Source organism: Cajanus cajan, chromosome 4, assembly GCF_000230855.2.
Source record: "Cajanus cajan strain Asha chromosome 4, NIPB_CcT2T_4, whole genome shotgun sequence".
In the NCBI taxonomy this organism is placed as follows: domain Eukaryota; kingdom Viridiplantae; phylum Streptophyta; class Magnoliopsida; order Fabales; family Fabaceae; genus Cajanus; species Cajanus cajan.
Window position 1 is genome coordinate 12,221,428 of NC_138520.1, and position 72,089 is coordinate 12,293,516.

At 32.4% G+C, this 72,089-nt stretch overlaps 4 protein-coding genes across 4 annotated transcripts; 2 read left to right on the forward strand and 2 right to left on the reverse strand.

Moving 5' to 3' along the window:
• Window positions 1-11,929: 11,929 nt before the first annotated feature.
• On the reverse strand, window positions 11,930-13,240 carry LOC109802396 (uncharacterized). Its single transcript, XM_020363751.3, has one exon. It carries the CDS (start codon window positions 13,030-13,032, stop codon window positions 12,418-12,420), a length of 615 nt encoding a protein of 204 aa, XP_020219340.1. The 5' UTR covers window positions 13,033-13,240; the 3' UTR covers window positions 11,930-12,417.
• A 13,376-nt stretch (window positions 13,241-26,616) lies between these two features.
• LOC145957167 (uncharacterized) lies at window positions 26,617-27,246 on the forward strand. Its single transcript, XM_083073384.1, has one exon. It carries the CDS (start codon window positions 26,617-26,619, stop codon window positions 27,244-27,246), a length of 630 nt encoding a protein of 209 aa, XP_082929510.1.
• A 13,728-nt stretch (window positions 27,247-40,974) lies between these two features.
• LOC109802925 (histidine biosynthesis bifunctional protein hisIE, chloroplastic) lies at window positions 40,975-43,409 on the reverse strand. Its single transcript, XM_020364340.3, has 5 exons — window positions 43,257-43,409; window positions 42,109-42,354; window positions 41,918-42,013; window positions 41,671-41,822; window positions 40,975-41,463 (listed from the first exon to the last, which is right to left on the reverse strand). The coding sequence occupies exons 1-5, from the start codon at window positions 43,392-43,394 to the stop codon at window positions 41,247-41,249; spliced, it is 849 nt and encodes a 282-aa protein (XP_020219929.1). The 5' UTR covers window positions 43,395-43,409; the 3' UTR covers window positions 40,975-41,246.
• A 15,269-nt stretch (window positions 43,410-58,678) lies between these two features.
• LOC109802534 (uncharacterized) lies at window positions 58,679-59,700 on the forward strand. Its single transcript, XM_020363936.3, has one exon. It carries the CDS (start codon window positions 58,868-58,870, stop codon window positions 59,498-59,500), a length of 633 nt encoding a protein of 210 aa, XP_020219525.1. The 5' UTR covers window positions 58,679-58,867; the 3' UTR covers window positions 59,501-59,700.
• Window positions 59,701-72,089: the final 12,389 nt, after the last annotated feature.

Below are 72,089 nucleotides of genomic sequence, written 5' to 3' on the forward strand. Positions count from 1 at the left end.
TGTATTTGTGAGGTGTTGGATCCTGCTATCACAATATCATCCACATAAACAACTAGTATGATGAGATTTGAACCTGTTCCTCTGGAGAACAAAGAGTAGTCAACTTTGGATTGCTGGAAACCCTATTGAATGAGAGTAGAAGTGAACTTAGAGAACCACTGTCGGCTGGCTTGTTTGAGGCCATATAAACTTTTCTGTAATTTGCAAACAAGTCCTTCCTTTGGTGATTTGTATCCCTGTGGAACTGCCATGTAAATTTCTTCCTCTAAATCGCCATTTAGGAAAGCATTGTTGATGTCAAGTTGGATTAGATGCCATTGTTTGACAGTAGCCACTGCTAGAAGAGTTCTAACAGTAGTGAGCTTTGCTACTGGAGAAAAAGTATCAGTAAAATCCACACCTGCTTGTTGAGTGAAGCCCTTAGCTACCAACCGAGCTTTATGTCTATCTATTGTCCCATCTGCATTATGCTTAAGTTTGTATACCCACTTGCAAGCAATGGGCCTTTTGTGTTTAGGCAAAGGAACAAGTGTCCAAGTGTTGTTGTTTTCCAATGCGGTTATTTCCTCAGACATAGCTTGTCTCCATTCTGGAAATTTGACAGCTTGATGGTAAGTTTGTGGTTCATATGATTTGGTAATTTGGCAGATGAAGTTGTTGGTTTCCTGTATCACAAAGTGAGTGGCATACAAGGTTATGCACAAGTCTCCATTACGTAATAAGGAACAGACAGAAATGAGATTGAAATTGAAACTTGGAACATATAGAACGTTGAACAATGTAAATTTTTCATCTATCCTAACATTTCTAATTCCTTTAACAGGTATTTTAGATTGATTTGGCAAAGTAACAAATTGATCATGCATAGCAGTTAATGAATGGAACATGGTTTGACAACATGCAACGTGTGTACTGGCACCAGAATCTAAAATCCAGTTGTTTGAAAAATTGTAGGTACTGTTAGGTTTAATAGTAAAGATTGCACCATTGTTGAGAGGTTGATCAGGATTATGCGAATTAGAGCTTCCTGTTTGATTTTGAAGGAGAGCTAATAATTGTTGATATTGCTAGGCAGTGAATTTGAATGATGGTTCTTCCTCTCTGGCAACCTGATTGACCACCTGTTTGTTGTTCAAAGTTGGAGTAGTAGATGGTTTCCTTTTTATGTGGGCTGGATAACCATGAATCTTGAAACAAGTATTCTTTGTATGCCCATATTTTTTGCATTCTTCACAAAAAGGTCTATCCTTTTGATTTTGCTTGAATTTATTTTCTGGTGCTTGCACAGCGAAAGCAGAACTAGTGTCTTAAAGAGGATGAGTCACTCCTAGTTCTCTTTGAGTTTCCTCTTGGTTCACAAGAGAGAAAACTTGATTCATCGGTGGCACCGGATCCATAAGAAGGATTTGGCCCCTCACATGAGAGTATGAATCATTTAAACCAGTAAGGAAAAGAATCACCTGGTCCATATTGTGATGATCCATCCATGGTTTGATTCCACCGCAAGTACATGTATTTGGTGGTTGGAATTCTGCTAATTCCTCCCAATATGACTTTACTTTGGTGTAATATTGAGTAATGGTTAGATCCCCTTGTTTCAAGTTCATGAGATCACGTTTGATCTTGAAAATTCTTAGACCATTCTTTTTCTGAAACCTAATCTTTAGGTCATTCCAGATGTCCGAAGCTGTTGATGTGTAAGATATGCTTGCAGCAATATCTTTAGAAACAGAATTCATGATCCAAGATGCAATAATGCTATTATTGCGCTTCCAAGATTGTCGTTTTGGATCGTCTACAGATGGTTTTGGAACTGAGCCATCAATGAAGACAAGTTTGTTCTTGCCTTCAAGAGCCATACGCATGGCGTTGCTCCAAGATCGCCAATTGGATTCTGTGAGAGGTTGGGACACAACAACTGAAGATGGATTATCAGAGGGATGAAGAAAAAGAGGATCAACATATTCATCCTTTGTTGTACTGGAGGCCATGGATGGAAGGCCTAAGAGAGCCAAGGCTCGAAGATGGAGAAAGTAGCGATTAGAGATGACTGCGGAAAAAAGAATGCTGATACCATAACAAGATTTGAGAAACTAAAAAACGTATGTTATTAAGAGGAAAAGCAATTGTATATATACAAGAGATAACTGACAGTTGTCCTAGAACTAATGGATTAATACAGGCTGTAATACTCCCCCATAAACTCCACCACTAATTGTTCTCTCTAACCTCGGGATTCACTATCTCTTTCCCACTCAGCAACATTATGGCTGACAAGGCAAACCCACGTCCAACATAAAGAGGTTAGGGACCTCTCTACCACATTTGCGCTTGGCATGGCTACTCCAATGCCTAGCGCTGAAGGAACATGGAACCCTCTAATGAACTCTCACTCTATATGACCTTGGCTATGCCTATGTAACATCTTATTTTTAAAAAAATAAACATATATACGAATAGTATGGATATATAAGACAAATATTTTATTAATAAAAATAAAATGGAGAGATTTAATCAAAGATTTTGGGTTAGACTTTGGACTTAACTTAAGGGATAATTTAAAAGAGGAAAATAAAGAGGGGGTTAGTTCATTATGCACATTTTGAAACGTAGAGCACTCACAAGAGAAGACATAGAGGAGACCACTAGGAAAGGCACAAATTAGCAACAAGAGTGATCGAAGAAGCATCGTTCCGCGAGAATCATCACTCTAGGTAGGTGGGAGTGAGATTATCAAGTCCTTAAGTATATATGAGGGATAAGGGTAGAGATGCAATCTCTAAGCCTCCTAGGTTGTATGTTTGATGGGAAATTCATGTGTACAAAATCAATTAGAGATTTGTTATTGTCCGATGTTAAGATTCTTTTTAATCTTGAATTAATCAAATGAATGATGATTTGTGCATTTTAGGGATATATGATAGTGTGTATGAAATTGAGGGTTTTAGGATTGGAATGTGATGATTGAGGATGTTGTAATGTTGCTTGAATGTGGATTAAATGATTGATCAAATGGATTTCAAATTGAAGTGCTTGATGAGCATGTATTAATTTGGGGAAAGGAAATTATGCAGATTGTGAATCTGCGAGTGTAGGTTATGTGTTCATGTCAGGCATGAAGATGGTCACTTTGAGCATGAGACTACTAGAGAGGTTCCAGACCTCTCAAAGTTGGGCATGAGGTGTTGCATTCTATGCCATTTTATGTTGAGTTTACAAACATGATGATGTTAGGCGTTGTCCTTACCTCGTTGGACGAGACTGAGGCAGACAAGTCCAAAACCTTGCCATGTTAGGTATAGGTCCCACACCGGGCGTGAGTTTGGTATAGAGGTCCTTGACCTGTCAACGTCAGGCATGAACCCATTCTCATCGAGCACCATGCCTCTTTCCCTATTGAGATGCTTTGTTTTAAGAATTTAATTAGTAAATGAGGAACTATGAAGAGGGATTGATATTGTATACTATGAGAAGGAATTAATGAGTAATAATGGGTAAACTTATGAAATTTCTTATATGCTAATACTTATGAAGATGTATAAAGAATATTGTTGAGGCACCATTGAATGCTATGATGAATTTTGTGATGATGTATATTATGAAAATGTTGATGGTGAGATGTGATGAATAAGTTTAGTGTTGCGAATATATAGGCACTCGAGGAGTTGAGTTTGCATATTGTATTTTGTGATATGTGTATTGAGTCCATTCATACATGTTTTGTTTGTAGAATAATGTGAATATATGCAAGTGGGATATCATAGGTCACTTACTTATGCTCTCGGGGGTGTTATGGTGGGGAAACCTCTGACAAGAATGAAAGGCTATCATGGTCAGCTGTAACACTTCGACAGGATCCTAGTAGACATTCCCTAGTTGAAGAGATTAGTACCATATGGCATATAGAGTAAGGAACATTCATTGCATGAGTCTTATTTGTAATTGATATGTGTTGTGTGGCTTGTTGGTTATGAATGATGAATGAATGTATGAATATGATTATTCTTGATGTAGGGAATGATGTTTACATAGGTGTGAGACATTATTAATGTTATAGATGTGTGTGTATCTACGTACCTTTTTATGTCTTATATATGTTATTTATGAATGAGATGTTACTCTTGTATTTATATGTTTTGTGTTTGGACTGAACGCCACTTGCAATATTAAAACAGGTACAAGAAGATGTGTTTTGATGAAGGAAAGGCAAAAAAAATGGGGTTTTACTCTAATAGTGTGACATTGGGATAGAGTTTTAGCATTAGAAGTTATTAAAATTGTTGAGTTTCTGTTTTGTTATATTTCCTTGTTGGAACTTTATTAAATTAGGTGGTTGTTCCTATTACTTTTATTCAAACAATATTTTATATGTTTTCTTCATTTAATAAAGTTATTGTTTAAATATTGTAAACCCTTTTACAAAGTATTGATGAGAAGAATTTCATTATTATTTTCTTTATTTTACAAAATTGTTATGTTATAATTATTTGATTATTTGAAGAAGAATGGTATCACACCTAACTTCATGCACTTAGAAAAACAAAGTCAAATAGAACCTAGTGAGGCACCTCTCATCAAACGTCGAGAGTTCTAGGACCTCTCTATTAGGACCTCTCTATGGCTCCTGCACGACATGCCCTTCGCATGCCTAGTGCGAAGAATCACACTCGCCATGCCTTACATGGTAAATGCTTGTCTAGTGTCGTCGCAAATTCTTCACTTTGCAAAATCACAAACCTTGCAAACAAAATATTTAAAAAGTGATGAAAATTGTAATCAAAGTAATTCAAATTCCTTGAATTTATAAAATTCTTCAACCAAAGTCCAAACACACTATAAAAGCCTTTTTGATTCATCATTCTTTCTTTTATAGCTTGCTTTATTTCACTTATGAAAACTTGTTATTCTTTTTTAGTTGTTTATTATTAGTTTCTTGTTGTGACACCCTTACTACCCCAACACATATATAAATTTAATCATATAAATAAACTAAAGAATAAAATTTTTAACGTTGGTAAAAGGGTTCACATAAAACCTTCATATTCATTTATCAATAACCAACATAATAATTGAAAATAAAACTTGAAAGTTTACAAATTGTTTTTAAAATCATATTTACAATTCCAAATTCATATAAAATCTATGTCCTAAAAATCCTCTGCCCCGATGTCACAATATCAGAGCATACCCACAATTCAACTGTTGACATTCTAGATGTCACTCGTAACCAGATCTTCCTCACCTAAAACATCCACAATTGATACGGTGAGAAAAGAAAATATCTACATGCAAAGTACATACAACCACATCATAATGAAATCATAATTCATATATATACTAGCATGTATCATAATTTATCAATCCATCACAATCCACACAATTTTACGATTAACAATATCATTTCCACATCCATAATTCAAGCCAATCTTACAATTAACACTATGCCAAGACCTCGCCACATCTGACACAAGTGATACGGGTTAATTGCCTCACTTAACACACACCATACTAGGGTTCGTATCATCCTTGATCATCCAGGAGTACGCTCGTCCCTGAAGCATCACCTACACAGGGTTCGTATCATCCCTGATCATTCAAGAGTATGCTCGTCCCTGAAGCATGAGTGTGAGGAACCACAATCACATCACAATCCATACAGTCTCTTGCAATTAACCCTATGCCAGGGCTGCCATAATCGACATAAGTGGTGTGTGTTAACTGTTTTACTCATCCCATACCATGCTAGGGTCACGCCCTCCCTGTAGCACCACTTACCCAGGGGCCGTGCCATCCCTAGTCATTAGTGTGAGGAAACACATCGCAATCACATTCTTATTCATGTCCATACAACATCTCATCTCATATCACGATTTCATATCACATACACAATTCCATATCACATACTCAGCAGATAAGTCTAACAAAATAAGGGTTTACACATCCCTCAAGCAATTCACATCTAGATCATCAATTCTTATTAAATAATATAATAATAACATTCATAAATTAATATAATAAACAATAAAATTATCAATTTAATATAATTTTAACATAAATAGTAAAATCCCCAATTGTCCCAAAACCTAGCTCACAAGCACTTTTCTACAATTTCGTTCTCTTTCCTAGATCATCATTCTTACAAATTATTAGCATATTTATAATCCTCAACACATACAGAATCTAATGAGATCCTCAATTCCTCAAACAGAAATCATCCAATTTTCACAACCTAACTTACAGACACTTTTCTATAATTTCGTTCTCTCTCCCAGAGCATCATTTTTACAAATTAAACATATATTCCTAGTCCTAAATATATATAGAATCACATAAGACAATTAATTCTCCAAACAGAAATAATTATAAAATTATTCATAACCCTAAGGGCTCTTCCTCTACCCAATTCTCTCATGTAACCCTACATATAAATAATCCCCTTTTCTCCCATACCTGGATAAATAGGAACTAGGGCATAACCTCCTCCTTTCTTTCCTTAAACAAGGACCAAGACTAAAACTGGGGCAGAACCTCATCCTCTGAGTTCCTCTTGGTCTTCAGAGAGAAGAAGATGAAAGAAGAGCATAAGAGAGAAGGAAGAGAAGGTGTGTGAAAATGAGAGAAATGAGGGTCTATTTATAGGAATTCTGGCTCACTTACCGGAACGGCTTGTACTGAAAGCGGAACGGCCCGTTCCGGAACCTTCAAGTATACACAAAATTTTCCACTGGAACGGCCCGTTCCAACTAAAATATTTTAAGCATTTTTCTTATTCCGGAACGGCCCGTTTCACTTTGGGAACGACCCGTTCTGGAACAACCCAAATAGGCAAATTTTCTACTTTGGAACGGCCCGTTCTACTACTTAAAAATGAGTTCATTTTCATTATTTGGAACGGCCCGTTCTGGGCAATCAAACATAGGTATATTTAGTCATTTGGAACGGCCCGTTCCAATTTTGGAACGGCCCGTTCCGAGCTACTGATCCACCCTAATTGGGCCCTTGGCCTAGTGAAAATTGGGTTGTTACACTTGTTTAGAGTCCTCTTGGACTTTTAGGACTTGCTTCACATGACTCTCTAGACACATTAAAGCATATGATTATAATATGATATGTTTATTAGAATGAGATTTTAAAAGAGCATATAAGAATGATTATAAAAAGACTATTTTGATATATAAAAAAGAATGTCTTGTGAATTTTTAAAGATTATATAAGAATATAGTGATTTATAAAGTATACACAATAAAAAAATTAAAAAAATTAAATTTTTAAAACATTTTTCTCATAAATAGATTGGATATCTATATATCAAAAAATTGTTAAAGGATGGATTGGATGATATTTTTTTTATAAAATAGATTAGATTTTTAAGTGAATTTCTAATAGATCTAAATAAATTATTTTTTTATTTGTTATGATACATCTAAAAAATTATTCGATTCATATCTATTTTAGGGGTGGTAAATTAATGGATAAAGTAATTTTTTAGACAAATCATAATGAATCGGATAAAAATAACTATTAATCTATTTAGATTCACTAAGATACTCTTTTTTATTTGTAAAAATAGTTTTTTAAAATTTTAATCTAATAAATATCTTATATTATAGATCAATAAATTTTGAAAATGTTATAAATATCACTATCTATAAAATTAAATAAATAAATTAAATTTAATATATTATTTATTTTTACTATAATAAATTAATTTACTTAATAAATTAAATAAATAATACATAAATAAATTGTTTTGCCACTCCTAATCTATTTATTTGGCATCCCTAATATAACTTCTATAATCAAATGGATCTCATCCTTTTTTCGTGTTATTTGAAGCTTAGGTGTCGAATTGCTTTTTAACTTTTTTACTTGGCTTTTTGACCAAAGTGGGGTTGTTTTAAAAGTTTATTACGTAAATGGGGTTGTTTTGAAACTATTTACGCCTTTGGGGCTGTTTATAACGGTGTCGCTATGGGCCATAGCGACACCGGTGACACGTGGCATTTTAATTCGTGATAAAATAATCTAAAGGAAAAAAATATATATAAAGAAAAGAAATTACACAAAAAATAAGTTTATAAATAGAAATTAATATTTAATTTGTAATATAAAATAAATAAATTTTAAAAATAATTAAGTAAATAATTCAAATAAAAAAAAATAGTGGCGCTATAGATATGTATAAAATAAACAAATTATAGAAATAATAAATTTATAAATATATATTTATATGAAATTGATAATATAATTTACTAGAATGTTGAGTATATAATAATTTTTAACAGATATATTTTATTTAAAAAAACTGGGCAAAAAATAAGTGAAGGAAAAAAATGTAGAAAAACAAAAATGAAAAAGAAAAACTGGTAGAATAAATCTGGAGAAAAAGAGACCCAATAACCCAAAAAAATGAAAAAAAAAAAAAAAAAAAGCTAGTGTCGCTATGGGCCACAGCGACACTGTGTCGCTGTGGCCCATAGCGACACCAGCCTTTTTTTTATTTTTTTTTTAAATTTTCGTTTTTTTTTTCTACTAAAGTCGCTATGGGCTATAGCGACAGAAAGTCGTTGTAGCCCATAGCGACTCCAGCTTTTTTTTTTTTTTTTTAGTTTTTCATTTTTTTTACCTCAGTTTTTTAAAAAAAAAAAATTTTGTGTTTTTTGGTTATTGGGTCATTTTTTTCTCCAGATTTATTCTACCAGTTTTTTTTTTACAAATTTTGTAATTCATTTTCTTTTGTTTTTCCACATTTTTTTCCTTCACTTATTTTTTGCCCAGTTTTTTTTTTTAAATTTACATATAAAAGAATTATTAATAAACTTAAATAATAAATTTTCTTTAAACTACACAATTAATTATTTTTAATTAAATTTATTAACAAATTAATGATAATATATTAATTTTCTTTATTTACTTATTTTTGCCACAATTTTTTTAAAATTTAACATATTATAATATAATTTTATTTTAATTATTTAGTTTCTGTACTTTTACTTTTAAATATAAAAACGCAAAATTAAAAATAAAATCTCATTATTGCAAAGAAAAAAAATACAAAATGTGTGGCGCTATGGCCCATAGAAAAACAATATAAATTACAGAAAAATAAACTTTATAATTACAAATTAATATTTAAGTGCTAAATATAAATTAAACAAATTTCCAAACAAAATAAGTTAATAACTAAAATAAAAAATAAAAAATAATTAGTGGCGCTGTGGGCCACAGCGACACTAAGAGTCGCTGTAGGCCACAGTGCCTATTTAAAATTATTTAAATGGAGAAAAATATATATACAAAAACAATATAAATTACAGAAAAATAAACTTTATAATTACAAATTAATATTTAAGTGCTAAATATAAATTAAACAAATTTCCAAACAAAATAAGTTAATAACTAAAATAAAAAATAAAAAATAATTAGTGGCGCTGTGGGCCACAGCGACACTAAGAGTCGCTGTAGGCCACAGTGCCTATTTAAAATTATTTAAATGGAGAAAAATATATATACAAAAACAATATAAATTACAGAAAAATAAACTTTATAATTACAAATTAATATTTAAGTGCTAAATATAAATTAAACAAATTTCCAAACAAAATAAGTTAATAACTAAAATAAAATAAAAAATAATTAGTGGCGCTGTGGGCCACAGTGACTCTGTGTCGCTATAGGCCACAGCGCCACTTACATAAATAATTAAATCTATTTTTTAAAATTACGTTTTTAAATAAATATTTTTTATTTTTATAAATATATAATAAGTATACTCAGTTGATTATTTTAAGATTACATTTAAATTATTTCAGTTTTTTTCATTTTTTTTCTTAAATGGTGTCGCTATGGGCTACACCAGCTTTGTTGGCTCACTTACTGTGTTGGTCCAGCCCATAGCGACACTATTGTGGTTCATTCCAGCCATCCCTACGCCAAAAAAAAAAAGCCACGTGGCATGGGTGTCGTTATAGCCCATAGCGACACCGTTGTAAACAGCCCCAAAGGCGTAAATAAATTCAAAACAGCCCCATTTAGGTAAATAACTTGGTCAACGACCCCACTTTGGTCAAAAAACCTTTTTACTTGGAAAGCATGTGATTATATTGGTAAAGTTACAAAATCTGCAGACCTGATTTTGTGTCACTAAAAAATCTTTATCTCCAAAGGTGTAAAATGTGTCTGTATTTTTTTTTTTTTTTGGTAAAGTAATGTGTCTGTATTCTTTAGTGTAGTGTCATTTTCCGAAGGCGCAAGAAACTGAAATCTTCACCATAAGGTCGCTCTCTTATATAATATTACCCCAGACAGTGAATATTATTTGGTACAAAAAGACTTGTGAAAATTTTAAATTTAATGATATTTCATTACAACGCAAATAATTTTTAATAATATTTAAAAAATATTATTTAGTTATGTATAAATATTATTAATTTACTTTAGTAACATACTTTTTGGATTTTGTTACAATTAGTATATTTTTATGTCTCTTAAACTCGTAAGAGTTCTTTAAGAGAAGATTAAAAACATTATTAGTTAATCATCACTAATTATATATAAAATATCAAAGTTTATTTATTTTAAGTATAACTATATGATTATATATACTCTTTATGAATCATTCATTTATTCGATATGAGACTTTAATTATGAATAACAATTAGAGATGAGAGAAATATTTTTTTACTCGATTGAGACTGATTTTAGAAGCAATTATAGTAACATTTTAAAAAAATGTTGCAAAATAACCTAGGTGACATTTTTTTTGGGTATGGGGCTTTAATTTTGAAAATAATTGAAAAAAATAATATTGAAATAAAAAATGTTACTTTATCTATAATAACATTTTTCAAAAAATATTGTAAAATAACCTATTTATTTAATATATAGTAACATTTTAACAAATGTAAGAAAAAAATGTTGTTAAAAAATTAAAATCTAGTAGTGAATTTTACAAGATTTTAAAACTAAAATACATATTTAATGAAGACTATTTAGTGTTAAAAAAAAAAATCAACGTGTTATAATCTGATTCGAAAAAACCCAAGTTTATTATTAAACAGAAAATGTGTTACAACTTAATGAGAAAGATACAACGAACTTCCTTTTGTTTAAAATTTCCGTGAAGATTGTGTTGATTATACCCATGTTGTGCATTTCTACATATTTTCTTCACTTAGCCAAAAAAAGGGGTATCTTAATGAAAAAGATACATCTAATTTGTATGAATGAGATTTAAGAAATTGCCTAGGGACAAAGCTGCTTCAGGCTAACCCTCAAATTGAAAAGGATAAAGATCGGAATAAATTATGAGAATAAAGTAGGTTTTTATTCTCCATTTTTTGGGGTTAAACAAAAAAACAAAGATATTTATTCTTTTCGATATCCTAGCTAATACACCCAAAAAAAAAATTGTTAAAAGAGAGACATTATTTATTTAAGCTCACCAATCATCCAGAGAGCACCCGCAAAACCTTAAAGTACACATTGTGATCCTTTAATTTCAATGGACTTAATATACAATATATAGTTCATAAAAAAGGAAGTAAATATTTACGAAATCAAGCTTAACTAGGAGGGAAGAAAAATAATATAAATGAAAAATTGAAAAGTGTAAACTTTATGAAGCTTCATGAAAGGAGGCACAGTTAATCAATTGGCACTAGCTCCCAGCTAGATTAATGGTGTTTGCTTGCAAAGTTGCAACTCATACCTCCCACCTTTTGATGCAAATATTCTCTCTTTTAACCTGTTTCCTTCAACATGTGGTAGATGTATTCCTTGATTTGGTTTCAAAGGGCATCATCACATTAATTATGTTACAAGTACTCCCACTTTTTTCCAATTCAATATAATTAATTGAAAAGATGTATTCTCATCTTTTTTCCTCATTCTACTACCACAATTGACTATCTAAAAAAGGCAATGAGAGTATCAAAATCTAATGTATTATTAATTTATTATTAATATTATATATATATGATGATATGAATATACATCAATTAGCTTGGTTTCATGAGAGTGGGGCACATGCTGCAATGGTAGCACCAACATCTGTGCTTTACCTTACTTTACCAATACAACTTCTACAAGTAACCTCTTCAAGTTTTGTTCTCCTTTATTTTACACATGATGAAAAGAGAACATGGATGAAGTACCCTATGGCATGATATGGCACTCCAACAGTAAAAACAAAAACCAAAAAATAAAAAGAACAAAGATTCATTCACCCTGGTCAGTGTTGTTCTTTTCTTAAACCAGTTAAGTACCATAATTATATCCTTAGTAATCAATCAACCATGCTGTTCCTTCTACACTCCCTTATTCTTAAAAAAAAACATAACAAAGGGAGATACGATATGAAATGAGAGGTTGAGCTTCTATGTACTTGAGCCACCCCAACCAAAACATGCTTCAACTTCATGCACCATTTTGCTGTTGCGTTTCCCTCTTCCTCTTCAAAGACTCTTGCTTCTGCAACACCATTTGCCTGCGGAACTTCAAGATGAAAAGATCAGCAGCAAGGTCAATCTCATCCTCCAGCTTAAACTCTTCCCCCGCATCTTCCTTAGAATTCTTCACCAAATCAATCACCGACCCTCCAAGATCCAAATCCTCAGAATCAAAAAGGGAGTGTGTCAGATCCGGGTACTTATCATCATCATCATCACCATCATCGCCATAATTGTAGTAACCCTCGTACCCTTCTTGGTCTTGTTCCTCCACCACTTGAGTTTCACTAGGGTTTGGCAAGGCCTCATAGGAGTGTGCATTGTTGTTGGTGTACACCACTATGGCCTTGCTTTGGTCATTGCCCTCTTCCAATTCCTTGGGCTGAGAATTGTGCCCCCACAAGGAGTGGAACTTCTCAGAGAAGGAACTCATCAAGAGCTTCTTGTTCTTCATGAGTGAGAATATGATCAAACGAGCCCTGATGGAGTTTGTTTTAGACTTCAAGGCCATGGTTTTTGACTTCGCCATTGAGCTCAGATTTGCTATGATCTGCTTCAGCAACCTTGATGTTCCGTTCTTCATCTTGCTGTTTCTAATAAATAGTAACAATGCAACTAACAAATAATAAAGTAACAATAATAATAATATAACTCTATGAAGTGAAGTTGTGAACCAAATCAAAATCTAGGAAACAAAGAATGAGGGTGTGTTTGTGAGAGAGATGGTTTTGCTGTACAAAGTAGTACGTTAATGAAAGAAAAGATGTGTTTTGGGACGAAAGAGTACAAGTTGGGTACTTGGGTTTATATAGATGCTCTAGTGAGGACCAGCTGTTTTGTGTGAGGCAAACACGGTCTAAAGAAAGAGTGAGGGTTAAGAAAAGAAAAAGGCATAAAAGTGAAAATTAAAGTGGAAGGACACTTGGCGTGTGAGTAAGGCTGGTTCGATGGTATACGAAGCTGTACAATTTTTTAGGGCACAAATTATTTGTGGGGTTGGGTTTGGTTGGGACTTTGGAATTTGGAGTGTTGAATTATCCCCTTTTTACTAATGTCGTGATTTTAGATTTGAGTTCTTCAAGTGTAGGAAAAAGTTTTGAGAGAACTATGTTTAAATCACCACATTCATGCTCCCATATTAAAAAGTAATGTGACAATATTGGTGGGAAGGAATATCAAAGCAAAACTAATTAATTTTATTTAATTATATATATAAATAACAATATATGACTGCATTATATAATTAAATATTTAAAGAAAAAACTTTATCGATTATGATAGTCTTACCAACTTCAAGAAAGTAGTTTTTTTATGAAAGTCATTTGTGGTCAATAAAAAAAATTACTCACTTACATTTCTATCTTTTATTGACACTTTTGGTGGTTTTTAAGTGTTTCTTGTGCAAATGTTTAAAAACATGAACAATTGAAAAGAAAATTTATAATTAAGAAGTGAAAGCTGAAAACAAAAAAATAAATAAATAAATAAATGAATGGCCCTAGTTTGTTTAAATATTAATAAATTTTAAATCAATAAAATATACACTTATGAAAAATATCAAAACCCACTTTATGGAACTATTGAATGAAATACTACAAGACTTGAAAATCTAAAACAAAGTGGGCATTCTTTTGTAGCTTGATCGTTTTCGTTTGGCCCCTTTCAATTATTTGACCACTATTATGGGGGACCTTTGGGGCTTTTGAGGAACTAACCTAACCCTCACCAGATAGCAATGTAACAGTTACTGTTCAATACATTCACTTTAGACATGTTTGAATGACAAAAATAACCATATATAACCTTGGACCATTAGTAGAGTTTCCTTCTTTTGAGAAATGAAGTGGGGTGGTACCACTGACATTGCACCCGACCTATATTATAGTGTTTTTCTTTAAAAAAACAATAGGAATCTCATTTCCTTAATGCAGTGATCTTCGTCTGAAATTAAAATTCTACATGCGAGTTCTTTAACAATATTTTATATTTTATATTTATTAAAATATTATTATATATTAAATAAATAAATTATTTTGTAATATTTTTTTGAAAAATATCATTATAAATAAAGTAATATTTTTTATTTCAATATTATTCTTTTTAATTATTTTCAAAGTTAAAGTTCTATATCGAGGAAAAAAAATGTCACATAGATTATTTTACAAAATTTTTTTTGAAAATATTACTATAATTACTTATAAAATCAAAGTCTCACATCGAGTAAAAAAAAAATATTTCTCTTATCTTAAATTATTATCCATAATTAAAGTCTCACGTCGAATAGATGACTGACTCATAAAAAGTATATATAATCATATAGTACTTAAAATAAATGAACTTTGGTATTTTATATATAATTAGTGATGATTAACTAAGAATGTATTCCCCTAGAAAAATAAAAATGTTTTTAATCTTCTCTTCAAGAACTCTTAAGAATTTAGGAGACATAAAAATATAATTATTGATAGTAATATGTAAATGAAAATTAATTATATATATTATTTTATAAAGTTAACAACATCTTAATAACATCATTAAAATGGTACAAAAATACTACTTTGATAATATTTAAAAATATTGTCTAATTATATAAAAATGTTATTAAAATTTTTTAATAACATAAAATATATACAACATTTTAATATATTACTAAAGCAAATAAGTAATATTAATACACAATTAAATAATATTTTTTAAATATTACTAAAAAATTATTTGCATGTAACAAATAAGGCTTACATCATAGAACATACACAATTAAATAATATTTTTTAAATGTTACTAAAAATGTATTTGCTTACTAGTGAATAAGGCTTACATCACGGGACTGTTTGAAACTTCTGGGCCACTTGTTACAACCGCACTGGATTTTAATTTTTAAGACATGACGTGAACAAGGTTGAAATGTTGATTGAATATTCAATGATTATTTTTTAATCTTGTCTTTGAAAACTTCGTCCCTAAGATTGTATCCAACGGCTTCACACTTTCCATTTGGATCTACACCACTTTCTAGTGACGAGTGTTTTGGCTGCATGTGTTTATATTATGTAAATGGAAATAAAATAAACAAGGAAAAAATTTAATTATATATCATCTCTATGTTTAACTTTGTTTCTCCCTTTAATTAGTGTTTGTAAATGGCCTTCTCCATTTGTTAATTTTTTTTATATAAATACTAAAATGAAAAATAATGTGTCACGCATACGGGTTATAAAATACCCAAAACAAAAAAAAAAAGTATAGATAAAAATTAAGTGTGTGGGGATTTTATACAGGGAAAGACTAAATAAAAAAAATTATATAAATTATTAAGATCGAATTTAATATGAATATAACTTTGATAAATGAGAAAGACCCTTTTTTATTTTTATTTTTCTTGTGTGGGATAAAACTGAAATTATACTACTAGGATAGCACTCGGCACCGTTTAATTAGTGTTTCCTTTTATTGGTAAATTAATTAATTAGTGTTTCCTTTGAGTGACTTTAAAAACAATGTACTTTTTCAATAAAAAGTAAAACATATTAAAACAGTACTAATTTATAAATCTTGGAGTATTTAGTTAACATCTTTTAAATAAATAATTATTTACTTTTATTAACTTTTAATTTAAAAGAAAGTAAGATTTATTTTTTTTGAGAAACTATATTTCTCAAAAATGTTATTTTTTAAATAACAAAATAAATGCAAAAAAGTAAAATTTCTAATATAAAATTCTCGAGAAAGTAAAACTTTTTTGTTTACCAAACGTACCCTTAAGAAGCCCTTTCTACAATTTCAGCAATAGTTGATAAAAATGTAATTATTATTTTATGGATTATTATTTATTTTTTAAAAATGTAATTAAAAGTAGAGTTTAATTATTTCTATTCATTGTTAATGCAAAAAAAAATTGCATTATCGATTAATAAAAAATAATTGTTAGTATAATTTTTTAAATAGTTATAGTAAAAATTAACAAATTTATTATATATAATAACATGCATAAGTAAATGAAAGTATAGAGTTCTTTCTATTATATTATCAACAATATATATTCATTATTTTCTCTTAAAATAATATATAAAAAAATCATTTAAACATTGATATTTTAAAAGAATTAAAACTTAATTTGACATCTTTTTTATAAAAATAAAAAAAATTATAAAAATTATCGTAAGACTTAGGTTTTCATATTTCTAATTATCATAATTCTTGATTTGGTATTTAATTATTACACCATGGCTTGGGTTAGTTTTGTTGTCTCTTTTCTTTAAGTCATTTTAAAAAAAAAACAAAAAAAAAATTCTTCTTCTTAATTTTCTTCTTTAACTCATTTTTTCTCTTTCTTTTATCTCACACTCATTCTCTATCTTCTCTACTATTAATTTCTCTCTCCTCTTCCAATGTTTTTTTCAAAATGTATTTTTCTTTTCACTACACTCATGTCATCCTGCATCTCTTTAAAGTAATATTGAATTAATATAACTGAAGAAAACTAAAATTGAAACTAGAAAAATTAACAAATTAACATCTAACTTGTAACAACTTTTTCTAACCATTCAACATTATATTTCATAGCTTCTTATTAACTAGTGTTAATTCATGGGTATTTTATCTATTAGTATTTCATAAAATATCATGATAGAGGATGAAGAACGGCCGCCTGAACCTGCAAACTGAATTTCTTCGTCATGATCTATTTAAAAGCATCTTCTAGCTACTTCAAAGTTTAAACTTTGCGAGCTCAATTCGTCCATGAAATATACATACAACTAAATGTCATTAATTTAAGTGAGTCGATATTTATGTTTATTAATTAATGATTGAAATTTAAATAAAAATATCATTTTATATATTTATATAAAAATTATCAAATAAGGAGTTATATCTCCTCTCTGAGGATAATATATATATATACTGTTGTTACTTGTACGGGTGCAGCAAAAATCATTGACATGTGGTACATGACGTTTTGAATAAAACGCACAGGCCACTCGTTTGCGGGGAACTAATCCACAAAATATCAACCTATCTAATCAAATTAGTACATAAATTACAATTATATATAAATTATTGGTTTCCCTTTTTATGCTTTTAGACTTTGCTCTCTTGTACTTGCACAGTTTCAATGTAAGTAGTAGCTTTATTTAGTTTAATTAACTAATGGTGCAACTTGATAATTCTTAAACATAAACCAAAATTGACGAAGCCAAACTTTGGCTATGGTTTGGTTTTGGATGCTTTATTCAAAATTGGTTTTCCATCTTTTACAAGCAAGTTGAGAATGCATGCATTATTATTATGCTTATGTTGTCCTCAGATCTCAACAATCTCATTTGACCTATAGAAAGTTGGGCAACGTGATAATTTTGCAGTTTGTTAAGTGGTGCAATCTAGTCTGTAAAGTAAAGACTAATTAACAAAAGCTTAATAATCAATTGCATACTTTGGATTGGTTTTGGATATTTTGCATAAAAAGTTCGTTGCCAATAAAACTCAATAAAGTCCAAGCACTCATTAAAAACGACAGGTTATACTCAAATCACCTTATAATAAACTAGTGCGTTTCGTCTATTATTGGAATTGCTTTATGCTACCATCAGTAACGTGCTTTAGTAATATATGTATCATGTGCGAAAATGGTACAGTTATTAATATATACAATGCAAACTAGTAAACTCTCTGGGTTAAGTTTCATGCATTTGCGGATTTATGAGGTGTGCTGACAATTATAATTTCTTCATCATTGATTATATATAACTTATTAAAAACCATGAAATCAATAGTGAAACTTGATATAAAGAAATGAGACTACAGAATTTATGATTTGCAAAAACATTTAACCAATGACAGAAGATATGTTGAAAACGCACGTGTTATTAAGTATATTACAGGGTCTGATTTGTACCATATGTTAAGCAGTTTTCGTTCACGAGCCATGATGCAATTAAGACCTGGTACCAAATCTGTTGTTTCATGACAAATGCTTCACCATGCATTTTACGCAACGGTGTTAAGAAATTTCAACTTACTTACACCTTGAACTTGAAGAAACCCAGAAAAATCTTCATAAGTAGTAGTACCTTTTAACATTTCTAGTAACACAAAATATCAAGCCGACCAAATCCAATGATGCTCGGGTGCGCCCGCAGATATTTATACACACACAGAGTGGATATTGGATAAAAAAAACATAGATGAGTTGAGCTTAACTGCTTAAGTAAATGTATATTCAACTGGTTGGTTGATTTTTATGTTGGGGGTATAAATCATAAATATTCTCATCTCAAGGTAGTAAATAAACTACACAAATAAACTTACATTATATCATAACTAAAAACTTTAAAGAATATTTATGTTGCTTGATTTTTATGTGTGAAAAGTTACAACACTTACATTAATATATCATAACATTCCTAAGAAACTTAATTTTTTGAGAATAATTTTTGCATGAATTTCTCACAAAATGATTCTTATATATGGAGGAAGCGAAAACTAATTTTTCTGATATAAAAATAAAATTTTAATACAGTAAAAATTTTATGTTACCTTTATTTATTTATTTATTTAATATAGTAAAAAATCTTGATTCTCTAATAACACTTAGAAATATTTCCAAAAATATATTTTTGATCAACGAATAGATTTTTGTAATCCGAGATTTAATTATATATACATATGATTTGATTTAATTGGTTGTTGGATTAATGTAGTTTTTTTCTTTAATTATTTATGAAAGTGTTAACCGGTCAATAACTTTCTTTCCCATTGCACTGTCTTTTTCTCTCCCACCAAAAGCAGTGTTGTTTACAGAAACAACATCTTTGGTCCAACTTGATATTTTTAATGGAGAAACAGTAGGTTGAGGTGGTGATGGACGACAACGGTTTTGGCTTTGGTAATGAGGCTTCTTTGTGGATCTGATTTAATTAGGAAACGTACATATATGCATGCATTTGTAATTTTCTATGTGTCAAATCAAAACCAGAACTTTAGCAGCTGCATGCACCACATTTTATTTTGTTCTATATTTTGAGAAATGCGAGCTTCGGAGTTGTGCAATCTAGCCTGTAAAGATGATTGCATCAGTTAGTTCAAAAATAAAATAACTGTATATAACTTGACTATTTTACATACTTCTAGAAAGGTATATAAATGTGATGAAAAGTCCTTGCACTCAAACAAAACAACCGTTCAATAACTCACCTCACGTAGTGCCATCGCGCTTTTTGGCTTTCCCCTTTTTTGCTCTCTCACATGATATAACCATGTTGCAAGTAAATTTATTTGTTCATCATTTATTTGAACTATCAATAAATAAATTTATTCAATTTATTTGTTACAATAAAAATAAATATAATCCTTCTATTTAATTTTATAAATGGTTAATAATTAATTCACTACTTTTTTAAAATCTATTATATAATAATATGAGATGTTTATTAAACTAAAACTTTAAAAGTATTTTGATATAATTTTTTTTTATAAATTTTTAAAAAAAGTATATAAGAATGTAATCATTTGTAAAAAAAGGAAAGAAAAATAAAATATTTCAAGAATAAAAATTATTTAAAATTTTAAAACATTACTTTTGTGATTATATTGGATATTCATCCATGAAAAATTATTAATAGATGGACTAAATAAATTTTTTGCTTTAAATAAATTGGGTAAATTAAATTTTTAATAGATCTAAATGGATTAATAAATTATTTTTATTTGATCTATTATAATTCACCTAAAAACTTATCTAATCTATCTATTTGTCACCCCTAATAAGTATGAACACAAATTTTAATATATATTTTATAAAAAAATTTACTATTTATTGATTAAAATAATAATGTTACATGTACAAACAAAATTATACAATAATTTATAATAAAAAATTATTTTTGTGTCTACCTCTCTATCAATAATAATATCTCTCTATAAAAATTAAAATAATAAAGAAAAATCGACACAAAAATAATATTTTACACATTATTATATTTTTTTTATTGTACAAATACTAGTTAACTTAACCATACACATATAACGTGTTACAATATGTTACAATGAATGTTTTAGAAAGTGGTCGATATTAGCATTCCTCATAGTATATCGTGTTTTTTTAAAGGAGGCATTCTAGTATATATATAGTATATATGTGTAATGGCTTGGAAATTATATAAGATAATTGGATTCAAATTAAGTCACGTATTAAAAGATGCATTTATAATATAAGGAAAATTATAAAATAAATAAAGTGTTTTATTACCTAATTTGTTTGTTTTTCGGTACACTAAAAGTCTAGATTAAGAGAAAACATACATCTTTGTAAGGTTAAAAGGAACCACCAAATCTTAGTGAAAAATCATATTATAATAAAATTTACATTTCACTTGCTATTAAAAAAAAAATGAGAATCAAACCAAGTTATAAATAGTGTAAGCATCACACTACTAATGTCTCGACCTTTGTTTCGCGATCTAGTTTGTTTTATATATGAATGATATTTTTCATATTAAATCTAAAATAAAAATTTATATAGCATAAATCAGTATATATAATAAATATTATCAAAATTATTATATTGTAAAATACTATTAATATTAATTATTTTAATCATAAATCATTATATATATATATTACTAGTTATTGAAAATATATAATTTTCTGACAAATTTTAAAGACTACAAATACTAACTTCATAAATTAATTATTTAATAAATTTGATACATTGAACTTGAACTTATTCAAATTATTCTATTTTTATAAGTACTAGTGTACCTTATATTTTAGGAAAAATTGAACTAATATCCTCTTAGATGACACTTATGTCTAATGTTAAAAAGAAAAAAAAAAATCATTTTAGTGAACATAATTTGATTCAATTTTTATGAGAAAAGAGAAATGAAGAGGAACAAAACCTTTAAATTTAGAGGGGTGAGGAGGGATTTAAAAACTTTTTAACATAATTCAAAATATTTTTACTTATGTTAATACAAAAGTGAATTGGTTTTTATATTTTATCTCCTCCACTTAAGAACTAAATAAAAAAGAATTATCTCTCTTATTCTCTCCTCTTTCCATCAATTTTATTTTTAACTCCTTTCCTCCGTTTCTATCCTGCTCTCCTTCATTAAAATCCCTCATTTTCCCTCATCAAACAAAACGAAAACACTAAAATAAAATTAAAGAATAACCTTTTAAAATTATATATGATATTTCTCTTCATCTATATATAACTTGAATATCATTTTTTTTTAAGTCATAAAAAGCTCATAATGAAAAGAGGAATACGGAGGAAGAACAAGCACTAAACAAGCAATATGTATCATGTATGTAATAGAAATATTTAGAATCCGAGATCGCGCACGTGGTATAGCTATGCATGCTCTGCAATGTACGTACTATTGCTTTTGTCTTCTTAGGAATTTTAGGGTAAAAGTTGCAGAATACATCTCTTGGATTGGATGTCTCCCATTAATAGAATAAAATATGTTATATATTTCACCGAGGTGTGACAATTCATCATACAACTTACAAGGGAGTTGAATCTTTGTTTTACAAATAGAAAACGGGTGTTTATCATTTGAGTATATCATCAAAGGTGAGTGCAATCTACCATATATATTATATATACCCTATATTTTATAATTAATTTATCATCTTAATTTTTTTCATAAGCAATTTTTTAAAGATTAAAAGAGGTACTTTAAGCCCTAAATAATAAAAGTAAAAATAAAAAACCAAATACCAATTTAATAAAAATAAATAAAAAATAGAAAACAAAATCCGAGATTACCCTGATCTTTGTATAAGAAATTAACCAAACTATTTCTATATATATATATAAAACAAGATAGACCAAAAATGACAGAATGCCACAATGATTTCCATCCTAATTAGTTGAGTCTCCCATTAAAATGTTGAACGGTGCAATTTAGCATTCAAAGGCAAAATTAACTGTATCAAATCCAAGATCTTTTTCTATTTCTTCTATACCGGATAGTGAAATCTATAAAAAAAAAAATAAAATAAAATTATTTGTTGTTTTCTCAATCTTCTCTGACGTTTTGAACAAATCCTCTCATAAAAGTGTATTTTTACGGTGTTTTCTGTAATGTTAGTAAATGATGTGTAATTATTATTAATTATTTGATTGTTATCATTTCTGTACCAACCTGACCCGAGCCGAGTACCCGAGTTCACAAATTCGACTTGACCGAGGTGATCTCTTGAACAAGTTGACATAAAACCATGCAGTGCTGACATGGCACATCGGATGAACGACATCACCAAGACACCTCGGCATGTTGACCATAACCACCTCAGCGGTTACACGGTTACTCGGACAACCATCACAGGTAATGATATAACCAATTCGTGAAGGAAAGAACCCTAACTAACTTGATCGTCGGAGTCCTTTTTGCAGGCACATCCGAGACGCCCGAGCGAGAAGATCGGAGAGAAGAAACTCGACTTATTGATTGGCTTCACACAACCTCAGTTGGATCCATCCGAGAAGACGACTTATCCGAGTTCAGGCGATGACCTGATTCGTGTAAGTACATTTGGCACTAGAAGGAGGGCCTAGTAAAACTTTTCCTCCTTCACCCTTATGGTTTCAACCCGAAGTCAAACCAACAGAGCAACGAGTATACCACGACCACATTCAAGCACGCCGAATATGGAAGACAACCCAGCTTTGCGGAGGTTATTTGAACAAATCGAATTGATGCAACGACAACATGCGGCGGAGATGGAAAATCTTCGTAAACAGCACGAAGTCGACCTGCAACAATTACGTGCCGAGCAGGCTGCATTTCGAGCCCAATGGCAACAACATCAACAACCACCTCACACACATCATGCTAGCCATGTTCCTCCCACCGCGGGCGAGCATGAGTCTTCTCCTGATCCCACATACCCGCCAGAACCCGCACGAACACACCGATCCGTACATACCCATATCAGCCATCCTGATCACGATGCCACGCGACGACATCCTTTCGTCGATGGAATTATGGAAGTTCCTCTTCCCCCTGCTTGGAAGCCGTTGAATATCGATAGGTACGACGGAGCCACTGACCCTGACGAGCACATTGACGCATACGTGACACAGATCAACCTTTACACAAATGACGACGCCATCATGTGTCGCGTATTTCCAACATCACTCAAGGGGGCCGCTCTTAGTTGGTACACGCAATTACCACCCAGATCGGTAGACAGTTTTGATACGTTGGTCCGCCTCTTCTCTGCCCAATACGCCACTAGCAGACCTCATCATATTACTTCTGCGGCGTTATCTAACTTGCGGCAACAAGACGATGAATCCCTCAGACAGTTCATGGAACGTTTTGCCAATGTCTCCATCAAAATCCGAAATCTAAACCCCGAAGTTGCTCTCCACTCCATGCTGATGGCGCTCAAACCCGGACCTTTTGTCGACAGTCTGTGCCGACACCAACCAACAAGTATGGACGAACTGAGAGCACGCGCCGCCGGGTACATACAAATGGAGGAACATGCGGAATTCGGTAACACTGTCCGAGATGGTCTCATTCTTAAAGGAGACTCCAGTAACAGGGAGAAGCAAAAGCATCACTTTGATCAAAGATCAAAAAGACCTCGTCAAACGCGAAGCCCCAGGTATGATTTTTATACACCTCTTAATGCTCCTCGAGTCAATATTTTGGAGGAAGCTAACCATGCAGATCTGATCTCCCTACCCCCTCCGGCCTACAACTCGGCCAATGCCGACAAGAGCAAACACTGCCGATATCACCGAAATCACGGGCATACAACGGAGGAGTGTTGGAGTCTCAAAGATAAAATTGAAGAATTGATTCAAGCTGGTCATCTTGGACAATACATCCAACGAGGTCAAACTTCTCGTGGAGGTTTCCGAGGACGCGGTAGAGGACGAGGTCGGTATCCAAACCGATACCAAGGACGTCACCATGGTCATCAAGGTCATCAAGAGCATGGCAATTACCAACATGCACCTGCGCGTGAAGAAAATAAACCCAGTGCAAACAGTGCCGATCCACAGCATGGAGAAAAACCCTCTAACGACAACAACTTGCGTGGAATCATTAATACCATTTCCGGGGGTTTCGCCGGAGGAGGAAGTTCTAACTCCGCCAGGAAGCGGCATTTACGCAATGTTCATAACATCAACAATCCCCACAATTTGGACCCCAAAATGAACCCCTCCAATCCTCCCATCGTTTTCACTGATGACGATTACGCAGGCTTAAGCCTCAACCAAGATGACCCCATGATCATCTCGGTCGAGGTGGCTAACTGGGAAGTTCAGAAAACCCTGATTGACCAGGGAAGCTCTGCCGATGTGCTTTATTGGCCCACCTTTTTGAAGCTCGACATCCCCCATACCATGATTCAACCATATTCTGAACCTCGTCTGGGGTTCGCAGGTGAGCGAGTTCATACTCGTTGTTTTGTTGAGCTATTAACCTCTTTTGGTACAGGCCAAACTTCCAGAAGAGTGTTGGTGAAGTATTTATTGGTTGACGCTGCCACCTCTTACAACATCCTTATCGGGAGACCAACATTGAATCAGTTGGGAGCAATCGTATCAACACCCCATCTAACCATGAAGTTTCCGGGCACAGATGGACGCATCATAGCTGTAAAAGCTAACCAACAAATAGCAAGGCAATGTTACGCTCAAAGTTTGAAGATTGCGCCGTTAAAGATTGCACCAATCAATAAACCCAAGGTTCCGAGTTCCTCTGTCGTGGCACACCTCGGGATAGAAGAAGCAGCCGATCTGGATCCCCGAGCTGACATGCATGATTGCCGCCTCGACCCTGTGGATGAACTAATCGAATTCCAGATTGGCAAAAAGCCAAATCAGTGCACTAAGATTGGGAAGCACATTGACACTGAAGTTCAAGGTAAAATCATGTCAATACTTATTGAAAACGCTGATCTTTTTGCATGGAGTAGTGCAGATATGCCAGGAATCGATCCCAACTTCATTTGCCATAAATTAGCCATTCACAGGGAGGCAAAACCTATATCTCAGAAACACAGGAAAATTGGAGGCGAAAGATGAGAAGCCTTCAGAGTTGAGACACAGAAACTTTTGAGTGCAGGCTTTATCCGAGAAATTAACTACACCACTTGGTTAGCCAATGTGGTGATGGTTAAAAAATCCAATGGCAAATGGCGCATGTGCGTTGACTACACGGATTTAAATAAAGCTTGCCCCAAGGATGCTTATCCACTTCCCAGCATTGATCGATTGGTTGATGGGGCCTCTGGGTATGCCATGCTCAGTTTCCTAGACGCCTACTCAAGCTATAACCAAATCTTGATATACCCTCCTGATGAAGATCACACTGCTTTCATCACAGAACAAGCCAATTACTGTTACCACGTCATGCCCTTCGGGCTCAAGAATGCAGGAGCCACTTATCAAAGACTCATGGACAAGGTCTTCGCCACTCAGATCGGTCGTAACCTTGAAGTGTATGTTGACGATATGGTTATCAAGACGACATCCGTTGTGCATCATATCAACGATCTTGCAGAAATTTTTGGACAAATACGAAAACATAACATGAGGTTAAACCCAGACAAATGTGTCTTTGGAGTTCAAGGAGGCAAATTCTTAGGCTTCATGATTACTTGCCGAGGAATTGAAGCAAACCCCGACAAGTGCCAAGCTTTCATAAATATGAGAAGCCCCAAGAATCACAAAGAAGTACAGAGGTTGGCAGGCAGACTTGCTTCATTATCTCGTTTCATTCCCAAGCTAGCAGAGAAGGCCGAGCCAATCTTCAGCCTACTCAAAAAGCCAAAAGAATTCTGTTGGAGTGAACAATGTGAACAAGCTTTTACCAACTTCAAGCGGTTCCTGTCGAGTCCACCCATCTTGTCAAGACCAAATGCCCAAGCTGATCTCTTGTTGTATCTTGCAGTAGCTGATAACGCTCTTAGTGCCGCACTTGTACAGGAAAGCGACAAGACGCAGACTCCAATTTATTTTATTAGCCGAGTACTACAAGACACCGAGAGAAGGTATCAGACAATAGAGAAGCTGGTTTTGGCATTGGTAGTTGCATCTCACCGACTTCGCCCATATTTCCAGAGTCATCAGATTATCGTAAAGTTAGATTACCCGATCAAGTAAATACTCAGAAAACCCGACTTGGCCGGACGGATGATAGCTTGGTCAGTCGAGCTGTCCGAGTACGGTATCAAGTATGAAAGCCGAGGATCACTAAAAGCCCAATGTCTGGCCGATTTTATTGCTGAGCTCACCCCTGTTCCACCTATGGATGCACAAATCTGGACTTTACATGTAGATGGATCCTCCAATGTGAAAGGCAGTGGTGCTGGTATTATTCTTGAAGGTCCAAACGACGTGATGCTCAAACTTGCCATCAAATTTGACTTCAAAGCTACCAATAACCAGGCCGAATACGAAGCTTTATTAGCAGGTTTAACACTGGCAAAAGACCTTGGTGTCAGGAAACTCAAGTGTTGCAGTGATTCCAAGCTAATCACAGAACAAGTTGGAGGAGTTTATCAAACCAAAGAACCCCAACTGCAAAGGTATAATCTTATGATTTCTCAGCTAACATCTTTTTTCGATGTTTTTCAAATAGAGCACATCCCAAGAGCACAAAATGCAAGGGCCGACCTGTTATCCAAACTTGCTAGCACGAAGCGTCCAGGCCAACATCGGACGATCATCCAAGAAACAATAACGGCCCCTAGTTGCCATGTCACATCCATCTTCGCCAACAGTTCTTATCAGCAAGGTTGGATGGCAGATATTTGGAGATAACTTAAGCATGGCATCTTACCAGATAGCAAAGTGGAAGCTTCCAAAGTTAAAAACAAGTCATGTCATTTCACCATTGAAGCCGACGAGCTACTCAAACGAGGTTTCTCCATGCCTCTCCTCAAATGCTTAGATGCAGATCAAGCTAAATATGTGATGGATGAGATTCATAGAGGTATCTGTGGTATGCACTCCGGAGCTCGGTCCATGACCGCCCGAGTTACCCGAGCTGGATACTACTGGCCAACTATGAGATCGGACTGCAAGTCATATGTACAGAAATGTAAAGCCTGTCAAGAGTTCGGCAATCTACACCAGTTACCTCCGATAGCTCTACACTCGATGCAGTCAGCATGGCCCTTTGCCTGGTGGGGGATGGATATTCTTGGTCCTTTCCCGGTAGCCAAAGGTCAACTAAAATTCCTATTAATTGCCATTGACTACTTCACCAAATGGATTGAAGCTGAAGCCCTAGCCAAGATTACCGCAGCCAATGTCCAAAGATTTACATGGAAAAAAATCATCTGCAGATATGGCCTACCTCAAGCAATCTCAACAAATAATGGCAGGCAATTTGTGGACAAAAATTATGAGCAATTTTTGTCGCAACTTGGGATCAATCACAAAGTCACCTCGGTAGAACACCCACAAACAAATGGCCAAGCTGAAGCAGCGAATAAGGTGATTCTCCGAGAACTTAAGAAAAGGCTGGGATCATCAAAGGGAGAATGGGTTGAAGAATTACCTAGTGTTCTGTGGGCATATCATTGCACACCACAAACCACCACTCAAGAAACTCCTTATAGGTTAACCTATGGCTCAGAAGCAATGATACCTGTTGAAGTTGGGGAACCAAGTCACAGAAGATTGACATTTGACGAATCTCAGAATAAGATGCAGTTGGCCATAGACCTCGATTTAATCGAAGAGACAAGGGAGTGTGCTAGGGTACACGAAGAAGCATGTAAACTCCGAGCTGCAAGACGGTATAATTCCAAGCTCAAACCCAGATGTTTCCGCGAGGGAGACCTCGTCTGGCGAGCTACAGGTGATGCTCGGAGAGATACATCAGCAGGCAAATTTGCAGCAAATTGGGAAGGTCCCTTTCGTATATTGGAATGCCTACAAAATGGAGCATACAGGCTAACAGAGCTCGGTGGCAAAGTTCTTCCCAGAACTTGGAATGCCACTCATTTGAAGTTTTATTTCAGTTAAATACATGTACACACCCAGGTATTGTACTCTTTTTCCTAATTCAGTCTTTTTCCCAAATAAAAAAAAAGGGTTTTGGCTGAAGAGGTTTTAACGAGGCATGCCTGAGGTCAACTGAAGATATGTAATTGATTTATAAGTCTATCTCATACATACTCTCTTCTCCTACTCTTTCTCTTATTTTCAATTTACTCCACCATGATTCTTAAAATTTACATTACTATATATCAATTACGATCACCCGATATCATCATTTACGTAAGGTGTAAAGCCAAGTCTGAGCTGTTACCAACATCTGCGAATAATACTTTAGCCAAGTTTGAGCATAAAGATTTGCCAAGTTTGAGCAATAAATTAGATTCGCCAAGTCTGAGCATAAATTTTGCCAAGTTTGAGCAAAAATCTAGTTCATTTCAAATAATAATTTCGCCAAGTTTGAGCAATAATTTTCACCACTTAATCCTTCAGAATATTACAAGGCCAAGTTTGAGCCGACAAAGCCAAGTTTGAGCCAGGTTCATCCTATTATTCATTTTGTTCAAGTAAAAGCTAATTTCTTGCAAGTGTATGTGTGCTAATTCTCGATATAATACCATAATCAACCAAAACCTTCAAGAGGATATTCAGAATATTATAAAAATTATCAAAAGTATCAAAAGTGCAGCCTATGAAGGCCACATCAAATTAGACAATTATCAAAAGTATCGAAAGTCTAGCCTTATGCAGACCACACCAAATTAAAAGTACAAACCATACTATTATGCTATAAGACAAAATATATCTTTACATAATTATTCATTGTTTTCTTCACTGCTAATGTCATCCGGGATGTCATCCTCATTCACCAATTTCCCCTTGAAGACATCTTTGCTAACATGAACTCTCGTCAAATCAGTATTTGGAGCAACACACTTCACCTGCCATAGGGCTTTAGCAAACCCCTTCTTATGTTCAGCAACTACTTCATACTCGGTAGCCTCTATCTCTTTCTTCAATTTCTTGTTCTCATTCTCTATTTCTTGAATTTTCCTTACGTTGTCGGCAATTACTTCTTGACAAGCTTTATTTTTCTTATAGAGCTCCACCATCTCATCTTTCAGACTCTGCACATTTCCCTCATGGTCCTGAGCTTTCTTTTCTAATGCCTTCACAGTCTCGGCTTGAATTTCCTTCTCTTTCTCTAACGCACTAGTCTTCTTCAAAAGATCATCTACCTTAGCTGCATATGTCTTGTTTGATCTCATAGAAATCTCAAACGCCTTTGAGCTTTCCTCTAACTTCTTCTTCAAGTTACTCACCTCAGCATTCAATGCACCAACCTGGGCATTTTCAGCTCTCAACTTAGACATCATAGAGGCATTTTTATCCCACCTTTTCTTCCAATGATCTACCACGGCAATAGATCTTTGTAGAAACACTTGCACAGAATCCAGACCTTGAACAGGTCCAACCTTCTCAATCAACGCTTTATCCGCAATATAGGCCGGATCTTCCTTTTAAAATGTTTCCGCAGTCAACTCGGCGTTCCAAAAGGAAGTCACGTCGGGAGACATGCTCACATGATCCAACCGAGCCAAAGGATTCTCCGTGTCATATCTTTGATGCAATGACCTCGGACGGTTTTTCAACCCTGATTGGGACGACTTCCCTTGTGGAATTGGAGAGTTGAAGCCGAGTTGAGCGATTGATGCCTCCAAATTTGCCACTAAACTTTCTGAGGATTCCGAAACCTGTACACTCGCCGACTTCAAAAAGGTAATTCCAAAATCAGAAACAACTCATATAATCATATCATATTGCTTAAAAATAATAAGAAAAGAAGTATACCTTCTTTTTTGCCCCCTCATTATCAGGATTTTTCTCACTTTGCCTCTGGAGAGTGTCTTCTTTCTCCAGATCGATTACATTCTCCAGGTTTTTCATTCCTTCCACCATTTCTTTCCTTGGCATACTAGTATTACCGACATGGTCAACAACCTTTTCAACCTCTATCTTTTGCTTCTTCACTTTCTGCTTCGGAACAGCTACATCTGGGATTTCTTCTATGTTAAATTTTCCCTTCAATTCGCGCCACTTACTCTTCCCCATGATTTCTGCACATCACAACAATCAATAACATATTCAATTACACTATTTTAATCACATATAGCTATTATTATTACTTACTCTCTATATCATCTTTCGGATTTGACGACCTCGCTAGCGGTAAAATCGCTTTGCTCTCTAATGGCCGAGGTAGCTCTTCCAACATTTTTATATCTTCTTTCTCGCGGGGTGACAACACCATCCCCTCTGATCCTGAGAACCTCACAGGTTGTGGTTGCCAACATAAAGGGAATTTTGGTTCGCCATTCCAATGGAAAATCGGATCCAAACTCGGATTCTCATGAGCAGATTGCACTTTAAAGAACTCTTCTTTAAAGTTCTTGTACGATTGTGCAAAAATTCAAAATAAACCCCCTTTCGCACTTCCACTCAACGAAACCCACCCAAAGGGTGTATCTCCCAATTTTATTTGATAAAAATGCATAAAAACTCCTAAGCTCGGCTCTATCCCCATTATACTACATAAAATTTGGTACGCTCGTACAAAACCCCAGCTATTCGGATGCAGTTGACTAGGCGCAACATTTATCTTTCTTAACAATTCACACTCAAACGGGGTAAACAGAATCACCACACCTAAATCCCTACACAGGCATTGATACATATATATGAACGGAGGAGTCGTAGACACTTTAAAAAACACCCGTTCATCCGCGGAACAAGGTTCAATCGAAAGATGTTCTAAAAATGGAGGAAGGCAAAATTTCAACTTATGCTGTAATACACTCGCCTCCATTTCGCTTTTGACCCTACTCTCATATTTTCCTACATCTCCCCTCACCCACTCATAACCACTGGTAAGGATTTTAGGGTGGGAATCCTTCCTGTTATTTCCCCCTCTCTTCTGCACGCTTATCTTTTTCCCTTTATCCCCAGCACTATCACCCTTCGATTTACCCATGATAATACCAAATACAACACAAAGATCAAGAATTAACGTTTGATACCTGACACTTCGTATGCTCCCTGTGTTACTTTCTTCTTCACGACAACACTCACCCTTTGGCTATGGCAGATATTACACGGCCCTCTCGTCTGCTACGCTTCTAATCGCCGTCACCCTCACGCTCCTTCCACTTGTATATATATGCGTACCCCAAATCTCTTCATTACCTTTTCGAGCGTTGTGCCTCTTCAAAATGACGTTTCGCGCTCCGCCACATCCTTCGCATTGAATGCTTTACGACAAAACCCTCAATCATAATGATTGAACGCCGCACCTGCTCCCATTTCCCCATAATCAAGCTGTCGCGCATTTAAAGTTATGACTCTTCACACTCTACACGTGTACCTCTTCGGCTCATAACGTTATGGCTCTCTACTCCCTTTTTCAACTATCTTGGGTAAAGTCCCACTTCTTCTCAGCTCTTTCATTCTTACATCACTCAGAGCTTAGGGGGCTTATGTACCAACCTTACCCGAGCCAAGTACCCGAGTTCACAAATTCGACTTGACCGAGGTGATCTCTTGAACAAGCTGACATAAAACCATGCAGTGCTGACATGGCACATCGGATGAACGACATCACCAAGACACCTCGGCATGTTGACCATAACCACCTTCAGACAATAACCACCTCAGCGGTTACACGGTTACTCGAACAACCATCACAGGTAATGATATAACCAATTCGTGAAGGAAAGAACCCTAACTAACTTGATCGTCGGAGTCCTTTTTGCAGGCACATCCGAGACGCCCGAGCGAGAAGATCGGAGAGAAGAAACTCGACTTAGTGATTGGCTTCACACAACCTCAGTTGGATCCATCCGAGAAGACGACTTATCCGAGTTCAGGCGACGACCTGATTCGTGTAAGTACAATTTCCATATTAATTGTTCGGTTATCATTGATATATTAATTATTTTTTTACCATCAATATTAAAAGTTTTTATTAATTATTTTTTAACTAACTAATTCTAATATATAAGAAGTGATAGAGTAAACCTTAGGACATATATGATGACACAATGTTAAATAAACCTTAAAGGGCAAAATTGTATTTTAGGTTACACTTGAGATTTACCAAAATTTACTTTCAAGATAACAACTAGTTTCACAACACAATATTATTTTTCATTTATTTTCTATTAATATTTTCAAACAACTACCTAATAGAAGTTTTGCTACAGCTGATAATTAAGATGACAAAAGATCAATTAGGGTGTGTTTTATTACTATTTTAAAAATTGCTTCTATAGTTTTTGAAATCATGATTAAATTTCTGTAAAACCAGCTCTGGACCAGGTTCCACCCCAAGAACCCTACTCCAAATGATCCATACCCTTCAGTTAAGACTACAAATAATAAAAGAAAAAGACTAGAAAATATCTCTTAGCAGTTTTGTTTATTTTTAAATACTTGTTTTAAATATTGAAAAATTAATCACTAACTTGGATGAACTGATTTTAAAACAGTTTTAAAACTAAAAAGTGATTAAAGAAATCAAACACACAATAGGTGTTCGAACAAGCTTGTCTTCAAAATTGCCTAAGATTGTATCTAATTAAATATATAATAAAACTTCAAATAAGATTCTCATTAAAAGAATTTGTAGTTTATACCATTAATGTTGCGTGTCTACGATGATATTTGTGGCGATCAGAGATTAAGCACGGATGGAAGTCAGTGCAGTAAAAGCTGCCAAGAAAAAGCCATTTTTCCTTTAGACGTGCTAAACACTTCAAAAGTGTCCGAAATATTTAAGAATCTGAACATGTCATCAAAGGAGGCTTGGAGGGCAACCAATTCTTAAGAAAACAATATGCAGAACATGTACAAAAGCAACCGTAAGAATCAACTATCCAAAGTAATCATCATTTCATCCTTTCCTTTAGTTTAGAAAGCTGAATATTGCAACAAGATATGACGATCACTAAAAAAAAATAGTTACATATAATAACATAACATATAAAAAGTATCATTATAGATATAATACATGTATATATAAATTTATTCAACATTAATTACATACAATTTTAATATTGATTTTAAATAAAATTCAACAAAATATATTATATTGTATGTCATTATAATATATCTATACCTTTTAACAACATATCAACATATATTATATGATAAAAATAATTTTTAGTAACAATTATCTATAAAAGTTTTTTTGGCACTTAAACTTCAAAAAGGAACAGAGAATTTATTTTCTTTAGAGAAAAAACAAACAAATATCTCAAAGATACGAAGTCTTAGATAAAATCATTTCCAATTAACACACACAAAAGTTCCTCCCATTTTGTATCTAAAAGGTAATAAATAACATCTTTGATCAGATAAAAAAATGACAATTTGATGAAATGCATTTAATGCATCAATAAACACCTCTCTACAAGGAAGGAAGACAAAAAAAGACAAAGCAAACCTATGAGAGAAATCCAAGGATTTGCAACCGTCTTTTATCATAAAACACCTATATAAAGAAGCCCGAAAATCTAGAAAAAAGAAAAAACAACCATTCATTCTTTCTGTAAATCTTTGTATTATATAAATTGGTTGTATCACATCTTGTAAGTAAGACGAAACAAAAAGTAATTTCTTAGCTTTAACTTTGTGTTATAGCTTGAAGCCTAAAGAGGTTTTCTTATAAAGAATACTTAGTTGTTGAAGTCTAAAGAGGTTTCATTATTCAAATAATATTTGAGAAATTGCTTGAAGAGACAAGTCAAAGAATACTTAGGTTGAATCGATCTGTAAAAAATTACTTGTATATTTGCAACTATAGTGGAACTTAATCAAATTGATTAAGAACATAACTTAATTTCGGTGGTTAAGACGAACCAATATAAAAAACAATATGTGTTCTTTGTTCTTAACTCTTCGTCTACACTCTTAAGAACTTGACACTATTTCACTGTTTTAAAAAAGTGTTAAGTTTTCAATTAACATTATTCAACTCTCCTTCTAGTGTCTTTCTTTTCTCAATAATCTGTGATTACATTATTGCTCTCACAAATAACTCTCTCTCTAATCCCTCAAAATTTATGATTGTAAAAGCTAAGATAATAAACTACTATAAAAATCCTAATTTATAATAATTTAAATGAACTTTTGTTCGTGCATACTTGCTTAGAGCACCCATATAGTTCAGTTAAACGAGTTGTTTGATCCTTTAAGAGGTAGTCTCTGACTTGCCTCGCTCAAAGTGTTTGTCGTGGTCACTCTAAATGAATTTTAGCTTGCTCAAAGTGAGTAGCTCGTTCATTTAAGCAAGATAGCATTATCTTCCAAGGGTAGTCTCTAACTTGCCTCTCATAGAGCACCTATCATGTTTGCTTTAAGAAAATTTTAGCTTGTTTAAAAAAAGTGACTTGTTCACTTAAATGAGCTAGCATCATTGATGAGATTCCACTTGGAAATCTCAAGAACACTTCAAGCCTCTCGGAATTCCTTAGAAGAACATCAAGGAAGAAGACTCCAATTGGCTTCAATGTGACCTAGGCTTGCTTCTAGCCAAGTCCAGAGAAGAAAGAGTTCCTAACTCTACAAGGAGAGGAGCTCAAGTAGGGTAGAGTTTAGGAGATGTGAATTTCGGAGAAGGAGATTTCTAAAGAAAGAAAACTCATCAATTAATTCCAAAAGTGTCTTACAATTCTCGGCCAAGGTGATTTATAGTGAAGAATTAGATTAAAGTGACCTAGGGTTAACCTAAAGTTAAGTAGAACCAAGGTAAGGTTCACTTAACCTTAGGCGCCCAAAATTTGAATTCAAAATTCAAATTTTGGTGCCTAAAACCCGGATCACCATGTGCTTCTTCATTTGGTATGTAATTAGAAATCAATTTGAGTTGCATTTCGGATCACACCATGTGCATGTGTTGCACATGGCCGAAATGCACTTCAAATGTGATTTTAATTACATGCTAATGAAATTGCACATGCAACCTAAATAACCCTAAATTCACATGGCCTCTAAATGCAAATCCTAAGCTACATGGCCAGAAATACAAGGCCCAAAAGAAAATACAAGGCACTAAGGCCCAATCCTACACTATCCCTAATCTAATGGGCTTGAGACAAAGCCCAACAAAATAAAGTGATGGGCCTTCCTTGGGCTTGGGCCCACTCTTCATGCATCCTTCTTCTTGCCATAGCCCTAGTAGTTGGGCCCTTAGCCCATGGGAACTACATCACATTTAACTTTATCTTGATAGTTCCCAATAGAAAACTCTACTTCCACTTGTTGGTTGACTACCATATCCCCATCATCATTAAGCCAATGAAGTTGATAAGGTTTGGGATGAGGTGTAGTAGTCAAGCCCAACTTCTCAACCATCCTAGTGCTACAACAATTGCACCAAGATCCACTATCCACTATGAGAGAACAAGCCTTGTTTGAAATGTTACATCTTGTATGAAAGATGTTCTCTCTTTGGGATTGTGTATCACTAGGTTGGTTGTTGAGGACCCTTCTCATCATAAGAAGTTCCCCATTGTAAGGGTAAGTGATCTCACATGACTCTCCCTCACTTGCTTCTTCTTCATCCTCACTTGAAGATGAAAAAGTAGTAGCTTCATCATGGCTACTATAAATGTCTTGGCCCCTTAAAATCATCACTTTCTTGTTAGGGCATTGAGAAGCAATGTGGCCTCTCCCAAGACACTTAAAGCACTTAATATCACTAGACTTAGTGCTAGTGTGTGAGGTGTTGATTTTTTTGTTTTTTTCTTTTTCTTTACCCTTGTCTAGATTTTTGGAGGGAAAAGTATTTTTCTTTTCAAATTCATTTTGTTTACCCTCCCTCTTGTAGTCAAACTTAGAGAAAGAAGATGAGGATGAGCTTGTTTTAAAACCTTTTCTCAAATTTTGTTGTTCAACCTTTATGCAAAGTTGAACCAAATCATTCAAATCCCTATAAGGGAGAAGCTCAACCTTATCTCTTATCTCAAAAGTTGAACCACTCAAAAACCTAGCAATGGTAATATTTTCCTCCTCCCTAATTCCAGCCCTCATCAAATATAACTCCATCGTTTGTCTATACTCTTCCACAGTTATATTTTTTTGATGGAGTCTTTGGAGCTTGCTGATAAGCTCCCTAGTGTAGTAAGAGGGAATATGCCTCCTCCTCAAGGCACTCCTTAATTCATTCCAATATTGAATTGGAGGATCATTATGGAGACGCCTATCTCTCACAAGAGAAGTCCACCAATACATGGCGTGACCTTGGAAGCTTAGGGTAGCTAAGGAGACTTTTCTTTCTTCACTCACTTGGTGGAAAGTGAAGATTTGTTCCACCTTCATCTCCCAATCTAGGTACCCTTCCACATCTTTTCCATGAAAATAGGGAAGATCTACCCTAGATTCCCTTAGTTTGGGGGTCCTATGCACCCTTCTAGGAGGTTGTTGATAATGATCTCCTAAAGCAAGGCTATCATCATTCATTGACTCTCCTAGGGTTGAACTATGTTGGGAGCTAAAGTAGGAGAGAAAACTCAAGTAGGGTAGAGTTTAGGAGATGTGACTTTCGGAGAAGGAGATTTCTAAAGAGAGAAAACTCATCAATTAATTCCAAAAGTGTCTTACAATTCTCGGCCAAGGTGATTTATAGTGAAGAATTAGGTTAAAGTGACCTAGGGTTAACCTAAGGTTAAGTAGAACCAAGGTAAGGTTCACTTAACCTTAGGCACCCAAAATTTGAATTCAAAATTCAAATTTTGGTGCCTAAAACCCGGATCACCATGTGCTTCTTCATTTGGTATGTAATTAGAAATCAATTTGAGTTGCATTTCGGATCACACCATGTGCATGTGTTGCACATGGCCGAAATGCACTTCAAATGTGATTTTAATTACATGCTAATGAAATTGCACATGCAACCTAAATAACTCTAAATTCACATGGCCTCTAAATGCAAATCCTAAGCTACATGGTCAGAAATACAAGGCCCAAAAGAAAATACAAGGCACTAAGGCCCAATCTTACACTATACCTAATCTAATGGGCTTGAGACAAAGCCCAACAAAATAAAGTGATGGGCCTTCCTTGGGCTTGGGTCCACTCTTCATGCATCCTTCTTCTTGCCATAGCCCTAGTAGTTGGGCCCTTAGCCCATGGGCCTCCTCCATCAATCATCCTATAAGGGTAGTACCTGACTTACCTCACTTAAAGTACTGTATGGTCACTCTAAGTGAATTCTAGCTCTCTCAAAATGAGCAACTCATTCACTTAAGTGAGCTATCATCATCTCCTTGGGGTGGTCTCTATGTGAACTCACTCAAAGCAAACTATTGGTCGCTTTAAGCGAATTCTTTGAAAAGGTTGGCTTAGAGTGCATCCAATTAATCTTGGGACGATGTTGAGTTAGTTCTTTTGAGACGTTGTAGCTTTCAAGTTTCATTATCCCTATGTCACATCTCAACAAATAAACTTCTAAAATACCTAATTTTAAACAATTTCATCCTAAAAATAAAATTAACTCTAATTATGTGTTTTAATTTGTGGTCAAAAATGAAATTTTAAAGTATAAGATATATTTAATAATTGCCTAAATTTGATAAAAAAATTGTAAACATATTTGAAAATTATTAAAACACACCAAACTTAAAATTTTACTTGTTCTCAAGCAATTAAAAATTAAGCACTATCTCTATTCTTAACAACTTAAGATGCACCAAAAATACTCAATATGAATAAATTCTATATATCATTCAAAAGTTCTTTTTCAAACTATACAAAAAAAAATGCATAAATTTTTTTCAAAGAGACTAACTCTCGTAACACAAAATTCTAAACCCTAAACTCATATATCTTAATCATTCATAAGTGAACCCTATGCATATAATTTTGTAATTAAGCATGGATCTCTATTTGATTAAAAAGGATCAGTTTTGATCGAATAAAATATTAGTTATGGTTATTTTCCTTCACTTATAAAAATTATTTACATGTTTTATTAAATTATTGTAATTTGTGACTTTTTGATAATAATTTACTTTAGCTGCTGCTAGTTGGAGTCTGAATTTCAGTATGTGTTTTCTTGAGTCAGGGGTACTTTCGAAATTTCAATCAAACGAGGAAACTTCATCGAAACTATGTGTCATGCTTAGACATTTGAATTTTGAACAGAGCAAACTTTCTTTTTTTGGTAAAGAAGATAGCAAACTTTCATCCCCAAATACTCTACCAAATAATTAGAGGATAATTTTCAAAAAAATATTCTGCTGGCAATTTTTTATTTATTATTAGAATGCAATAATTATGTTATGTTTGTTTTTTATCTATTAAAAGCAAAAGGCTGCTTAAGAAAACTTCTTTCCCGGCAACTTCTCTTCCCATGTGGGTTGTTCTCAATTAGAACCTTAAATTAAGGGTTGAAAAGCAAAAAGAAAATCTAATGCAATACATGTAGAAGAGGCATGAGCCAAATTAATTAAGCAAGTGACAAAAGCGATAACTTTTGGCACAATTTATCAGATTGGAAGGGTGTAAAGATGGGCAACTTAGGCCCCAATTCATGCATACATGTTTTGAGCTATTTTTTTTCTTTTTTTAAAAATAAAATAGGTCAGAGAGCACACATCTTTTTAAGTCACAAAAGACTACTAACCTCAGCCAGAAAATTTATGCATGACATTAAATTAATTAAGTTTTTGCCTTTTTCAACAAAATCTTCGTTAAAATAAGGATAAGTATCTAAATATGTAATACTGTAGCATTTGACAGCTTCACAAGGTTATTGGTTGAGTAGCCATCCTCAACCAACAACAGTCAACTAGTAGTCATCCTCAACGAGTGGGTTTGTTTGTGGCAAGTGCATTGCTATCAGAATGAAGAGCAAGTAGTAATTATTGGAGTTAAGGATCTAAGCAACTTCTAGAAATGGATATTTTAGTAATTTTAAATAATTTAAATAAAAAAATAAAATAAAAGTAATTACCATTTACTTATTCATTGGCGAACAATATAACAAACTTGTCCACTCTACCCATCGCCTTCCTTTTAAATGAAACTACAATTGTGCAATGCAAGTGAGTAGGTGTACGTAATATGTAGGGTCCGAATAAAAGAAAAAAAAATAGGGAAAAACTTTTAAATTGTGAATATTTAAATATATTTGCTCACTTACACAATTTCTACAGTTTTATTCTTCTCAACTCTAGAAGAATAGTTATCTTACAACGTAATGTTTTTAGGCTGTTTAGAATACTTAATTTACTTTATTCATATTTTTTTATTAAAAAAATTTTTGTTTAGTAAAGTTTTAGGGTGCAGACCTTTACGATCATAGTTTTTATTCAATAATTTTCACAATTTTAACTAACTTTCACAAAGGTAAACTCACAAGCAATTGAGAAAGATACAAAGAAAAAAGAATAAAGATATAAATAAATGTACAATCAAATCTAAAAATCACGATAATTGCAGAAGAAAATACCAAACATCAACACAATCAAAGAAAGAAACAACAAATCAAAAAAGAAAAAAATCATATCATAAAATTATGCCAAATAAATAAAGAAGTTACGATTAGTTTCATATATGTTATATATTATGCTCGCCCAAAGTCCTAGTTTTTCACATTTAAGAAGAAATTCATTGCAATTTTTACAATCATGCGATGGAACTCTTCCCCAATCCCCCCCTATAATATCTAACATTCACGAGTTCTCCAATCAAATTATGTTATCTCTGTATGATTAATTGTCACATTCGGAACGTTGAGGACTTCTTGGCATGTGCCACAAAATGTGTAGGAGATAATAGAATAGGTGTGCTTAATCGCACCTGTTTCTTCTCATCCAGCATCTCTAACTTAATCTCTTCAACCAAGTATATTACTTGTCATTTCAACTATGTTAAAAATAAAGTACCTTGCATTTCAGAGGTTAATACAACTACAAATGTTGACCTTTTTTTCTTTTCGCTTAGAATACACTTTATATATTAGTGAGAAAAATGACAATACATGCCCATATTAAAAATAAGATAAAACAATAAATTTACCCTGATAATTTGTTCAGTTAATAAAAATTGTATAATTATTAAAAATAAAATGAAAAAAAAGTAGATATCAAATATAAAATAAAATCCTTTATTATTATTATAGATACAACATTGCTTCTAATCATCATTTATCGAATACATTTTTGACTTATAAACAATAGAAAGTAAAATATGTCCCTAAAAAAACCCAAATAAGAAATAAGAGTGAGACATAGATCATTGAATTGATGGTCACAAGACAAACACGCAAATTTCAATAATCCAACTTGAGAGTTGATTGTTTCATCTTTAAAACCAATTTGTCTAACCCATCTTTATGTTTCAACTTTATAATCAAATCCTCTCACCATACACACATTGTATTAGATCCATGGTTCATACTAAAAATGTATCTCAATTGCATTTAATAGTTCAACATCAATTCTACTCAACTTTAAAAGATATAGATACTTAGGAATTTATAACTAAGCAAAAAATAAGAGCTTGTTACATTACAGTCTTGCAGTTTGCTACATATAAGCATGCACGCAATAAAATTAACTAAACCTTTAAAAAGGTGAAAACTGATCTCTACAAAAAAGTGAGGATAACAGTTACATGGTGTTCTTGACATTATTTATGCTATTTAACAAAGTTGCACTGCTCAGCATAGTCACATGGATAAGAACAAGCATGGTACATCCGACTATGTCAGCAAAAGCTAAATATATTGTTTGAGATATAGACTTAACATACATTCAATCATCCATTGATTTTTGGGATACACGACTTCTCTTCTCCTCAATGCCAGATTGGGAAAATCTCAGCCGAAGAACCTGCAAAACATCTTCAATTTTGACATCTTTCTTTGCCAACAGAACCATGGCATGATAGAGTACATCAGCCATCTCTGATGCAGTACGTGACTTGTCCTCATTATTCTCTAGTGTTTGACACAACTCGTTTGCCTCTTCTCTACAAGATGAAAGATACAGTTACAATCTGATATCAAAGAGAGACAATCCTTTAATCCGTATTTTTCCTTCAAGCAAAGTGAATTACAACAGAGGCGTGTTTTAAGTAAAATGCATCTAAACAGACAATTGGTAGTTTGGGATGAAAATGGATATTTTTCCCCCTTTAAATTCAAACTACAGAATAACATAACAAGACATACTCGACCTGATTTTAGAGCATAGCAACTTATCATTAAGCAATAATCGCTTTGTCCACGAAGGCTTTTCATTTTCTGTTTCTGCTAACTCTGCTTTACGTTGGGAGATTGTTGACTCTAACCCATACAAAGAGGTTAATGCCAATTTATTTCCTTCATCCTGTAACAGATAACCCGAGCCAATTTGAATATTGCCAAACTTTCTCTACAGGAAAACAAGGCAATAACATGTTTGTTTTAATTGGTTGAACTTACCTCTTGCTGTTTTAACAAGTCAAAAACTGATGTATAATAGCATGTTTCTGCCCCCGTGTGACAGGTAGGCCCGTCAGGTTTCCCAAGGTATATTATCTGAAAAGTAGTTAACAGGGGTAAAAAGCATTAACTACCTAATCATACCAAAAGCAAAGATAAATAATTCAACGAGAAAAGAGGCAAGTGCTAACAGAATCACGATCACAATCAATAAAGACATCATGAACATTGATAAAATTATTAGAGGTCTCTCCTTTGGTCCACAATGCAGATCGTGATCGGCTATAGAATGTGGCCTTTCGAGAAGATAGGGTTGTAGCCACTGCTTCTCTATTTGCAAAACCTTGCATTAATATGGCCCCCGTGTCAACATTCTGAGCTATTGCCACAGCCAAACCTTTGTTATCCCATTTTACACTGTCCAGTAATGAGTCTACCTAACAAAAGTTTAACACTTAAATGTAAAAACAAGGATTGATCTAATGAAATAAAAAATATAACAAGAATAAATATATGAAAAACAAAAAATGCTAAGAAATTTCACAACTAACACAAAGGATGAATGTTCTTTGTTAGAACAACATATTTGCATTCAGCATTAAAATGTGAAAGAATCTGCAGACTTCATCCATGGAACTGAATTGCTACACAACATAAACCCAGAAATATAATATAAACTTACATCAACAATTTAATGTCAAGTGCAACATTAGATAGAAAACCAAACAACTAAAAATTATTAAAACTTTAAAGAAACCCACAGGCAAAAAAGGTAGTTGGTGAATAAATGTAAAGCTAAATTACACATTTTGTCACTCATATTTCACGATTTCATGAATTTTGCTACACAGTTTTAGAATTTGTATTATCCAACATCATTAACTATAGTTGATGTGATACATTAACTGATGTGGATTGATGTGATAAACAAGTGATAATGTAACACTAATGTGTCACATCAACAATTAATGTATCATGTCAACAATCAACAAAAGTGTGAAAAAAAAAACTCAATAGTTAAGTGGAAAAATTTGAAAAATTGCATTAAGGCTAAAAATAATTATTTATTCAAAGAAGCAAAATTTACTAGTGGATTTCCTATCACATGACAGCCTTAATTAAGTGCGCGTTTAGATTCAAGTAGGAGCAACCAGTATCACATTACAATACTAACTGGCATAATCTTAGGTAAATATTAACATCTTTGGTTTCACATTGAGGAATCAGTTTTGGGTCCAGAATTGATTAAGAGTTTGAAACAACTTTAAGTAATCTTTGGGTTATATTTATAATGAGTTTTACCACTAACTTTGCTTTTAGTTAGTTTAGATGGAAGTACCTTAGGGTTTGATGTGTGCATAGAAGAAAAAACAATGCAGTGGCTCCTCCTCCCCTTGTAACTGCAATTGGAATAAGAGAGGTTACGCTTGTGGAAACCCTTAGCAGATTGAAGCATGTGAACATACGAAACAGCCATTGATTTGAAGGGAACCTACGCTACACCTGAACGACCCTTATTTATAGAAGTTCAGGAGTGTCCAGAACGGCCCGTTTCGAATCCGGAACGGCCCGTTCTGAACCCCTTGTCATGTGCAAAAGTCACATCCAGAACGGCCCGTTCCAACCATCAGAACGTCCCGTTCCATTATCAGAACAGCCCGTTCTGGTAATCATCTAGACCTTCAAGTTCTCCATCCAAAACGGGTCGTTCTGATACTGGAACGGGACGTTCTGATGGTTGGAACGGGCCGTTCTGGATGTGACTTTTTCACATGACAAGGGGTTCAGACACGGGCCGTTCCGGATTAAGAACGGGCCGTTCTGATGATTGGAACGGGCCGTTCTCAAATACGATTTATAGGTCAATTTAGTAGTTTGGAACGGCCCGTTCCATTTTTAGAACGGTCCGTTCTGGGCTACTAAATGACCTACACCGGACTTTTGGGCCTTATGAAATAACTTACTACTTTACATTTAGCCCCTTCAAACAACTTACTTGATTTTGTCAACGGATTATATAATCTTTAGTTTCTTCATTTGGAGGATTTTCCATGTTGTCGAACTCTAGTACTTCAAGCGAGTCATGTTGCTTGAGAGCATCAAGCACCATCTCTTGCATAAACATAAATTGCTCCCCTCGAGCCACATCTACACCATTGTCTGAAACACCCATACAATTATATTCAACATGTAAATCAATGTGGCATCTCTTTTCCGTGATCACTCTAAACAAAATAACCAGGTTTGAATCCTTGTTTATAAAGGTCAACCTTCACATTTTCATCCTTCAAAATCTTTGGAAAATTGCATTTGAGGCATGGGCATCTAATCCCCCCATCACCTTTATAGTATTTGTATTGGCAAGCTTTGTTTATAAACTCGTCAACCCCTAATACAAAAGATGGTTCCAATCCTATTCTACCATAATAACACCTATCGTAGATCCAAGCACAATTCAAAGTAAAAGAATCTATGTTTTGTATATTTAAACATGGTTGCAATAATTTAAGGGTATATAAAACAGAATTTATATAATATATATAATAACATATATAAAACAGAATTTAAATAGCAAAACTTAGGACAATAATTTATATAATATTTATAATAATATACATAAAACAAAATTTATATAGCATAATACCCATCGTATTCTAAATTTAATTTAAAATAGTAATTAATCTTTAAACATAATTAATCTCATATAGTTGGAAAATCAAATTAATCTAAAAAGATAAAAAAAAAATAGTAAAATGAGATCAAGTGAATATTTGAAAAGGTCTATTAATGCAAGTAATAGTAAAATCCACAAATGGCATGCAAAAGAATAATGTGATTTAAGTTCATTAGGATTAGTAAGCTGCAACTATACTTAATATTCTATTTTCAAACATAGGGGTGGGTTTACTTTAAAGAAAGTGATTTAAGTTCATTATAGGATTAGTAATCTTTCAACTCATTATAGTTTAGTTGTAAGGGAATCTGACCAAAGATCTTGGAAGTCCACAAAGAATGGATTCTCTCTAGTACAAATGAATGGTTCCTGCATGTGAAGGGAAAAACGAATGAGACTAGTAAACATGACAATATACACTTTAAATAAGTAAAAGTGATTCTTTTGTTATTTATTTTAAACTAGAAGATGATCAAATTTAAATAGTATAACTTAGGACAAGAATTTATATTTTGTCTTCTACCTCAAGTCAGCATGTCATTCATAGAATTTTTTATTGATACAACTAAAATATAATTAGTGACTGTAGATCAATAAATACTTGTGATTAATTATATTAATTGACTCTCAATTTTTCTTTTATTTATAATCAAGTACCTAACAAGATTTCATTTAATATTTAAGTAATAATTTTCTCAAAAAGAAAAAAATATTTCTTATTCTGTAATTCAAATGTTATTTGTTTTGAGTTGGTACACTTTATTTACTCATTATTATGTCATATTTAGTTTTTTATATTAGCTAATTCTATTAAATATAATGTCATCTGGATGACATAACTCCGTATTTGTTTGTTTATGGTTGTCCCTTTTTCGTTTGCCAGCAAGTTGGATCAAGCTAAAGCTGTCAAAATGGGCTCAGCCCGGTGAGCCAACCCGGCCCACCACGGGTTCGAGCCGGGTTGGGCTAAAAAAAATTTGCAAATTTTAGTGTGGGCCAATTTTAAACCCGGCCCACTAACAACCCGGCTCACCCGGGTTCAACCCGTGGTGAGCCGGGCTGACCCACCAGCCCATAAAAAAAAAAAAAAAAAAAAAACTTCTGCTATTAGGTTGGGCCAAATAAAACTTCATAGACCATCATAGATTCTCAATTTTATGTATTTTTTCTTCAAATTATGTAATTAGTGTAGGAATTTATTTACTTTTCTCTAGAAAAGCTTATGTGCATACTATTTTTGCAGGATTAGGCATTAAATTTGATTACATTTTTTTAAATTAGGTGATTTTTTCAAATTAGGTGAGCCAACCCGTTTAGCCCACCAACCCGTGGTGGGCCGGGCCGGGCTCAATTTTTTCCAGCTCACCAATAAACGAGCCGGGTTGGGTTGGCCCACCAAAGGCTCAACCCGTGGTGGGCCGGGCCGGGTTACCCGTTTTGACAGCTCTAGATCAAGCAAACCATTGATTCAATAATTTAATGCAAAACTAGAATTGTATACTTGTACCTTTTTCCAGAAAACTGCCAAGCAAGTTCACATCACCACATCTGAAGCATTCTTTAGCAGCTCCGACCAGTCCCTGAAAATTCAAAACCCATCACATCAAAATCTAAATCTAAATCCAATTTCACACTTCATATGTAATAATAGAAACCCTTAAACAGTAATCCTCCACCACCTAGTCAAAACTCAACATTAATCCGATTTAAATGAAGACATTGAATTAAGCCAACTAAATTCATTGGATACCAATGCTTCAGGTCCACAGTGATGATGCAAATTGAAGAACGTATGCAGAAGAGCACGAAAACATTGTTATCATGTGATTCTTCTATTTCTTGTTATAATGTGCTATATGAAAATTGTATTCCAAATAGAAAAAATAGATTGTTTTTCATTCCCAAGAAATTCCTCTTTCCCTAAACCGCATAAGCATTTTAAGATAATCTAAATTAATTTGAAGACTTTGTCAACGTCAGTTATGACATGCCTAATGTCATTAAATTAAACCAAGACAACAACCCTAACACTTGATGATAGAATACCTTAGAAACAAAGTACAAAATTGTGTAGAAGGAAAGTGAAGTGAAACAGAGGAGCGTAGAATAAAGAAAAAAGGAATGTCTTTCTCATGCATGGATCCCAATGCATGGCGGGAAGTAGTCCTAGCATTGTATTGCTTACTGGAACACACTTTTTTCGTTTATTTTAAAGGAACTTGCTTTGTTCCCTCTACAAATCTGTCCCTTCACACCTATTTATACACAAAAAAACTGGCTAGATTTATTTACACATATGGATAGTGTGACACCCTTACTACCCCCAACACATATATTGTAATAATGTAAATAAACTAAGGAAATAAATTTTTCAACTTTGGTAAAAGGGTTCACATAAAAACCTTTAGAAACATTCTTCAATATCCAAAATATTTTGAAAATGAAACTTGGAAAATAAAACATAAGAGGTTACAAAATGTTTTCAAAATAATAAGTACAACTCCATATACAAATAAAATCCATGTCCTAGAAATCCTCTGCCCTGATGTCACATTATCAGAGCATACTCATAATTCAACTGTTGGCATTCTAGATGTCACTCATAGTCGGATCTTCCTCACCTAAAACATCCACAAATTGTACGGTCAGAAAAGAAAACTTCTATGTGTAAAACACATAAGGAAAAATACAACATAATCTCATCATAACTCATTACTTAATGAAATATTCACAAGCATTTCTATATATCATAACTCTATCAATCATGCATCATCTTCACGTCATAATTCGCAATCACACCAATCCATCACAAATCTTGCAATTAACAGTATCATTTTCACATTCATAATCCACATAAATCTTATAATTAACAATATGCCAAGGGGAGTGTAGAATAAAGAAAAAGGGAATGTCTTTCTCATGCATGGATCCCAACACATGGCAGGAAGTAGTCCTAGCATTGTATTGCTTACTGGAACACACTCCTTTTGTTTATTTTAAAGGAACTTGCTTTGTTCCCTTTACAAATCTGTCCCTTCACACCTATTTATACACAAAAAATTTGGCTGGATTTATTTACACATATGGATAGTGTGACACCCTTACTACCCCCAACACATATATTGTAATAATATAAATAAACTAAGGAAATAAAATTTTCAACTTTGGTAAAAGGGTTCACATAAAAACCTTTAGAAACATTCTTCAATATCCAAAATATTTTGAAAATGAAACTTGGAAAATAAAACATAAGAGGTTACAAAATGTTTTCAAAATAATAAGTACAACTCCATATACAAATAAAATCCATGTCCTAGAAATCCTCTGCCCTGATGTCACATTATCAGAGCATACTCATAATTCAACTGTTGGCATTCTAGATATCACTCATAGTCGGATCTTCCTCACCTAAAACATCCACAAATTGTACGGTGAGAAAAGAAAACATCTATGTGTAAAACACATAAGGAAAAATACAACATAATCTCATCATAACTCATTACTTAATGAAATATTCACAAGCATTTCTATATATCATAACTATATCAATCATGCATCATCTTCACATCATAATTCGCAATCACACCAATCCATCACAAATCTTGCAATTAATAGTATCATTTTCACATTCATAATCCACACAAATCTTATAATTAACAATATGCTAAGGGGAGCTTAGAATAAAGAAAAAGGGAATGTCTTTCTCATGCATGGATCCCAACGCATGGCAGGAAGTAGTCCTAGCATTGTATTGCTTACTGGAACACACTCGTTTTGTTTATTTTAAAGGAACTTGCTTTGTTCCTTTTACAAATCTCTCCCTTCATACCTATTTATACACAAAAAAATTGGCTGGATTTATTTACACATATGGATAGTGTGACACCCTTACTACCCCCAACACATATATTGTAATAATGTAAATAAACTAAGGAAATAAATTTTTCAACTTTGGTAAAAGGGTTCACATAAAAACCTTTAGAAACATTCTTCAATATCCAAAATATTTTGAAAATGAAACTTGGAAAATAAAACATAAGAGGTTACAAAATGTTTTCAAAATAATAAGTACAACTCCATATACAAATAAAATCCATGTCCTAGAAATCCTCTGCCCTGATGTCACATTATCAAAGCATACTCATAATTCAACTGTTGGCATTCTAGATGTCACTCATAGTCGGATCTTCCTCACCTAAAACATCCACAAATTGTACGGTGAGAAAAGAAAACATCTATGTGTAAAACACATAAGGAAAAATACAACATAATCTCATCATAACTCATTACTTAATGAAATATTCACAAGCATTTCTATATATCATAACTCTATCAATAATGCATCATCTTCACGTCATAATTCGCAATCACACCAATCCATCACAAATCTTTCAATTAACAGTATCATTTTCACATTCATAATCCACACAAATCTTATAATTAACAATATGCCAAGGGGAGCGTAGAATAAAGAAAAAGGGAATGTCTTTCTCATGCATGGATCCCAACACATGGCAGGAAGTAGTCCTAGCATTGTATTGCTTACTGGAACACACTCTTTTTGTTTATTTTAAAGGAACTTGCTTTGTTCCCTTTACAAATCTGTCCCTTCACACCTATTTATACACAAAAAAAAATTGGCTGGATTTATTTACACATATGGATAGTGTGACACCCTTACTACCCCCAACACATATACTGTAATAATGTAAATAAACTAAGGAAATAAATTTTTCAACTTCAGTAAAAGGGTTCACATAAAAACCTCTAGAAACATTCTTCAATATCCAAAATATTTTGAAAATGAAACTTGGAAAATAAAACATAAGAGGTTAAAAAATGTTTTCAAAATAATAAGTACAACTCCATATACAAATAAAATCCATGTCCTAGAAATCCTCTGCCCCGATGTCACATTATCAGAGCATACTCATAATTCAACTGTTGGCATTCTAGATGCCACTCGTAGCCAGATCTTCCTCACCTAAAACATCCACAAATTGTACGGTGAGAAAAGAAAACATCTATGTGTAAAGCACATAAGGAAAAACACAACATAATCTCATCATAACTCATTACTTAATGAAATATTCACAAGCATTTCTATATATCATAACTCTATCAATCATGCATCATCTTCACGTCATAATTCGCAATCACACCAATCCATCACAAATCTTGCAATTAACACTATCATTTTCACATTCATAATCCACACAAATCTTATAATTAACACTATGCCAAGGCCATGCCACAATTGACATAAGTGATACATGTTAATTGTCTCACTCATCACACACTATGCCAAGGTCACGCCGTCCTTGTAGCATCACTTACCCAAGGGTTGTGTCATCCCTGGTCATTAGTGTGAGGAACCACAATCACATTCATAATCCACACAAATCTTACAATTAACCTTATGCCAAGGCCATGCGACATCTGACATAAGTGATACGTGTTAATTGCCTCACTCATCCCACATTATGTCAAGGTCATGCCGTCCTTGTAGCATCACTTACCCAAGGGTCGTGTCATCCCTGGTCATTAGTGTGAGGAACCACAATCACAATCACATTCAATACATCTCATCTGATAATTCAATTTCATATCACATACACACAACAGATAAGTCCAACAAAATAGTGGTTCACATACCCCTCAAGCAATTCACCATGAATTCACTTCTAGATCATCAATTTTTATCATATAATATAACAATAACATTTATAAATTAATATAACACTCAATTGAATCACCAATTTAATAGAATCTTAACTCAAATAGTAAAACCCCCAATTTTTCCAAAACCTAACTCACAGACACTTTTCTACAATTTCGTTCTCCCTCCTAGATCATCATTTTTACAAATTAATTATATATTCCTAATCTTAAACACATACAGAATCTCATAATACCAATAATTTTCCAAACAGAAATAATTATAAAATTATTAAAAACTCTACAGGAACTATTCTCCCCTCATTCCCTCATGTGACTCTACACATAAGTGGCAATCCCGACACATCATTTGGGAACATCTCAGGAAACTCACTGACAATCTTATCTCAATGATGACCCTCTCCATCTCAACACTCAAGGCGAAAAACAACATGAAGCACTCAGCTCCATCTCTTATCAACTGCTCAGCCTGACCCGCTGATAATATCACCTCATCCTCAAACTGAGGGAATACAATCTCTCTCCGCACATAATCTATAAGGATGTGATTGACAAATAACCAATCCATCCCTAAGATTATGTCAATATCTACCATGAGCAACACAATCAGGTTCACTCGGAACCTCCTACCAAACACCTTTATCGACATCTCACACACATCTCCAATGTCACACAGAAATTGAAGCCGGAGTAGATACATACAAATCAACATGCAATGCAGACACCGACAATCCAATCTCCCCACACAATCAACAAAAAAAATGAATGTGTGGCACCAAAATCAAACAAGAACAAAACATCCTCACCTGCTGCCTTCCCCTTCCTCTTCACCAAATCTAATAAAGTGAAAGTCTCTACAATTGATAAAGAAAATACTCTCCCCGCAAACGTAGGACTGACTGGCCTCGGGGCACTCCAGATGGAGTCGGTGGCATCTGACAATCTTTAGAAATGTGGCCTGGCCTGCCACATCTGAAAAAAAACATTCCCCGAATGGGAACAATCTCTAACCATGTGGGCTTCTCCACATCTGTAACACTGCACCAACTGTGCTCCACCCTGAGGAGTAACAGGACGAGGTCCCCTACTAACAACACCCCTGAGACTGAACAGGTCTGTCATAGGGTCCTCTCTGCTGACCTTCCCTCCTGATCCGGATGATCCCTCCTGAACTCTAGCAGCCTTGCCGCTGCTACCACCACCCTCCAATCTCTCAACAGTCTTTGCCTTCTCAACCAAGGCAGAAAACTCCTCTATGGACATAGGGACTATGACCCTCTTTAGCTCATGCCTCAACCCCTCTGCAACTTCCTACATCTCCAAGCCTCAAATACGACCTGAGAGTAGAAACGAGCCAGATGCTCTAACCTCATAGCATAATTTGAAACAGACATGCTCCCCTGCTAAAGTCTCATGAACTCAGCCTCCTTAGCATATATAACGTTGTCCGAGAAATACTTCTCCAAGAAAACTCTCTTGAAGCAATCCCAATCTACAACCACACCTCTGCTCTCTATCATCTGCCTGGTGCCTCTCTACCAGTACACAATCTCGCCCACCAGCATGTATAGTGCATAGGCCAACTTCCTCTCTTCAGAAGATCCCAAAACACTAAAGATCTTCTCATCTCACACAATCACAAATCTGTCACATCGGGATCTGAATCCCCCTTGAATTGAGGAGGCTAACATCCCCTGAACTTTGCTAAATCTCTCCCATACTAAGAGATCATCGGTCTAGCTACCTCAGTCGTAGCTCTACACGCTTCCATCTGAGCAAAGTGAGCACTTTGCTGCTGCATCACCATGGCCATCATCTCCATAGCCTTAGCGATCTGATCAAACTGAGGTCTCACCATTCTAAAAGAATTCAAACATTCTTTTACTAATACTTGACCACTACAACTCACCAAAATTAACACATATCAGAGATATGACACAACAGAAACCTAGAAGGATAACTCCCCATAGAGTGTCCCAAAAGACTCGACCGGCTCTGATACCATAAAAGTGTAACGACCCTCCATGGTCTCTACACTTAGTGGAATTGCACTACTACTAGTGAACTAAGAGAAATATTAAGCTGGATAACTCATACATACAGGTATAAATAAGATTGAAAATAACTAAGTTTCTGGTTATAAAATAGAACACCATATATATACAGTCATCCCAAAAATAATATTCCCTAGTGTCGGTCAAGCACAGACAAAATCGTTACCCAAAATGGTAACTCTAACACGAGGATCAAAACTCCCCATCTCGCAGCAGACACCTCAACTCCAAGCTAGCATTGACCTGCTCCCATACCAAGTATGATCATCGCAGTTCCACCACATGGAAACAGAAGGATAAGCTAGAGTTCAAAACCAATCATACAAGTACAGAATAAAATCTATACTACACATCATCCAACTATCAATCATGTTCATAGAGTCACACCATACACTTTATCCAACACTACTCATGCATAAAATACAATCCACCAATCATGAAGTCAAACACCACACTTCATCATATTAATAATCATGCAATAAATGCATCTCATGACAGATACCAATGCATATCAATCATCTAATAACCCTCGACCTCATACCCCGCTCCAACACTAGCTAAGGACTTAGAGGAGACTCACCCAACCCAGTGGCCTATCTGAGCACCACTCTCCCAAATCCAGTGGTCTCCCTGAGCACCACTCTCATATATCAGTGGCCTATCCAAGCACCACTCTCAAGAGACTCTATGTGAGCTCTTCTAGTTCAAAAATAATTTTTCTCTCCTCAAGTCCTAGGCTAGACTCATGCTATAAGGCATCACATGCAATTGTGCATCACACATCATACATGGTCTGCCCACCATCATGAATCAACAATCATATACATGTCATAAGACATCACATGCAATAATGCATCATACATCATACATGGTCTACCCACCATTATGATCAATAAACATACTCATATGAACATATACACATGCCATATCATATTTAAACATTCATATATATCATCACTATGCATACATATGAATCACACCTCAGCATACATCATATATCATACATACATGATCCAAAACTTCAACTTAACATGCATTAGCATCATTTTATTCATAAACATGTTCACGCCTGGCATAGCCTGAGCTCGCCTAGCCTAATCCCAACCTGAGAGTCTTAAAACTCATTCACACCCGGCACGTTCAACTCACGCTCATTGTCCTTGAGATAGAGACTCCTAAGAGTCTCCACGCCTGACGCAACCAAATCGTGCCTGACCCAACATCTAACCCGAGAGCCCTAAGCTCTTCCACGCCTGGCGCGCTCAACCTGTGCCCGGCCTAAATCCCAGTCAGAGAGTTCAAAACTCTCATCCAAATTAACAAATTCAGCCACATGCAAACACAAAACACAATGCATAGGCTCCATACGACTCAAAATAAACTTAAATCTCACAAGCATCCAACCTATGCATCAAAATCATCAAAATCCTCATTTTTCTCAAAACCCCAAAAAAATGAGATTTTCTTCAATCCATCTATGGATTCTCAACATTCATGCTTTCTAAACTCACATGCAATCTAAACAACAAACATTCTAGCTTCCCTCAGTTGAAGAATGGATCAAAATAGCCATTAATTGAGAAGAAGTAGAATTCCCTTCCGAAGCTCAACCCGGAACTTCAATCCTCCCAAAGCAAGCTTCCTAATCTGAATTTCAAGGAAAGACAGAAGGCATTAGTGATCTAGAGGAGAAAAGGAATCATACAGAGAAATTTGGGAGAGAAAGGAGCTCATAGACCTAGAGTCCTTCTCTCTAAAACTTCTCTCTAAAAACTTCACTTTCTCCTCAACCACCAACCCCTATTTATAGAAGTTCCGGAGTGGCCAGAACGGCCTGTTACGAATCCAGAACGGCCCGTTCTGCACCCCCTCAACACGTACAAAAATGACATGCAGAACGGCTCGTTCTTCATCCAGAACAGCACGTACTCCCTTCAGAACGGCCCGTTTTGGGGTTTGGAACGGCCCGTGCTCCCTCCAGAACGGCCCGTTCTCAACTACATTTTTCAGGTCAATTTAGTAGTTTGGAACGGCTCGTTCCAGATTGGGAATGACCCGTTTTGGGCTACTAAATCACCCATATTTTTTTAAAAAAAAACTTACTACGTTACACGGGGGCAGTTTAAATTTGTGGGGGCGGGGGCGGGGAATGTAAAACCCGCCCCCCGCCCCGCCCCATTGCCATACCTAGAGGCAATTCAGAAGACAGAAATTAATTTTTTTATCGGTAAAATATATTTATATGTATTACCTATGCCAAAAATAGCAAAAGGAGTTTGCAAAGAAAAATAAGAATAAAACACTTATCTCTAGTTCCCAGATTAATATATATTTATTTGTTTTAACATAAATACCTATTATAACGGAGTGACTTATCTGAAGGGTAAGGTCGAGGACTCTTTGATTTGCAACAAGAATCAAAGTAATTCATAAAGAATACCAAGACATCATTAAAGGTATGATGATGCTTGATGGGCCTAGCATATAGGCCCAAATCCAAGAAGGTTAGTATAAATAGTGATGTGTAAGAGAGAGAAAGGAGGTTTTTCTAGCATTAATTGTGTTGACTCGTCTGGACCCGAGAACCGACTTCAGGGTTAAAATATCTTTTGCAAGTACCCTCATTTTTTCTTCTTAGACGAGCATGACTAAAAACTAGGAAAATACCAAGTACATTGGCTACAAGGATTAGGACTTTTTGGATGAAGAGTAAAGTGAAAAAATTACTTATGTATCATCATGTAGGTACACCTATTAACCTAAGTAAGGCACAAAACAACTCCTCTATTACAGCAAAACATGTTGCACATATGATCATCGTATTCCTAATCATCAAATTTCCTACTTGGTTTATTTCAATATCAACTCTAATTATTCATTTCCTTTGGCATTAATACCCTTCTCAACTTCCACACCCACTCTATTTCAACCCATTCAACCACATTTCCTATCCATTATTCTTTTTGTTCTAAATTAGCATATAGCCATGTATACTTGTCAACTAGTCTTTCTCCATTCATCCAACAATCCTTCCAAAACTTTATCCTTTCACCATTTCCAATTTTCCACTTAAACATGTCACCAAACCATTTTGTTTGACTCTCTCCACCACAGATTTTCCCTAGGTCACTCAACCATAGAGATTCATTGTCCCACTAGTCTCCTCCAACAATTTCCTCCATCTCCATATTTTGATTCAACCACATTAGTCTACATGGACCCTTGTTGATGAAATCAATTCCACCTCCACTTCCTCATTAAGGCTTCATTAAACATAATTATATCCTTTACTCCCAAACCCCCATTACTTTTTGGCATGCAAATCATATCCTAACTTCCCCAAGAGGTCTTCCTATTTTTTTCCTTGCCATCCCATGAGAATTTCCTTTGTATACTCATCACCTTTTTTTTGCAACAACTTTTTGGGATCTTGAAAAATGATAAATAAAATGTAAGTAATGAGTTAAGAATATAGTTGATTAGACATAATCTTCTCGCCATCTAAAGCTTCTTGTAACATAACGAATTTAATAAAAGTTTAATTGGAATATACCTCTAGGTTTTAAGTATATCTTACAAGTTTGTCATTTTATACATTGATTTGACGGATAATCATAAAATCATTTTATACATTGATTTGAATTAATGAAATGAAGTATCAAATAATTTTTAAATTTTCTAAAAATTTGCAGATTTGATCTATGCATTAAGAACTTTAAATTGAACGGTTGAATTGTTAAAATTTGATGTAGAACATGAGTTATTGAACGGAGTAAGTCTAAGTAGACTTATTCCTGAAGTAAAAGGATCATTCCTTATATATATATATATATATATATATATATATATATATATATATATATATATATATATATATATATAAACTTAACATTATATAATTAAGTCAATTCTAGTAATTCTATGAAAATTATTTTAAAATCTAAATCGTTTTGGATCAAATTATATCAGATTTAATAAATGATAAATTAGAAAAAATGAAGTAATTGAATTGTATAACTTTTCTCTGCAGAGTTGATTCAATATAATTTTCAAACATCTTTAATTAAATTGTTATCACTTTAAACAATTTCTTGGGATAGATCGATATGTGAGAAAACATAGTTGTCCAATGGAAATGAATCTTCTTTTTCTTTTTTCTTTTCTTTATAGTAATTCTAAGTAAGATAAGGAACCCAAATTTGATCTCTACTGTAAGTATACACTTTCTAACTTTCATAATTATTATCAGTGAAATCAAGTCATTTCGTACTTCTATTTATTTTTTATAAAAAAAAATTATAATTTTTAAAACAATTAAATAATTACTTTAAATAAATAAATAATTTGAGTCAAAAAAATATACAGAAAAAAATATGATTTAGATTTCTAAGTAAAATAAAAAAGTAAAATGATTCATATAAAAATTGAAAGAAATCAATTACTAAAGAATAGGAAAATGTTAATAAGTGTCCTAATACACTTAGTTAAAGAATAAAAACAATTTTTTATTAATAAAAGATATGTAATAACATACTCTCCCGAATAACTTTGATGTAATTTTATTATTTATATTTTTATCATTAATTGTTAGTATTATATATTATGATTCTCCCTGAAAGCAACAGGTACTATTACATCAAATTTTAATTGAAATTCTCATTTTTTATATTCTATTGGCAGTTTTATGCTTTTAAATTTCACATTCAATTCTTTCTGACCCAACCATCACGTATTTTCCTTTTCCTATATTTAAATAATTTTTTAACTGATACTGCTTTGCATTCAAACTGAATTTTGAAAAACTCGTGCAATGCATTGCACTTGTAGACTAAGTAATGTAACAACGCGTAAACATGAAATCCTAGTTAAATTACACCTACCTTTCATGGAAGACTGAAGAACTAAAGATATATATATATATATATATATAAAGGAAAGAAACTAGACACTGTATCACGCTACGCGTTGAAACACTTATTTGAGTACATAAATTAACACACATGCATATATAGTGACTTATGTACTTTAATTCAACATTTGAAATTTTAATTTTAATTTTAAGTATGAAATATATAATATTGAAAGAAAAAATATCTATTTTATATTTGAACATGTCATAAACATTAATTGTTATTCCGGTAGTATTGCTAATATAATTATAAATAAAAAAACTTTAATAAAGTACATAATAACGCCAATTAATAAATAAATTGTTGAGGACAAACAAATTATGTTATCCTTTAACAAGTGTCACTGTGGCAGCAAGATATTTATTTATTTTAACTAAAAGAGGAAAGGGCAAGAACCCATTATGAACCTTCCATTGTTAATCACTAATTATCCTTAAGGAAGGGTTGTAGGGGAACATCGTATTCACTAAACTGATCAAAAGTGCACGAACAGTGTCCCAGTTGTTGATGGAGCTTCATAGTTCAAATTTTATTGAAGCTTCCCTAATTTTTTAAGTTCATAATTAGGATGGCAAAAATATCCACTTATGAATATATGTAGATAAAAAATCAATAAATAAATAATTTAAATGAATACTTGTAAATAATAAATATGGATATTTTTTTACCTGTTTTAAATAAAGTTAAACAGAAACGAATATGGTAGTTTTTATATTCATGGATATCCGTCAAATAATATTATTTAAATATTTATATTTTTATCTTAAATTTTTTAAATTATTTTTAATATTTTAAAAAAAGTATCATTGATTATAAATTTAAAAACTAATATTAATTATTTATATTTAATATTTCAATATATTTAATATTCAATATAAATTTAAAGTTATTTATAATATTTTTTATTTCTAAAATAATTTATAAATATTCATAAAAATTCTTAAATATTTATAAATGTTTATAAAATTTATATATATTTACTAAATAAATATTCAGATAAATATATGATGAATATAAAATAATTTTTTATCAAATCAGACGGATATAAATATTTTATTACTTCTCTGGTGGGACCTATTATCATCCCCTATTCATGACCAATGAATACTATGAATTTTGGGGTCATTGGAAAAAGACAGAATCATTGGGTCCCCTGTTTGCTGTTCAGTGTTATAGCCAGATCATGTTTTAGCCGTTGAATTTTCTCATTTAACAATCCTCCAACACCGTGTGTCCTAGCTGTACTTGAATTGAACACGTCAACTACTTACACATTTCAACACTTTCAAAGCCATCCCATTCATTTTATTTCCATCAAACCCTCCCTCATTATTTAATCACTTTAACTCACAATTTTTTAAACACCACCCACTTTCTTCATATGCCTTTCGCAGCACTTCACCATAATTTTAAAAAATAAAAAATAAAAAGGAAAACCAACCTCTATATAATCTTCTCTTCACCTTCCACATTCCCCACACCGGGTTCTCTTTTCTTCTACGAGGTACATCAAACCTCGTAGAATCAAGAAACCCATCCCTTTCTCTATTTTCTGTATTAGCCACATTTATTATATTTCTCTTTCACATAGTTATAGCTATATCCATTAATATTATTATATATAGTTTGAGAAATGGAGGTACATTCTTCTCCTTTAGTGGCCAAGAGACTATGGAACGTGGTGAGGGTAACATTCTTCATGATAAGGAAGGGTCTTGTATCAAAGAGAAAGATGATCATGGACATGAATTTGATGATGAAGAAAGGGAAGGTGGTGAGAAAATCTCTGAGCAATCTCATGTCATCATCATCGCATGATCATCATCACCACCACAACTACAAGAACCCAAAGAACGTGACACGTGGCGGGTTCGGGGTGCACTATGAATTCTCGTGCAGCAATAGTCCAAACCCTGTTTTCTCCCACGTGCCAAAGCGCAAGCACCATTTCAACTTCCCCTGCATCAATGCCCCTGAGGTTGTTGAAGAGGAGGAACCAGATTTTTCATTCGAAGTTGAAAGTGATGTTCCTAAGGGTGTGGTCACGGTGCCCAAGACCCCAGAATACACGTTCAATTTTTTTGGTCAAAAGAGTCCTCTTCTCTCACCCTTCTCTGTGAGGGTGTCGAATTACTCTGCATTGGATGAGAATGAAGAGGTTGGAAATGATCTTGTTGATGATCAAGCAGAGGATTTCATCAGAAGGTTCTATGAACAGCTTAGGACGCAAAGCCCCGTGCAATTCCTACGTTACCAAGACATGTAAAGACCAAACCAAGCACGTAGTTAATAATTGTCTTGTTACAAATGCTCTACCATTGAATGCTGATCAATTACAACTCTTAGGGCATTGCTTAGAATCTTGCTATCTCCTCAAATTTTGCATTTCCTTGTCTGTGTAAATTGTTGTTCTGTTTATGATCCATGATCGTTTTTGGTCATTGAATATTGTTTTTGCTTCTGTAATTGAGTTGCTTTACTACTTACTGCTTTCTCGTTTCATATTATTTTACTTTCACTTAAGAAATTATAAAAATATGAATTATATTTTAATAAAGGCGTTTTTGTTGTATAATTATTTTTTTAACTACACTATTTTTAAGATTTCATGAAATTTGTTACCTAATTTTTAAATTTACATATTTCATTGCTTGTTTTTAAAGATTTAAACATTTGTCGTTTGATAGTTGATTTATTAATGTTATTAATTAATTGATGACGTGATTGATTGTTTACATGATAAGTTGACCAATCAAGTAAAATTGATGACATTATATATAAATAATGTTGTGAAATAATGTGTTATATCAACAATCAACATGTTATATCAACATTCAAGTAACAACATAAAATAGGAGTGATAAGGGTGGTCTAAGTGGTTTGAGGAGAGGGATATAGGGTTGAGTGACTAGCATATGATAAATGTTGAAGTATAAATGAAGTCTCACATTGTTAAAACAAGTGGGTGAATATAAATTTATACGCACACACAAAGTTTTCATTGGATTAAAGTTTTTTAGCCAAAAGTAAATCTATTATAGTTTAAATTCAAAGTCAACAATATTGTAATAATGTGGAGATGTGTGAGAATTATTACTAATATGAGTTATTCAAAAAAATGAGTCACACATTACTTGAAACTAATAGAGTATATGTATTTATATACTAAAGTATATGAAATCCGTAGACGTATTTAATTCTCTTATCTCCCTTGTGTATGAAATATGAACTTTGAGGATGTTTTATTTTTTATTATATTAAATTAGTTTTTATTTATTTATTTATTTTAAAAGTATATTCAAATATGATTGTTCTTTTTACGATGTTTTTTACTTAGTCATTAAACATTTTAATTATTTATTTCATTATTTATTTGGTCAGAAAAATATTCCAAAATTTTCCCCTTGTTTCTTTTGATTTTTTGGAGACCCTCTCAAGATCCCTCATCTATAATTAGAGGTATTTATCTGTTTGGAAAAACACACCTTCTTACTTGAGTTCTCTCTTCTATCTTCTGTCTAGGTTTTTAAGTTTATGTATACTTTTAGTTTTTACTCCTCAATTCATATATGGGATGTCCCTCTATTGTATCCTAAGAACTTGAACAGATACCATAAATAAGTTCTTAAAATTGGTGTCATCACATGTTACAGAAGAGTTTTTTTTGACTTTTTTTAAGTGTTCCAAATGTCCTCCAATAAAATGAGTAAGTTCTTAAAAATTGGCCAATAAAATGTACAAAATTAAAAGTTGATTATCAAAATTAGCGAAATTGTTAAAGACGAGTATAAAAATACAATTAAGCATAATTAATTTCTTACTACTAACTAGAGTATATTATTTCAAAAGACAAATAATATAATGGCGAGGAGTATAAAATAGATTTGATGCAAGTTTTTCTAATAACGTGGTATATTAATATTGTGTTCCAATCTCTATAATAAAGGATATGTGGAACGTTGGTTGGCACGTTTCCTCCCTATGCTATGGTGGTACATCATTGTGGGCATGTAGGTGGTGGACAGTGGACCATTGGTTGGACAATTGGACAACATTGTCTTCTGTTTATTGCCATTTTCATAAAACTTAATTTGTTTCAGACATGACTGAGACCCACACCTACCAGCTCCTACATTTTCAACAACCTTACATTTTCATCTTCATTTATTCACGCCTTGTCCGCATCTACTATCTCTCCTCAACATTACTATTTAAGTTCAATGTTCAATGGGTGCACATTGGATTATTTGTGTCAAAGTATAAAATATTTTAGAGGATGTGAAAGCTAGCTTGCAATTTCGGAGTAGTTGTTAATTGTTATATTCACTTGCTGTTGATTGCACGTTTGAACTTGTCAATATAGTAAAGAAAAGGAGTAAATGGGTCATCATCACTGGCAAGTAAATGAGATGGCTATGAAGAGAATTATAGAGGATATATCTGTGTTTTTTAAACAGAAAATGGTTTTTAATTAAAAAATTATAATAATTATGTATATTAAAAGAAAATTAAAACACATGTGTGTGCTTTTAATAAGATAAAAAGAGTGCCTAAAATTTTAAAAATTTGTGTTATAATTTTTTTTAGTTTAAACAAATTAAAGTCCTTTATTTCTTATTGCTCTCTCTCATGTGGCTGCTTGGTTAGGTTAGTGCAACTTGGATCAATATGTTATATATTGATGCTGATGAAATTGGACTTGGAATATTGGTTAATTAAAGTTTTTAAAAAAATAAATAAATGTGATTAAAAAGAGAATTTACTAAAGTAAACAGTTAAGTTTTCTAACGTTGATAACTTTTTTTGGATAAAAATAACGTAGTTATAAAAATTAAGAAGTTTAACAATTGAAGTGCGCATAAATGGGGGAAGCACTTCTAAATTTTGGAATTTTTTTGGGTATTCCTGTTGAAGCAAGATACATTATATATTTATATGTAAGGCCATTTTTAATTTATTATATTTTTTTCTAAATGAAATAAAAAATGTATTAAAAAGAAATATATATATATATATATATATATATAACTGTAAAAGAATAAACAATACATGACTAGTGAAAATTTGCTCTAAACTTTAGTATTTTCCTAATATTGATACAGCTTTAGTGTCCATCAAAGGAAAGAATGCAAATTTTGTTTAATATTTTCCTAATATTTCTTCCGTGGGGAATAAATTTATAAATGACAACTCTAAGCTAGTGGGGTTAAATTGTTTTCTACCTGTTATATGCAATTTTTTTCAAATAGATAAGATTATTACAATTAATAAAATCTTCTCTTAAATACTTAACATCTACGTACTATATTGAGCTTGAACTTAACAAGTACCGTACAAATTATGATATTTTATAGTTAACCGATTAACATCTCCATTTATCACATAATACATGGGGTTCCAATTTTTTATTTTACACATTTTTCTTTATATCCTTTTCACACCTTCATTTTTTCTCTCTCACTTTTCCATTTTTTTTTCCTTCATACAAAATTTGTAAAGCTTGTCCACTCGTATACGCTAAATAGTGTAAAAAAAATGATTATATGCATTTACTCCTTATTTGCAAAGGATTGACCACTATAAAGTACTGTAAAAAAAAAAAAACAAAAACAAGTTGTGTGAGCGCATCATTTTTTTAGATTGTGTGAAATTTATCAATATACCTTAAATTAATTTTATTTATTAAAAAGTAATTGATCCATATTCTCTTTTTAATAAGATTTTGAGTTTGAATCATAAAGATAGAAAATATATAATTTGTAAGAAAAATTATATGAAGGATGGACATTTAAATTATCTAATAGAGATTAGTAAAGTTGGATATTACTTTTCACCAATAATATGATTAAAAACTATTGAATTAATTTAATATAACTATTTCACGACGTTTATAACTTTTTTGAGTTCTAGTATTTATTTATAAATTTTATTTTATTTTATTTTTTAAAATAAATAAACCTTGAAAGTAAAATTCTAGTCTCTAAATATGTTTTCCGTCGTAGCATGGTACAGTAATTTAGTAAGGATAACGGGTGGGTTAAAGGTGGATTTTACTCTCTCCGTCTCCACTCCCATAAAAGACGGACGTATTCAGATTTGAATTTTAAAACAAGTTTATATTTTAAAACTTTTTTCCATTCCCATCAAAATTTATTAATTTTTTTTAATAAGCAAATAAAAGGTATATTAAAAAAAGTATAAGGGGTACTCTAACCCATAATACTAAAAAAAAAAATTAACTTCAAAATCTTACAATTATATATATATATATATATATATATATATATATATATATATAAAACTAGCAAAAATATTATCTACCCGATGAATACAATCAAGTGCTTAAACAACTGTAGCCAAACATTGGTAACTCTCAAAACCAAATAGCGAACTCAATGATAATAGCATCTCAAAAAATAGATTATGATAGCAGTGGCGAGAAATAAAATACCATCAACAGATTGATCTTCAATGGTAATTATAAGAAACAACAGTCAGCACTTAGAAAGTAAGACAGGAAAGATCCATATATGGAGAAGTTCAAGCAAGAAGATGGGTTATTAGACCAAAGAAAAAAAAGGTATTGAAAAGCTAAATCTTTAGCCCTTAACCAATTCCAAAATCTCAGCTTAATTAAATTCACCACATTTTCAGAATCCATAATTTTTTGAGAGAAAACTGCCTCATTCCTTACAAGGCAAATTGACCATAATGTTACCAACAAAATAGAAGATCATCGCACCCAATTAACAATATTTTAAATTTTTTACTTAACTATTGTTATAATTTCAATTATTTAACTATTCTCTTTTACACCTTCAATTACAATAAATAATTTATGTTTTTAATATTTATTAAAAAAATATTATTTTTAAATTTTATATATAAACATATATATGTTGTAATAAAAAAATATTCAATTTTAAAAAAAAAAATTAGCTAGGTGAGTAGGGGTGGGGACGGAGCATAGACTTAAATACTTGAAGTCAATTATTTCTAAGTCAGAAAAAACTCGTACTTTAATTCATACCTAATTAAAGTATATATTTTTTTTATCAAAATTAAATCGGAAAGAGACAGAGTTATGCCTACTGTTATTATCTATTGAAACACTCACTGTACTGGATTTCACATTAAACACTCTAGATGTGCATCAAAAAATGTAGAAAAGAGAAGCTACGTAGAGTTGCTAGCTTCTGTATAATGTGAGAAATAGACGCCCTTAGTCCTCGATGTAACGATTGAACCAAACACCAATTATTTACCCTGATTTTACAAGTCAATGTGGATTCTTATTGCTTATCCAAGCACACTATCAATCTATGAGAAATTTAATTTTATCCATGGAAAACAAAAAATACTCAATCACATTTTATTTGTGAGTTTTGTTATTTGATACTAAAGAGAGGAGTAAAAAAAATTAATGAAGAAGGCAAAGGTCCATGTATATGAATAAATTATTTAATTAAGATTTTATACAATATTTTTTATTTTATAACATATAAGTTATAAATGTTTAAAATTCAATAACTTATTTATATCTAGATACATATAGTGATAAACAATATCAAAATTTTGAAATATTTAAAAAACATCTTTACATTAATATTTATTAAGTTGGTTATTCTTGAGATACACGAATTATTTTGGTAATTCGTAAATTATAATCTCCATTTTTTTATGACACTTATTATATAAGTTGAAAATTTTATATTGTTCATGTCAAGAAAACTATTTTTAAAATAATATTTTATCTGGTCCTTTATATAAGAAATAAATAATTAATTTATCAAACCAATAAAAGTAGTTAATAGCTAATTTTGATTAACAATGTCAAAGATTTAAATTTTATTTCAAAATTGTTCTTTCAATTGATTGGTTAAAGTAATAGACTAGTAGTTGCATGTATCATTCATAAATCAATAAATATATTTAGATGTAAAAGAAAATTAGTAATTAATATATCTTATAATTGTATTTATTCTTTATAATGAGGACAAAAAAATGTATCATTTATTTCTTATTAAAGGGTTGGAAGGAGTATTATAATTTCTTTACGAAAAAAAATCATATTATAATTTAAAATTTTCATTTCATTTCATTTCATCATTACAAATTAATCTCAATATTTTTTACTAAATAATATAACTATTGTGATTTTTTTAAAAAAATTATAATTAATGCAATTATTCAATATATACTTATTTTAACACATTTGTTAGTGTATTCCTAAAAAAAAAAAAAAGCACTTGTTAGTGTAATTTCATTATATTACTATCTTTTTTATCTTACCACTCATCCTGTTTTTGATTTGAGTAGGAAAATTTATTGGAAAACTTATAAATTAATCAATGAATGTAAATACTACAAAATCTATGATTAATATTATTAGTAATAATGATACAAGATTATTACAAATATCATAATTTTATGAAAATATCAATGATACAACAAAACACCCTGATTTAAAATTTCAAAAATTTGTTAATAACTTGTTTTGTTGATAATCATTAGAAGAAGAAGAAACATTCGATAAATCAAATATTCAAATTCATGTAAGTAAATTTTTAACAATTAAAAATATGAAATTCCATTTTAGTAGTTGATACTCTTCTAATGTTATAACAAAAACTACAATGAAATTAAAACAAAAAATAAATTAACATTAAAAAATAAAGAGAAAAAAATTAGAAATAGACCTTGAGATGGATCATTGCTACTTATGATTTCATTGTAATCGGATCAAAAGAATATGCAGAAAATGTGCAAATAACCAATATATGAGTTTAAGTGAATAACCACAATATGAGAATTGTGACATTATTCGTATAATAATATGTAGAAATAAAATTGGTCAACCAACTTTTTGCAAGGGAAGAATATTTTATAAATTTTAGATGGAAATAAATAAAAAGGAGGTGACTAAAATAAGAATATGTTAGAAATTTTATTTCTAATAATTATTGTGGGCTACATATATTATTTGTAGTATTTATATTAGAGCATCTCCAACGGGGTTGCTTATAAGCAATTCCCTTGCCACATCAGCCTATTTAAGTTTCTTAAATTTTACCAAAATTTCTTGTACAAGCTCCGGTACTTAAGAAAAAAGGAGAAAATGAGCTGATGTGGCAAGGGAGATTGCTTATAAGCAACCACATTGGAGATGCTCTTAGTTATTTACATTTAGTTAGACTTAATAAAAGTGATCTAATTTTAGTGAGCCTTTAGACTGCCAACAGGAAAAATTGATATGGGCTCAAATAAGTGAAAACCAGATTTGGCCCATTAGGGGTTAAAGAAAACCCTAACAGGCTTAAAATCGTAAAGACGGTCATGGCCCCCAATACGCCAAATCAGAAACACACGTCTCTCTGTCTCCCCATCAGAAGAGTAACATCAAGTCCCGTTAAAGAATCCAGTGATTTGGCTAAGGAAGATCATCGTACCAAAAGACTATTTCGCTGCAACTTTTGATCAACGTCAATGGATACAGGTAAGTGTTACTAATCTTAACTCTATAATCTGAGACAACGGTTCTTAATATTGATTAATGGAAAATTTATATTTGGCTTAAGAAATTTATCCCAACAAGTGTTATCAGAGCCGTCGTTGTTATTAGGTTATGGGGTTCTAAAGCGTATTATTACAAAAATTTTATTGACAGTACGTATATTTGAATGCGTTGGTCATATGATAGCTTCAATTTGGTATAATTAGTTGTATGGATATGGGGATCGATTAAAAAATTGAATTTTTATTAACAGGATTGATTAAAGGGATTTTTTATGTATCGTGAAATTGTATAATTTTCCATGAATGTTATATATATATATAAAACAATTTTTCAATGATCTAGAAGACATTGTCAAATAAAGAAATTTTAAACATTTTAATTTTCTCACCGAAAGTGAGATAATTGTGTAACAATGAAATAAAAGAATATTTTCTCACTGGAAGTGAGATAACTGTACAACAATGAAATAAAAGAATATTTTCTCACCAGAAGTGAGATAATTATATAACAATGAAATAAAAGAATATTTTCCTCACCGAAAGTAAGAAAATAATATGAAAAGTGAAAAGGAAAAGGATAGATAAATACATGGTATTATGTTTGATCCTTTGAGTACCACTAGAAGTGGAATAATTTTGTCAAAGTCATTGTTGTAATATTAAATGATATTTGGGAAAATTATATGATCATTATATTAAACCCTACATTATTGAAATCTTAATGGCACTCGCGTAAAAAATTATTTTCTTGAAATTTGAAATTCTCTCAACCATTGATGTTATGTTCAAATTTAAATTGATATTTTTTTATATCAAATTTGAGTGCGAATTTTGGCAGATTATTGACCTTCTTTATTAATTAATTGTTTACTAATTTTAATTAAATTAATTGATGTAACAAATTGCCAAAGCAATCTCTATTATAGAAATTAATTTAATAAAAAAAATTGCAATAGATATTAGTATGAGATTATTTATGCAATTTGTGCTCATCCTAGAGGAAGACACAATTTGGCCAAATAATAACATGCCTGTGATGATAAATATGTGACAATTATAAAGTTACAATCATGTGAATAATAGTTGGTCCAAAGAAAGACTATTATTTGACAGAATTAATTGTCAATATTTGATCGTTGCATTGAGAGTACCACTAACAAGTTAATTTGTATGTCCAAAGACAAAGAATTAATGTTGTGCTCGATATCTTGTAATAGGTATATTATGTAAATAATCTGCATGTTTTATTTATTTTATTTTATTTTTATTTTACTTTGTGAGCATGTAATTAATTTTTTTTATCTATGTTCTATTACAGTTGTTGTTGCTAGTGCTGTTAACTTGTCTACTCAAATTAATTGTATACCCATGCTTAATGGGACAAACTTTAAGGTCTGGAAGGAAGCAATTGAGATAATTCTTGGCTGCATGGATCTTGCTCTTGCACTTCGGCTTGAGAAACCCACTCCAACTCCGAAAAATCCGAATGAGGATAAGGTTGAAAAGTGGGAACGCTCAAACACTACAAGAAAAATACAAAATAGCGACCGAAATTAGCGACCGAAATTTTTCGGTCGCTATTTTGCGACTGAATTAGCGACCGATTAATGTAGCGACCGATTTAGCGACCGAATTTTATCAGTCGCTGTTTTGCGACCGAATTAGCGACGGATTACAGTGGTAGCAAGAAAATCGGTCGCTAAATCGGTCGCTGTTTAATTTTGTTTGATGAAAACATAATTTGCGACGGAATTAGCGACCAATTTTGAAAAAATTATCAAAAAATTGCGACCGAATTTAATTCGGTCGCTAAAACTAAACTTTTGAAATTTTTAGCGACTGATTAAATTTCGGTAGCTAAACAATACAAACAAACTTAGCGACCGAATTAAAATCGGTTGCTAAATTTTTTTATTAAATTTTAAATTAGAGTGGCTTTCCCGCGTTATGAATATCTAAAATTACACAGCCAGGTTTCAATCCTGGGTCCTTTGGGTAATCTTGGGCCAACCACGAAACCGCTACACCAATTTGATTCATTGATATTCTGTTGAAAGTAATTATATATATATATATATATATATATATATATATATATATATATAATACAGAAACTTATAATTTTTATTATCTTATAATTTAATATTGGATTTCTTTTAATTATAAAATATAGTAAATAAAATCTAAAATGTGTATCAGTTTCTTTGATAAAAATATTTAATTAAATTTTGAAAAAATATTTAATTATAATTTTTTGATTTAATATTGGATTTGTTTTGATTATAATATTTTAATATGTTTTATTTGAAATATCAGTTAAAATATTTTATTATCTTTTCATTTTAATTTATTGTAAATTAATTAGAATATTTAATTTAGTATCATTAAAAAAATAACCATTATAAGATTTAATTTATTTAATTTCATTATTTATTATAATACTTTTAGTTACTGTATTGATAAAAAAATATTTTTAATTAAAATATATTTTAAAATTTTAATTAATTCATTATCATTCACTTATTTTATTAAAAAGTGATAAAATATAATTTATTTTCAATTAATTTAATAAAATAAAAACTTTAAAATATATATTTAAAATCTGTAATAATTTCTTAAATACAAATATTTAATTAATTTTAATATATACTAAATTTAATATTAGAAAATTTATTAAGATTTTAGTTATAATTTTTATTATCTTTTGATTTAATATTGAATTTCTTTTGATTATAAAACATAGTAAATAAAATCTAAAATCTGTATCAGTATCTTTGATAAAAATATTTAATTAATTTTAATATATAATAAATTTAATATCAAATTATTTATTATGATTTGAATTATAATTTTTATAATCTTTTGATTTAATATTAGATATGTTTTGATTATAAAATATAATAAATAAATTCTAAAATCTGTAGCAATTTCTTTATACAAATATTTAATATCAGAATATTTATTATAATTTTAGTTATGATTTTTATAATCTTTTAATTTAATACTGAATTTATTTTGATTATAATATTTTAATGTGTTTTATTTGAAATATCAGTTAAAATATTTTATTATCTTTTCATTTTAATTTATTGTAAAATAATTAGAATATTTAATTTAATATCATTAAAAAAATAACGATTATAAGATTTAATTTAATTAATTTAATTTAGTTTATTTAATTTACTTAATTAGAATATTTTATTATCTTTTGACCTTTTGTTGTCCGAATTGAATATTTAATTGGACGTGTTGAATAAAATATAATATTATTTTAAAAAATGAAGAGAAAGCATGCATTATTTTAATAACTTACTTTAGAAAACTTTCAATTTAATCTTATTTATCATTCATTTTAGTAACTTACGATAGAGTCTAAAAATGTATTCATGACTCAGAATAATTAATAAAATAAAATAATTCAGAATAACTAATTAATTAATTAATGTAGTAAAAAAAATAAACCCTTCTCCTAGGCGGAATAAAAACCCCATATAGCTGACACAGTAACTCACCAAAGCATAGAACAAAGCCCTCTCTTCTCCGCTCCTCTGGCGGCTCTCAATTTTTGGAACCCCCAAACCCTAGTTATATAACTAATTACTATCACTCACATAGCTGCACGCGTCATGCTTGAAATACAAAGAGAGTTGTGGTTTGGTGGAGAACGAAAGAGAGAAGAATAAGATAATGGAGGATTCGTTAGGGCAAAAGTGGAAGCACCGAGAGCTCGCTTTGGCCTCAGTTTCCGACCTCTCTTCACCTCCTTCTTCCGCTTCGCCGGGAATTGCTCGCTTCGACTCTGACGGTCTCCAAATTCATAACCAATCTCACCAGATTCCCCTCAGTGTCGATCCTCGAACTGTTCAGGTTCATTTTCACCTTCTGCTTTTATTCCTAGCAAATGCAAGAATAATCAAAACGTTTTTCAGCTATCAAACTGTTTGTTTTATCTAATACGGCGGCAAGGTTAATTTTGAATTTCTTTTTTCTCGGCGTTTACTTGTTATTTTTCTTTGAATTCTAATGTTGCGTGTCGCTTTCTTTTATTCACTGAATGGCGAAGCATTCAGTGAATGAGACGATAATCTTCATTAGAATTTGTTAATTATTGTTAATTTGTGGTTTAACTTGACAGTTATTCAAGGTGAGTCCTGTTCTATCGGTGTGCGTGGTGGAAAGATCTGATGCTGGCAAAAAGGTACAGAGCAGAATCTTTGTGCTAAGCTATATATGGTTGGAATTTTCAATGCCTGTAGCTTTCTATAACATCCTTTTTATTTTCTTTTTTCTCTGCATAATTACATAAGCATATATTTCCAAGAATTTTTGAGAGACATGTTTAAATTAGATGTTGTAGAGTACATGATATCCATTTGTGGTGGTTATGGTCTAAGGGACATATCTTCACTTGGAAAAAGTGGCAGCATCTTGTTTCTTTCTCAAGATGATATATTCGTGTTATGTGGAGAAAAAATGATTGCTTATAAGTCCATCTTTATCGATCCATCAACACCAAAAGGAATTGCTAGTGTGCGCTTGTGATTTGGTGACAATTTTCAAGGACAAAGTTCATGAAATATAATGCCAAAATATCTAACGAAAGCCACATTATGATAGAGTTTTTCTAGATAAACACCCTATTGGAAAGTCTAATGAGTGAGCTGCATTGGTAGATTTTGGGAACTTCAAAACAAAATTGTGGCTATAAAAAAGTATTCTAAATACATGACTCATGACATTGCACCATCTGTTATGAAATTTCAATGATGTTTCTTTTATCTGTTTTGATGCAGGCTGTGATATTTTCCTGTTTCTATTGTGGCTGCGGTTCTTTAGATCATAGTTGACATGCCAGCTATATCAACTATTGCCATATGCAAAGGCCTAGAAAACTGATTCTAACTTTTTACTGTGTAAGAATCCTTACCTTATTTTTCTTGTTGCGTGATTTCTTCATTTAATTAGGTACCTTCATGGAAACATGCTAACTAGTCCAATAACGCCTGTGCTTGGCAATATGTCTATAAAAATCAGCTATAATCTAGTATATAATAATTCTAATAAAGTTGTTAAATATGATAATACTCTAGTATATAATAATTCTAATAATTCTTTCTTTTCTAATTATACAAGTTTAAATAAGGATAAATATTATTTTGAATCTAAGTCATGGGTGTTGGTTCCTCTGCTTATGTGAATCCTGTTGCAATTCATATTTAAATATATTTTTTTTCAATCTAATTAGAAGTTCAACAGTAAGGATAAAAATAAAAGTTTGAATATTAGTTTCTATGTTCTCTTGGACATGATTTTCTTTTAATTAGATCATTATTTTGAAT

What these genes read in the sequence shown, in the direction of transcription:
- LOC109802534 (XM_020363936.3), top strand. Translation starts at nt 58,868, where the DNA reads ATGGAGGTACATTCTTCTCCTTTAGTGGCCAAGAGACTATGGAACGTG.
- LOC109802396 (XM_020363751.3), bottom strand. Translation starts at nt 13,032, where the DNA reads ATGAAGAACGGAACATCAAGGTTGCTGAAGCAGATCATAGCAAATCTG.
- LOC145957167 (XM_083073384.1), top strand. Translation starts at nt 26,617, where the DNA reads ATGATAGCTTGGTCAGTCGAGCTGTCCGAGTACGGTATCAAGTATGAA.
- LOC109802925 (XM_020364340.3), bottom strand. Translation starts at nt 43,394, where the DNA reads ATGGCTGTTTCGTATGTTCACATGCTTCAATCTGCTAAGGGTTTCCAC. An exon ending in TTGATTGTGATCGTGATTCT is followed by an intron (nt 42,014 to 42,108) that starts GTTAGCACTTGC and finishes ACTACTTTTCAG; the next exon opens with ATAATATACCTTGGGAAACC. An exon ending in TTGCTATGCTCTAAAATCAG is followed by an intron (nt 41,464 to 41,670) that starts GTCGAGTATGTC and finishes TTCATCTTGTAG; the next exon opens with AGAAGAGGCAAACGAGTTGT.